General features: G+C 35.4%; 2 protein-coding genes and 1 long non-coding RNA gene across 4 annotated transcripts; 1 reads left to right on the forward strand and 2 right to left on the reverse strand.

The window, feature by feature from the left end:
- Positions 1–9630: 9630 nt before the first annotated feature.
- Positions 9631–35601, reverse strand: LOC127843926 (probable D-lactate dehydrogenase, mitochondrial). Of its 2 annotated transcripts, none has more exons than XM_052373828.1 (12): positions 35440–35601; positions 33386–33510; positions 31261–31402; positions 30703–30844; positions 29682–29841; positions 23012–23117; positions 19695–19788; positions 17742–17870; positions 14874–15001; positions 13824–13914; positions 12453–12564; positions 9631–11349 (listed from the first exon to the last, which is right to left on the reverse strand). In XM_052373828.1, exons 1-12 carry the CDS (start codon positions 35524–35526, stop codon positions 11181–11183), a joined length of 1485 nt encoding a protein of 494 aa, XP_052229788.1. In that variant the 5' UTR covers positions 35527–35601; the 3' UTR covers positions 9631–11180. The 2 variants fall into 2 exon arrangements, with proteins under 2 accessions (XP_052229788.1, XP_052229787.1); XM_052373827.1 differs by lacking the exon at positions 12453–12564 and adding an exon at positions 12931–13042 and having other exon boundaries at positions 9632–11349.
- On the reverse strand, positions 27199–29668 carry LOC127843929 (uncharacterized). Its single transcript, XR_008032453.1, has 2 exons — positions 29209–29668; positions 27199–27363 (listed from the first exon to the last, which is right to left on the reverse strand). It is a non-coding gene; the product is annotated as an uncharacterized LOC127843929 (long non-coding RNA).
- A 3119-nt stretch (positions 35602–38720) lies between the features above and the next one.
- LOC127843928 (60S ribosomal protein L14-like) lies at positions 38721–59557 on the forward strand. Its single transcript, XM_052373831.1, has 5 exons — positions 38721–38838; positions 42812–42907; positions 45290–45484; positions 58286–58339; positions 59454–59557. The coding sequence occupies exons 1-5, from the start codon at positions 38827–38829 to the stop codon at positions 59520–59522; spliced, it is 426 nt and encodes a 141-aa protein (XP_052229791.1). The 5' UTR covers positions 38721–38826; the 3' UTR covers positions 59523–59557.
- Positions 59558–72089: the final 12532 nt, after the last annotated feature.

Here is a 72089-nt window from a genome sequence, read left to right on the forward strand (position 1 = left end):
ATAATCAAAATCATGTGATGTGTCAAATCAATTTTGATTGACAAATTTGACAGGATTTTTTTTTAATCCAATAAGTTTTAGACTGTCAAATAACACACACTACGTATTAAAAGCCATACCTGGAGCTTTCGTCTGTATATCACTGACTTCATCAGAAGAATGATTTCTACTGTTGGGAAACGTTAACACCACTAGTTGTCTTCTTATTTATTATCAATGTATAATAATGTGTAACAGCATAACAACATACTTGATTCGCAATTAAAATATTTAATAAATACAGATATCTTGCAGGTTTCTAATTTTCTTTCGCAAACTATTGTTGAATAGTTTAAATTTTGTCGCCGCTAAAAAAATAGCCATTTTGTAGCAATTCTAAAATCACAGTCTAAACTGCATACACTTAGCTCTATACCGGTAGTTACAATTTGAATGCAAATATTAAAATGCATCATGTTATATCATCCATATTTTTTTTATTTAAACATTCAAATAACACATAACACAGTACATATATAAAAAAGGTATGTGGTATTGTGTGGAGATACAAAACACTTCACATCATTTATTTGCACATAAAATAATAGTTACAAATAAGTAAAACTAAAACACTGTCATCAACCTACATTTCAAGAATATTTACGTATATGAAATTACAAAGTGGTGTTATTGTATTACCTTTTACTAAATTAACATTGCTGGTTTTGTACTAGCCATAAAACATTTATCATGGATTAACAAGTAACAACCAATTTATTAATTACACAATCGAACGGAAATCATATTAATGGCCTTATGCATTTACTAAACAAGCTATTTGCTACTGTTTAGAATTACACTATCTTACTAAAAATGATCACAGGTACTTAGTGCTTTTACATACTTGTGGTAAGTTTTGTATTACTAGTTTGACAATTATCGGCAGACACATGTTGATATACAGACAAAATTTGCATGGGAACTCTCATATTTTTTCAGCATAATTGCCTTCAATTTGTTAATTTAACAACCCTTTGACATTGTTTGCACATCTGATCTTATTATACAATAGCTGATTTTTGTTTATAGATAGACATATATAGACTTTCAAAGTTCTATAAAAGTTCACACATGTTCCATCCAAGTAAACAAACAGAACCAATAAAGATCACCACAGATAATAACTGTGTGTATAGCTTGGAAATTTGATAGTTCAGGAATCCCTCCTTTGTTGATTTCTGTAAACCACAACTGTCAGTTTTGCTGGATAGAATGCCTTGTATGATGCCCAGCTCTTGCCTTCGCAGAACAGCTTCTAAAAACGGAAAACCAACAAATATCTTAAAATTTAATCAATAATGCAGACAATTTATAAATGTCTTGTTTTTTGTTGATTTCGAATCTGGGAGATTTTTTACGTAAGATTGTGGTACGAACATCCAACGGTATCGGATTTTGTGGTTTTAGGCATGAACTTATTATAGTGATATGTAACCATTCGGGGATTTCGGTAAAGTGCGAGCAGACGAGGTGTTAATACGTTTAAAATTAAAGCTAAAAGACTAAAAAGTTAGATCGGAATATCTTTAAATTTTGTGAATAAATGTGTTTCTGGTGGATATCAACGACAACTTGCCAGAATATTGCTCATGATCACACGTAAAACTTCTTTCTAAGACATTGTGTACACACCGGTCTTACTGACAATAACGAAGTGACGTCACCATCTATGTATAGAGTGCAGTAGGGTGTCGTTATTGAAATACCGCGAGAATACTGGAAGAATAGAGATGCCAACTATAATGTTTAAAACAAATAATTTTTTAACAAGCGTTTGTGATTTGTCAGGATAATAATAACAATAAGATATCGAAAAGATCAAAGCAAATAAAATCGACAGAAATCTGAGATTCGGCAATATATGAAAGACGGGTTATGTTCACTTAAGTTGTGTTTGGTAAAGACTGTCACTATATGTAGTGAACCAGTCTTCGGCTTATACCCACTGAAGAAGAGCATTCAGGGGAGATAATTTAGTAATGACTTAATTCTGGAACGGTTGCGAAGAAAAACAAATAATGCGAGAATATTTAGTGCGATTCGCTACACAATTATGATGTCATTGATATAACTTTTCCTGAGGTATGTATTTACATGTGATTTAGCATATGTCAAAGTGTTTTTGATTTGTTAAAGTTCATAAATAGCATCGCGAAAATATATGTCGCGTGGCAAATTTTTTTGAGACGTATCCATATGTGGTATTCCTATGTAATTTTATGTCTAAATTCCCATATGTATGAACGGCCAACGCCCGCTTCGCGGGCTTTTGCCCGTATGAATATACATGATGCTTATTTCATGTTTCAATTGCTGATAAAAGGGAGGCAAATACATATATAATCTCGAACTATATAACTCGAGTTGAATCGAGCTTGGAATGCTGTTAATGCTTACAGAACCTGTATTATGATTAGCTATGTATGTCGTTCCCAGTACTTACCATGTCGTTCCCCACAAGTTAGATAAGTCTTCCCACGACTTATGCCGTTTTCTTATAAGTGACAGAGACACTTGGACAAACTTTATTTTGAAAAACGCGATTAACAAAATTAATTAAAGCATTAGTCTTTGAATACTTGTGTAAATACATGTACAAGACGTTGTCAATTAAATTAGAAATGACCATAGTACCAAACGTTTTTAAGTGATTAACCGTTAAAACGAAAACAAATACACTGTTATTCTTGTAAATACTTCGATGTGAACAATATATATCGAACCAAGTATCTACCATTGAAAGATATTCTGAAGGCCTAATTCTCGCACCAGCGACCGAAGAAAGTGAATGTATGTGTTAGATCACTCGAATCTAGGCATGAATGTTTTGTTCATTGTTCAGCGAAGTTTTGAAGAATGTAGATGTTTTGCTGTTTTGTTTTTGCAACGATGGCATTTGATTTAAGGTGGACTTAGATTAAAGACGATGCATAAAAACAATCATTGTAATAATTAAACCAACATTTTAATGGCATTTTACTAGACTAGCTATCAGTTTGAAATAGACATTAAATATAACCGGTACACACATACCAGGTCTATCAATGAAAGCTATGCACTGGATCCCAAACGTTTTAACAAAGCACGTAGAAGAGATGTATTACCCGATGTTTATAGTCATCGAACATGCAAGAAATGTGTCAATGTATTTTAAAGTTTTTGTACGTTTGGTTTTAAATAAACAAACACAGCTCATTAAGGTAGGTGGGCAAACTCTTTGGAAAAGAACATGCGGTTTGTTTTCACTTGTTGATATTACATGCTCAAAAAAGCTTTGCATAAGTATGTTTTATAATAAACAATGTCTTTTTCTGTGCAGTTCTTAGCTGCATCACACGCAGTTCGGGATGTTACGAGGAGTTTTCGCGGCTTATTTTACATTATTACATATTGCTGGTCATAAACCTATAGATACAATACAGAAAACCAAAAGAAGAATGGAAGTGAAATTAAAACATATGAGTCAACCGGCCACACGCGAAGTATCCGTAGTTTTAGGCGCTTTCTTCGAACAAACCTGTTTTAGTGGTTTGTCGGGCATTGCTATTTGATTCGATTATTAACAGTATCGAGAATCATCGCGCTCATGCTTAATACATTAGCCAATATGGTGGAATAATTAGTGTTAAATTAATCAAAAATAATATTTATCATTGTATTGTTGAAAACACATTAAGAATCTATTATTGACATACCATAATTATATTGCTGAATATCTTCATTTAACATATTTCTGGTCTAAATAATTATATAACGATTATTTTACTGGCCGCGAACTCCGATAAACTCTGACATTCACACACTGGCCGCTAATTGACCCGATACCTCGCGGGTTGAAATGAAATGCATTAAAGTGAGTCCTCGCTTCCACTGCTCTTTATACTTTTACATGTTAACATGTTGACAGGAATGTGGAAGTAAGTACTAAATATGAGAACATAGCCTTTAAGTATAAACGCTTTTGCGCTGGTAATTCTCTGAAAATAAAAGGTGCACGCACAAACTGTATTGATGTCGAGCATTGAGTGTAAAATTGTTCTATCTATTAAGCCTTTTCATTAGATAAAATTGTTTCATGCAGTAAAACAGTGTTACAAAGACGCGGATATGTTTCCAATGTTCTGGTGGTATACTCAAATCAGCCAATGGAATAAATGATGTGTATTCATTCGTACCTAGCCGCGGGAAATTTTATTGGACACTTACAAAGGTCAGGTAAGGTGAAAAGCTGGCTTAATACAGCTGTGCCGAAAAATCGATCAAGTGTCTTTTCTCTTGGGTTATCGTTGAGATCTTTCTCCGAATAATCGCTTATTCAACGAATTGTATAGTAAAAGATTTCAATGCTTAAAAGATGGCCGATATGGTATTGGTACGGATATTCCAAGTTTTATGAAGATACGCCATTAAATGTAGTAATTTTGGTGTTCACAATGCAGATGTTGCCGATGACAACGGACGAGTAACACATGGGTGATGACGCAATTGACAAAACGTTAGGAACAGCGTTTTAAAAGCGAAGCAATATACAGTTATTTCATGCGTGCGCGGTGAACAGTCAAAACTGTTGTCCGAAGGTATCAGGGATGACTTTGGAACAGTTCCAAATGTCAGCCCTGATACCGAGGGACAACAATTTTGACTGTTGACCAAGCATCCATGAAATAACTGTTAAATTACCTGATCGAATTTCAAACATAGAAAAAAAAGCAAATTAAATTTAAACACAACTGTATTATTGAAACCTGAAGATAGACATTTTTCAACACATGTCTTAGCCTTACGTAGAACTTGACGTATAGGAAAATGTCATAGTCTGCATGAGCGGGCAACAGTTCAAACTATTGACCGGTCAACAGTTCAAAATATTCACCGGTAACAGTTTAAAACATTGCAACATTACTGTTTCGACCACGGAATAGAAACAAATAATTATCATTTATATAAGGAATCAGGTAATAACAAAGGATGTGGCACAACAAGCTCAGATTTTCTCTCCGACAGCACCTTATGGTCCAATATTTGTATCCTTCACGTGCACAATTTAGGTGACAATCTAGGGAAGTTGATTAATAACAAGAACACCAAATTAATACTATGATATTATATATGTATTAACATTTTGATTTAAATATGTACAAAACAGTAGGGGAACAAAATAAAACAATCCACATTAAAAAGCACTACTTTTAAACAACAAAATAATATATATTTTTTATATTGGATTAGTAATCCATCTATAATAACAATCACAAGTTTAACTCACAACGTATTGCAAGTGTACAGTTGGCATCTTACTGCCGCAAACATCTTTTTAAGTTTGGAAATGCGCATAAACGTATCATTGATTTTGACTACAAAATTGTATAACATTAGTATGGTTATTGTATACCGGAAGATTGTAGGAGCAAATCATCACTATAATTACAAGTAAACGGTAGTATAATTACACGTACATGGCACAGAATAATGAAAATATTTGTACAGTTATTATTTTCTGATTAAAATATCTCATCGTTACCATAACAACTATTTTGATACAAATTCTGCCACTGCAGACAACTTAATTTTCAAAATCAATTGCGTTTTTTTAAAAGTCTCTATAACGCTCAAAATCAGCGAAAATTTCGTTAAGTATTTCGTAAAATAAAGTTTACATCTTAACAATCAGTGTTCCTTATAGCAATAGCCCAAATTTCAACGCTAGATGTGGTATGATTACACAGATTTTTGTAGATACAAAACGCTCGTTTTTATTTATTTGTGGCCACAATTAATTCCCGCGAATATATCTATTCATACGACACACGAACACCATGTTAGTGTTCATGTGTCGTATGGATAGATATGAAAAACAATAATAAAAACGAGCATTTTGTATCTACAAACATCTATTTCACGAGACCACATCTGACGTTGAAATTTCGGCAATTGCCATAAGGAACACTGATTTTCAATTAAAAACTTTTATTTTCCGAACAATAGTACGACATTTTCGTTGATTTTGAATAGTAATGTTACTTTAAATTTTCAAACACACTTTTGGAAGAATTGAATTGTCATCTTTCTGGAATTTAATGTGTTTTCTCTTTCCCACATTATCTATATTACATGTTTTTGCAAACATTATTCGTATTGTAATTAATGTTTTGTAAATATTATCTATATTCAAATAAAAAGTGTCTATGTGAAGGTGAGTTCAAATATAAAGGAACAGATAACATATTGGTCAAGGAAGGCTAGGCAAAAACAATAAATTTACAGAAATTAAGTAACAAATTAACCATAAAAACTCATTTAATTTTATGAAATATGAATAAATAATTATCATGTAAAAATATCTTATGTAAAAATATAAAGCACTTAACAAAAAAAACATAACTCAAGTAATTCATTACACAAAAATATAACAGTTGTATATATAATACAAAGTTTATTCGATTTTGTACCAAATAGGAGTTAAATTACACTTCTTTTACAAACTGGTATGCCTAAGCCAGTGTAAGAATACAATAATTTTGCGTTATTTACTTGTTAAATATTTATCAAAACACATAAGAATTTTTTTTTCGAAAAACAAAAATCCTGCAGATGAAGCTTGATTTAACTACAGTCCATGAAAGAAATGGAGAGATCTTAAGGTGAAGATTACCCATCACTATTTCAAGATTTCACTTAAAGAATAAACAAGATGTGTTTGTAAAACACAATGTCCCCCTATATGACGTTTGACCTTGAAGGATGACCTTGACCTTGACCCTTCACCACTCAAAATGTGCAGCTCCTTGAGATACACACGCATTTCAAATATAAATTTGCTAGCTTCAATATTGCAGAAGTGACATTACATGAGCAATTTTGACCCATATATTTGCCCTTGAAGGATGACCTTGACCTTTCACCACTCAAAATGTGCAGCTCCATGAGATACACATGCATGCCAAATATCAAGTTGCTATCTTCAATATTGCAAAAGTATTTATAAAATAAGCGATTTGGGCCACATATATTTGACCTCTGACCTTGAAGGATGACCTTGACCTTTCACCACTCAAAATGTGCAGCTTCATGAGATACACATGCATGCCAAATATGAAATTGCTATCTTCAATATAGCAAAAGTTATTGCAAAATGTTAAAGTTGGCGCAAACCAACCAACAGACCAACCAACCAACAGACCAACGTTGTAAAATACACATAAACTGCTTTCCACTAATGTCATCAGCTAGGTACCACTTTTCATTGCTTGTTTCGCCCTTTTAAACCTAGGCCAGCTTTCTCGCCTGTCCCACTATTCCCATATCCTGGAACATCTTTCCCAGCGATGGTGCAGGAAACCCTGTGCATCCCACTTCAATCGGGTAGTTCCATGCTCTCCACCGGCCTCTCTACATTCCTGGACGAGATCTTCGTACTTGGCCTTCTTTCTCTCATGTGCCTGAGTACATCTTTCTTCCCACGGTACAGTCAGCTCTACCAGAATGATCTTCTTTGTCTTTCCGGAGACCATCACAATATCTGGACGTAGGGTAGTGTGGACAATGTCTGGAAACTGCAGCTGTTTCCTAAGATCTGCCCGTAGTTCCCAGTCATTTGTGCCGTCTAGGATACTCGGATGTCCTCCCTTTGTAACCTTCATTACTGTCCCTGCTGGTACAAAGTTGATGTGCTTTGCCCCTGCATGTACTCGTGCCTTCTTCTTGTGTCTCTCAAGTGTATCCGCTACCTCTCGTAGTACCTGGTCATGTCTCCAGCCATATCTTCCCTGGGCAAGTGCTTCCTTACACGAGGACAAGATGTGGTCCAGGGTAGCTCTTCCTCCACATAGGGTGCATTCTGCTGTCTCTATCAGCCCCCATCTCTGGAGATTCGCCGGTGTTGGCAAGACATCATAAACTGCCCGGATCAGGAACTGCAGTTGAAAAAACTGGTACTTCCAGATATCTGTCCATGACAGTTTCCTCCCTGTTGTCTGCCACTTTGTCCAGCTTCCCTGGCTCCCCTTCCCTGGTTCCCACTATGTCTTGATGTCTCTTTTTCTTCCTTTCGGATTTCGCTCTGAACAAGTTCTCTTCGTTGGACTGTTGTGGCTGAACTCCACTGTCGTCTAGTGTTCAAGCCGAGTCCCTGTCTACCTTGACAACTTGTTCCCAGTATGTCTTGATGTCTTAGTCGACTCTCTGCCTGCTCAACTGCATTCGATGCTGACCATCTTCTTCCAGTTCTGACCTCTATCCCTGCATTTCTAATGCTCATGTCACTAGAGTCTCATAGGATCAACACGAGCCTTGCCTTACTAACTTTGTACTCCTCTACAATTGATGAAAGAGGGAGCTGCAACATTCCGGTTCTGTTGTAGAGTCCAATACTTGTCATACATGATGGAAGTCCGAACCATCGTCTCAGGCTCTTGTTTATCATGCTTTCCAAGCTATCAACCGTCGATGTTGGGATCTCATACAACATTAGTGGCCACAGAAGACGGGGCAGGAGGCCGTGCTGAAAAAGCCATGCCTTGAACTTCCCTGGTAGGCCTGTTCCCTCTATCTTTGCAAGCCCATTCCTCAGTTGCTGCCTGATGCGCTCTGTGTTATTTCTGCTATCACCCAGTGTGGTGTCAAACCATTTACCCAAGCACTTGACGGGGTTGTCAATAAGTGATGGGATATCTTCGCCCTGTACCCTGAGTGTTATCTTCTGCCAGACTTTGCCTCTTCTCAATATAAGAAATCTTGACTTCCTTGGTTTGAAGGCCATTCTAGCCCATGACACAACATCTTCAAGAGCTGATAGGATCCATCGAGCTTGTATTTGGGACTCTGTTGTGATAGTCAGATCATCCATAAATCCCCTCTGTGGTGGAAGTCTGATATCTGTCATGGGTCTTCGGTCCCCTTGATTCCCTGTCTCCGGCTTTGATGATGAGATTTATAGCGGCGATGAACAGTACTACTGACACTGTGCAGCCGGTTACAATCCCCTTCTAAGCTGTATCCAGGATGTTGTAAAGTTCTTTGTTGTGAAGCGCATGTTGATGTTTCTGTAGTAGCTTCTGACAATGCTCTGAATATGTTCTGGTACATGGTGGTGTTTCAGAGCAAACTCTATTACCTGGTGGGGTTACCGTGCCATACGCATTTGCTAGATCCAGCCATACAACTGTGAGATCTGTCTTGTTGATCTTAGTTTCCCTGATTAACTGGCTCATAGCGCATGTGTGTTCAATGCAGCCAGAGAATCCTGGAACACCTCCCTTCTGTGCTGATGTGTCAATGTACCCATTACTGGTCATGAATGTTGTAAGACGCCTGGCAACCACTGACATGAAGATCTTGCCCTCCACATTCAACAATGATATTGTCCGGAACTGTCCAATATCCTTGGAAACCTCCTCCTTTGGGACGAAGATGCCTTCTGCTCGCTGCCACTCCACAGGTACATCTCCTTTACGCCAGACCACCTTCAATAGTTTCCACAACCGTCTCAGCAGTTTTGGGCATGACTTGTAAACCTTGTAAGGTATTCCATTTGGGCCTGGTGCTGACTTGGATCTAGCCTTCTTGATTATATCTTGAACCTCCTTGAGGGTTGGTTCTCCCTCAGTAAATGCAACAATGGGCATGGGTACTGGGGCTATGCGCTCATGTCCCTCCATCCGTATATGTCTCGCCTGATCAGAGTGCGTGTTCTTCAGATGCTCTTCAACCTCCTCTTTAGAACAATTCAGCTGTCCCGCTTTCTTCTCTTCAAGGATTAACTTGCTAAAACCATAGGGATTGGAAAGAAATCGTGATCTTTGTCTGGCCTTCTCCCTTCTGGCTTTCCATATCCTTTCCGCTTTCCTCAGGTCTTGAAGTCTGCGTCTGGTGTGGTCTCGTAGTTCCTGTAGACCAATTTTCTCTAGCTCTGATGCCTGTCTGTACTGGTTCCCCAAGTTGCGAAGGTCCAACCAACAGACAGGGCAAAAACAGTATGTCCCCCACTACTATAGTGGGGGACATAAAAAGCAAAAACCTTAACAAAGTAAGACAACAAACTCGACAATTTAAATGACTTTGGTAATATTCAAGTGTGTTATAGTTTGAAGTATACTGGTATGTAATTTCCCAAGTATGGGGAAATTTCCACTTTCGTGATGTTTGTCCTGCTGTCCTGACATAAGAGAATTAATTCCTGCATTCACTCTTAAAATACATTTGCAAAAAATTGCTTTTTTGGCTCCATGTGGGGAAAACTTCACATCACTTAACCCCTCACACCTGCTTATTTCAACTTCCAATTGCTGTTGTTTACACCTTAGCAGTAATACAAAGCTATTGGTTCACACTCTCATTCTACACATATGAATGTGGAAGCTAAGGCCCCTACCAATAGACCTATTATTACTATTACATGGTTTCAAAAAAAAGCCGACTGCTTTTGTGTTTCCTGGCTGAATGTTATCAACATCTTAAGTGTCAAACCAAAGCACATGAAAAGTAGCATACACAATAACTTATTTAATAAAGAACAGACATTTGTGTTTCTTTTTCGTGCACACAAAATTACCTTCTCTTTGACTGCATTTAAAAAAAAATATGACACTGTTTTCAATCTTAATTTAAAATTTGCTTGTCGATTAACTAAGAACAGTGACTGATTCTGTCACATAGGTTGATGTGTTGATGAATGTTGCTCATGTCTTCATAAGATGTTCATGAAAATTGGGAAGATTTGTGTTTATATTCATTTCTTTAACACATACAATATTATGTGATAAAAGTTGATTTAAAAACTTAGTCATCTTTAAGCATGATTTACAGAAATAAAAGAAATGCTGATTTCAGGTTTCCCACTGTTCACTATACAATATATATCATTTTGACCAGAAAACAAATTGCCATGTATTATGATCTCTCCAATTATTAATCAATAAACTTCTTTTCAACCTTTTCAGCAACATAAAGAGTCCATTCTGAATAATACTGTTAGTTTTCAGAATGTCAAGAATGCACATAATATTTAATGATCGCAGTATGAATCTGACCTTTGAAGCTATGGACAAGGGTCTTTAATTATTTCAATCAAGTCTGTTTGTTATTTGAATGCCCAAACTACATTGCCAAATAATTATTACAACATGCCACCAAATGTCTGTCGTCTAGAAGAACACCTTGCCAGGGTTCATGATACCCTTGGGGTCAAGGGTGTCTTTCAGTTGCCTCATCACGGCCAGCCCCTCTGCCCCTATTTCCTGCACCAGGAGGTCCCGTTTGCCAATTCCAATGCCATGTTCCCCTGTGCATGTACCATTCAGCTCCAAGGCAATCCTGCATTTAACACAGATGGGTCAGCTTTGATATATATTATCCATAGGAGAAACAAATATATATTTTTTCTCTTTTTTGTTCTGTTTTGTTTGTGTATTTACATATGATCATGTGTGCCTTAAAAGACTCCTTAAAAATAATAGAAATCAATCTGTCCTAATGACAAACAAGGGTCTTAATACAAGAGGTCACTCACCATATGCACATATATACTGTTATGAAAGTAATGTGATGTTTGTGTAACAACAGTGGTTTTTATCTAGGTTTTTTATTCTATATGACACAGATTTAATAAATTCTGAGACAGTATTAAAACATATAAAAATGTTTACAATAAAAAATTAAAAACTCAAAGAAACCCCGATGGTGGGGCCAACTAAGTAGAGAACCACCATATCATGTCGCACACCAAGTATTAAACACCATACCCTTGCGGTTTCCGAGAATAAGATTTTAAGTTATTTACTATATTAATCTATATCAATCATGTGATGCCTAGGGTGTAGTTTGTTTTGACCACACAGGCATGATTTGAATAAACTTACTAGAGAACAAGTGTAAAATGTTATACACCAAATATTACACCCCTCACCCTTGCAGTTTAAGAGTAGAAGATTTTAGGAGGAAAGTTTCGTTGCATTCTGCCATGCAGTTGAGGAGAATATGTTGTTTCCAAAACGGTTCAATGATGTTTTTTACACATAGAAGAAGACGGACATCATGGTAACGCAATAGATTACCATAAGCAAAAAGAATAACAGCCATTGATAGTATATTACATATGTAAGTGCTTAACAAAATGCAACTCCTTTTTAAACATTTTCTATAAAATTGTCACATTAAATTGAATATTTTAAATGAAAAAAAGAAACATTGCTACATGTAATCAACATCAAAAGGACCCTACCAATAATTGTGATTAATATTCATTATTCTTAACCTACATGTATTTAATAATCTCTTGGGCACTTCTTTGTAACAAAAATATTCAAGACAAAAAAGTGCTATTTTGATTGTTCATGCATTAAACTTTGGCTGAATTTATAAACAGTGTAACAATTCCGAGGAAAATCCAAAATACAATTTAAAAAAATGTGACTCACAGAGCAATTTGTTCAGCCAATCTTTTAACAGTTTCCAGTTCTTGCTTATTGTAAGGATCAAGTGTGAACAAGGAATGAAAGTTCCCATCCCCAACATGCCCCAATAGAAAGCCTGAAATGGAACTGAAAGATCAGCCAACAAGCTTGCAATGGAGTCAGGCTACACATAACCAATAAACTGTTGTGTGTTTAGCTATACATGATGGCTTCATTTGCAACTCAGTCAGATTATTCAAAATTGGAACTTAAATATGAATTTAAAAGTGTGAAATAAGGCATTTCATAATTTGTTTCAAACATTTGCAGTGTTTTTGTGTGTTCTTGATCAATTCTTCCATTTGTACCCAGTTATGTCTGGATACATCTTCAAATAGACATTTTATTAGAACACCAGCCTAAGAATACATTATATTCCAATTCTATAAATGGCAGAATTGTAAATGACCATCTCAATATCACACTTAATAATATCACTTACAATGACATTTTGTGAGAGACATCATGAACTTTTTTCAATGTCTCGTGATCATCATAATGTACAGGGAAAAATACATGGAAGTTACCATCTCCAACATGGCCCACCATAGGACCTGTTTGGGAAAAACAATATGGGGTTTCTATGTAAACAAATAGAAGAAAAGGCTATTAATCTACAACAAGAGCACCGCATAACAAGTGCCACGCTCGGCACGGTGCAGTTTTGAATAAATGAAAGCTTGTCAGATTTTTTTTTTGATTTTTTTAAAGGTCACAGTGACCTTGACCTATGACCTAGTGACCCAAAAATGGGTGTGGCGTGTAGAACTAACGCATTAAGGTGCATCTACATATAAAATTTCAAAGTTGTAGGTTGAAGAAATTTGTTTTAGAGCCAATGTTCAAAACCTTAACAAAATGTTAAGGTTTTAGCACGACGTGGTCATCGAATGGCGGACGACACGACGAGCTGGCTATGACAATACCTCAGGTTTTTTCCGAAAACACCAAGCTAAAAAGACAAAGCAGGCATGACCTTAAATCATAATATCAAAGAAAGAGCACAATTAGATTAGGTCCATGTCAATATTTTAATATTTGTTATAATCAAGCCTTTTTATCTTTAGTCTGATGCATATGAAGGATTCAATTAAACAAGAAAAAGCATGATTTTCAAACCTAAATATTAGACTCTGTTTCTAATATAACTCTGTTATGTAATAATTAGGCATATATTATATCGGTTTTCATAATGGTTTTCAATATAGTATGTACATAAAAGTTGCAGAATGTGAAAACATGTATGATTCATAGTGTTGTAAACATGAAGCTTTCAAAAAGGTTTATGAGCCTGTGTGTAATGGAAACAATGAAAGCCAACAATCGATTATTTACCAATAATCCCTGCTTCTGTAATCATTTGTTTAGTTCTAACAACAACCTGAGGCAAGTTTGAAATTGGCACACAGACATCAGTTGAATAGGGCTGAAACAAAAAGAAAATGTATACATTTTGCTGATTCTAGTTATGAATGAGAATGGCTTGGACATACTAACTTCAAAAACAAAGACAAAACGATATTTACCAACACCGATTAACAATTTGGAACAAATAGAAAGTAAATATGGATTGAAGCATATTCACTACACACAAGTCTTGCATGAAAATTTGCATGCTGGATATAAAGCTGCAGTAATTTAATATACATTGTGAATACAGACACATGAAGAGACCTCTGCCATTATGGTGGATTCTTGTTGTTAATTACCAAAAATAAAGCATACAAGACAAAATAGATCCCAAATAATTGAGTCCTCTACCAATTGGGTGAAAATCCTTTGAGACAAAAATGTGCTTTGCCTTTTTAAGGTAGTACAACTGTAATCATTTCTCGCGTTTTTTTTTGTAAGATCGGTTTACATCGGATAATGTCGGTAAATATAGTAACTGAAGTCATGAGATGCCCATTTTGTTCGGATTATTATTTAAGTACAAAGTATAAATCTTAAATAAAAACATGTTTTATATTATTCAATAATAGATTGTATCACTGATATACATACTATAGTAGTACAATATATTACAACGTCAAAATAGATTTTTCTTTAAAACATTGTGTAAAAAATGAACGGTAAGTAATATATTTTCGTGACAGCATAAAACTTAATGAGTAGCATTGTATTATAATGAAATCCAAAGTCTATTTTATAGCATATGTATACCAAGACTCAAGACAATATTTTGCATAATTTTGTGTAATTCTATATAAAGAAACACTCACATGACATAGGACATGTGCAGAAATGAAGGGTTGCATAATTATCTTTTTACTTGCAATATAAATACCAAGTTTCATAATCATATGCCATCAGGATATACGTGTTAATAAAATGATATAGAATGATACAATATTCATCAGTCCGCCAGTCAGAAATATCCCATACTTTTGACCCTGGTTTGAGTGCCATGCAGGCCCAGAGGATCTCGTGTCTGGCCTTCCACAGGTGGTTACGCTCGTCCACGTCAGTGGCCCAGCGGAACTCTGACCCACCATTCATCTTCACCAGCTCAGCTAAAACAAAATTCATTATTGAGCGTCAGTCTGGGAAAACTGGGTTTAATGCATGTGCATTAAAAGTCGTCCCATATTAGCCTGTGAAGTCTGCACAGGCTTATCAGCTCAAACTTGATATTTGTTTAGAAATGACTTCCTTTAAACAAAAAATTCCATAAAAGCTTGAATTGAGGTACCTGATAAGCCTGTGCGGCTAGCACAGGCTTATTGAGACAACACTTAACACATATGCATTAAGCCCAGTTTTACCAGAATGCAGCTCTATGAATAATACTTGTGCAAAATCTAACTACACAACTTAAACTTCAAAAAACTAATGAAGCATAGCAAACATTAAAAAAATGCATTTTGTTTCTTTTCAGTTATCACTTTTACAAAGAAACAAGAGCTGTCACCATAGGATGACTTATGCCCCCTAAAACGCTTGGTAGAAGTTATGAGTTTTTTCGAAACCTAAACGCAGACCCTAAGTTCAAGGTCAAGGTCACAGGGGTCAAAATGTGTGTGCGTATGGAAAGGCCTTGTCCATATACACATCTATGCCAAATATGAAATTGCTATCTGAAGCGACATAGAAGTTATGAGCATTTTTCGAAATCTAAACACAAAGTATGACGGACAGATGGACGGACGGTCCGATCACTATATGCCCTCCTTCGGGGGCATAAAAATGTCTTAGAATATGAAAATAAATCAGAAAGCCACATAAACTAGAGAGCGAACACCATGCTTTATCCTTGAAATGCACTAAGTCACCCTGTGACCTAGTTTTTTACCCGGCATGACCCATATTCGAACTTGACCTAGATATTGTTTTGATACAACTTCTGACCAAGTTTGGTAAAGATCAGGTGAAAACTACTTCAATTATAGAGCGGACACCATGCTAAATCCTTGAAATGCACTAAGTGACCCCATGACCTAGTTTTTGACCCGGCATGACCAATATTCGAACTTGACCTAGATGTTGTCTAGATACAACTTCTGACCAAGTTTGGTAAAGATCGGATGAAAACTATTTGAATTAGAGGGCGGACACGAAAAGTGTGACAGACTGACAGACAGACTGACGGACAGTGTGAAAACTATATACCCCCTTTTTTTCGAAAGGGGGCATAACAAATGTTGACTCTACAATTTTGTGTTCTTGTTTATAGAGCTTGAATGGCTAGCAATTGTACCGGTTATAAGAGCTTGTGAGTGGAAGCGTAATAAGGAAAGCAATTAACTACAAATTTAACAATATAAAGAATGATTATCTACATTTTATTGCATATTTTAAGCAATCAGTGGCATTCCTAGAGGTGGACTGATTGACAGTTTACCAGGCATAAAAAGGGTGGATTATGCTTCAAGAAACTTGCAAATACCAAAAAAACAGCATGTCCCCATTTAATTTATCAATTTAATTTTAATGCCTCCATCCATATTTAAGTTATTGAGCAGAAAACAGTTTTAAGTGACAGTTATCTTGACCTTGATCAAACTGGTCCAAATGCAATCCCAAGATAGGTCTGCATGAACCCGTTACCACTTAAATACGTATTTTGACGCATGTCTAGTCCCATAGAAAGTTACATTTAATGAAAGATCTTTCTTACTAAATTCAAGTTTTAAAGGGATCATTTTCAATTCTTAGATACTGATGAGCAGCAAACAGCATAAAACCTGGACAGACTGCAAATTACTCTGATACATATAGGATATGGCACAAGTTGTCAATTCATACCATATTTTATTAAACTAGTTCAGGAATTTTGTTAGTAAGCGAGCCTTTGGCGAGCTTACTAACGAATCTCCTGGACGAGTGTCAGATAAGACAACGAGTGTCAGATCTGATTTATCACATGCTTTTAAATGAGCAAATTAAATAAATATTTACGCAAACATAATGATTAATCTCGAATGTTGTTTATATTTCGTGACGTCATATTACGTTGCAACGTCATTTCAGCAAAATAACAAAATGCGATTGGTCAATAAACGAAAACTAAGCCAATGAAAAAGCTTTAAAATGTTGTATTACACACATGTAATATAAAAAATTATGTAATGGTTGTATTACATGGGAGACAGGGTATAGCATGTCATAAAATTAATTTACCTACACACATTTTCAAAAACATAGACCTTAACTAACCTTGACGCAACTAGCCCCAAAAGAACTCACATGATAGGTGTGCACAGCTATTACCTATGCACACAATTTCAGTACAATACCTTAATCCAAACAAAAGTTATCCAGTACACTTTTTTTTAAAGTAAATATGACCTTGACCTTGACACAACTGTCCCCAAAAGCATTACTAAATTATGTCTTCATGTTAGCTACCTACATAAAAATTTCAATTGAATATCTCCATCTTTATTCAAAAGATTGTGAAGACACTGTTTTTCTAATTTACCTTACAGTAATCTTGCCTTTGACCCAACAAGCCCAAAATACAATTTAATCCTTGGTCTGCATGAAAGATAGCAGCTACTTGTCATGTAGACCCAGCCTTGAATTGTATTTAGCTAATCTTCATTGGTCAATGCACACTCAATAATTAAGTTTACTATATGCAAAGTTTCATCAACATTAGACAATTATTTACTGCAGCCCAACAATTTGATGCAGCCAACACACCCACTCACCACGCTTGAATCTAATAAACAGGATTTTCAAATTAATTGTAAACCTTGTGAAAACAGAATTCAATAATGATTTTCATATTCATTATTAATGATAACCCACCAACAACTTTGGTCTGATTCTCGAGTCCTGCCTCCGCTCCATGGAACTCGAAGAACAGCGATGGAGCTACCTTGAGATCAAGATGGCTGAACTTGTTGCACGCATCGATGGAAACCTCGTCTAGAAACTCTGATAGACATGGCACTCCATTTATAAAATTGAAAACCCAAAGCAGTATGTGAATACTTGCATTTTCATTCAATTTAATATGTGAATATTTGTGTCAATTTGTGTGTTTGGTGTACTTTGAATTTTCAAGTAAAGAAAACAAACTTCATGTTTGTGTTTAAGCTAAACATTTTTTAGAAATATTATGTCAATAAATACCCAGCAAGTTGATTAAAAAAATGCATTCCAGAGATCAGGCCAATCTTTACAAGGGCTTGTTAAAAGCATATTTATACTCAAAATCAACGAATATTTCCTACAATATTTTGAAAAATAAAGTAAACACAAAAGTCATAAAAAAGTTCCTTTTAGTAATAGCCAATATTTAAACGCTAGATGTGGTTTGGTAACATAGATTTAAATTAATACAAAATGCTCGTTTTCATTTTTTGTGTCACAATAAATTCCATGTGAATTTCCGGCTACGATATCCAAACATTTACGAGTGAACACGAATTGTAACACGCCAAATAACAAATCTCTGGGCCTTGTGGTAGTAATTGTGCTATATGAGTTTATATAATCATGTGTCTTGAAAGATGTGACAAAAATAAATGTACTTTTGACGATGCTGCTTCAGCGAAGCAGCTTGTCTAAGTTATCATGCCATGAAAAAATTCTTCACAATGGCAACTTATGTAAAAGACCAAGCCAGTCGGATTGAGATAGCTAAATTTTCTCAATAGCATACCTCGCTGAATATCATTGATAAAGGTAAAGGCAGCTTAGTTCCCATCCTCTTTCAAATTGATGGAGAGGTTCAGGACAGGAACCAGACACTAAACTGCCAGGTGGCACTTCAAACGCTGTGACGCCTGGATAACCCCAAATGTAGTTATTTTTAAATTTGATTGAGAATGTAAAATGCCTCCCAGTTTTGCTGAATGGGTAAAGTTCCCCACGGGTACTTCTTCCCTGTTCCCCTAAATTATTTTCGTACCGTACCCTTTTTTTTTCGTACCCAAATTATTTTTCGTTCCCAATTTTTTTTCTTTTTTTTTTTTTTCGTACCCAATTTTTTTTTCGTACCCAAATTTTTTCGTACCCAATGTTTATTTTCCTACCCCAATTTTTTATTATAATAATTTTTTCCTCCCAAAATTTTTGTACCCACATAAACAATTCTGGTGATGTAGATAAACTTAAATTGGTTAAATATCCATCCTCTTCAAAAGCATCGTCACACCATGAGTTCTGTCAGTACTTTTATTTTTGTAGATGACTACTATAGCATGTTACATACAAAATATAAAACATGCGAGTCTTGTGCTTTAAAGAAGTTTATTTTTTAATAGTTCCTATCATTGAATGTCCGAGTTGAAAATGGGCTGTAAATTTGTATAATTTTTTAATAGGATAATATAAAACTGCACAAGCACAACTTCATACCATAAGGATCAATGCCAGCAAGTTTGGATGTTGTATATTGAAACATTTAGGATGATACTTGCAGAAAAAATTGGTGCCTATGAATATGATTAGAATAAATATTCATAATGATTGGAAAACGAGTAATCTATATATAGTATTCATATACTTTTCTGTAAGTTGACCTAGTTTTTTATCCCACATGACTTAGTTTCAAACTCAGCGGATTTATTAGAGGAACAGATGTTCTGACTAATCTATATGATAAATGAAGCGTCTTAAGTGTTCATAGGGGAAATTTAATGACAAAACATTGCATGACCAACAATAGGTAATCACAAAAGCTCACAATAAGATGGTGGCTATGAAATTCAACAATGATTTTGACATGAAAATTTCACAGAAGCAAACTCGCACCTATTCTAGCCATAGGGATACCACACTGGAGAACCTGTACAGTGGTGTCAACGGCCGACTGGACATCGGGGAAATGGCAGGTGGCTGATATCGTCTGCAATTAAGTGAGGCGTGTTGTGGGAAAGCAATGCTTAACCCTTTCCCACTCAGAAGCAAAGTGAAAATGGCTATGTGCAAACAGCTTAAAACCAGAACACCCAGCGAGTAACTTGCAGTCTGTTGAGGTTTAAAGCTGTTCGCTGCTAATCAGTAACTAAGGGTTAGAAATAAAGCCTTTAAAACTCGAATCTAGAGAGAAAGGTCTTTAATTATATTTTTATAATTTAACTTTCTGAGGAACAACAAATGCCTCAAAATACGTATCTAAGTGGTAAAGGGTTAATGCATCTTTGTAAGCATTCTTCTACATGTATATCAGGGGCAATACGTTCAGCTATTATTTCTTTTTCTTTTTCAGGGAGATCTTTTTTTATCATAAATGCACACAAGACAGAATACAAACCTAACGCCCACAAGTATTAAATTGCTAAACATATTAAATAAATTGGTTTATACTCAACAAAACTCTCAGAGTATTGCTATACTTTTTCTATGGCAATTATTAAAACCATGTGTATTTACCCCAAAATAAACAAGAGCACCGCCTTGCGGATGCAGACCGTTCATCTATTTTCTTTTTAAAGGTGAAGGGACTCTCAATTTCAAACACAAAGGAGGGAAGGCTGGAGTTAAGAGGGGTGTATAGTGTGGGGGTGTGGACATTTATTACATTATCTTCCAAAAATGCAAAAAAAAAATGCAAAAAAAAATTCGGGGGTGGGGGGGAGGGGATTCTTGGGTGCGATGGTTGGACGGTATTTCAAAAATAAAATAATAAAAATAAATATTTGTGTTTTTTAACCATTTCAACAAAAATCAAATTGGGGGGATGGGGGGGGGGGTAAAGTGTGAGGGTGTGGTGGTCATTTGTGAGATGATCTAAAAAAAAAATAAAATAGGGGGGGAAGGGAGGATTCGGGGGGAGGGGGGGGAGGGGGAGGGCACGGGGGTTGGTTTGGGTGGAGTCTATTGTGGTATGTCAGGTAAGAGTAGTTTTGTCAAAGTATTAATCAAATCTAATCATAAATAAAGAAGTTATGGCAATTTAAGCAAAATTTTATAATTTGACCTTGAGAGTCAAGGGCATTCAAAGGTCAAGGTAAAATACAACTTGCCAGGTACAGTAACCTCATGATAGCATGAAAGTATTTGAAGTTTTAAAGCAATAGCCTTGATACTTTATACGTAAAGTAGTTCGAAACACAAAATTTAACCATATATTCAAAGTTACTAAGTCAAAAAAGGGCCATAATTCCGTAAAAATGACAACCAGAGTTATGCAACTTGTCCTTTTACTGAACCCTTATGATAGTTTGCGAGTGTTGCAAGTATGAAAGCAATATCTATGATTCTTTAGGTGAAAAGTGGACCAAAACACAAAACTTATTTTATTTTTCCATTTTCAAAGTATAAAGGGCCCATAATTCCGTCCAAATGCCAGTCAGAGTTACATAACTTTGCCTGCACAGTCCCCTTATGATAGTTAATAAGTGTTGCAAGTTTGAAAGCAATAGCTTTGATAATGTAGGAATAAAGTGGACCTAAACACAAAACTTAACCAAATTTTCCATTTTCTAAGTTTAAAAAGGGCACATAATTCTGTCAAAATGCATGCTAGAGTTATCTATCTTTGCCTGCCTAGTCCCCTCATGATAGTAAGTAAGTGTACCAAGTTTGAATGCAATAGCATTGATACTTTCTGAGAAAAGTGGACCTAAACGCAAAACTTAACCAGACGCCGACGCCAAGGTGATGACAATAGCTCATAATTAAAAAAAAAAATAGATGAGCTAAAAATTATTCATTTATTTTCAAGTTCCAGATATTTTAATGTTCTAATTTTATGTTCTAATACTGTAAAACCATCATCATTCCTGTGTCAAAAAATTTCTTGGATTTTAAAGTTCCAACAAAGAGCAAATTTAAGTTTCTAACTAATAATAGATTGGTTAGTGTTTTTTTTTTATAAAAGCTGAATTTGCATCTTCTAATGAAGAGTTTTTTAGGACGAATATCTTCACAAACACAATATAAAATGTAGTTGAAATGTATTGTCACTCATTTATAACTGGCTTTATTTTTCATAACATGAGTAAATTGTTCATGTTTTTATTGAGGGTCAACTGTTTAATTAATACTTTGTAGTCATACCCCATCTCACAAGGGCACTTATTTTTGAATTGACATAGGTTATGGGTTACACTTTCCATGATGTTGCATCTTAATGATTGACTTGCACAAAATTATTCGATGCAACTCATTTGTTGTAATTTTTTATAAAAAATTGCCTATCAATGAATTAAAATGCCCACACAACTGTGATTTCTAGAAAAGTATACAAAATTTATGCCAATAAATATTTACAAGACTTGTTCACATATTGTTGCAATGACATTTTTCCCATTTTTTTGTCACAGATCCAACAAAATAAAAGAATACAAAAAATATGGGAGCAAAATACTAATGACACAGAGTCATACAATCAATACAGCTCTGTTAATGAATAATAATCATCTGAAATTGAAGATATTAGAAAGCGTTACAAAACATTTGAAAAAAAATGAATTAATTCGGTTTTGTTTTTTTCTAATTATGTTACAACATGAGGATCACTTATATCGTTATTAAATGTCTGTGAGTATAAAAGAGTCTTCATTTTGTGTGACGAGCGATTAAGCAATAACCATTAAATCTAGAGGACAATGGTTCTAGCCTGATGGAGACTTTTTTATTCTTTTAAAAATCTTTTTATGTCATAATAATGGAGCTTTACAATCCATTAATAAAATCTTGAAATTTAAAGCTTTTACTGACACACTTTATAAAATGCCCCAATAATTATATGAAAACGTCCCTTTAAGGGTTTTACCTTACATCAGTTATAAGGTTACAATCTGTTGCTAATATATTCCTTTTGTTGCTGTAAACAATATAATAGTAAACAACATAATCATATAAATAATATATTAACCTTTGTAACGGTAATTGCAGCATAGAAAATGTGTAGCCAGTGCCATTTGCACAAGCTAATCTGGGATGAAACTTTCTGCCTCAACTGGATTTTCATTTAAAAGAGACTTCCTTTAAACGAAAACTTCCATGAAAGCAGTAAGTGTCATCTATTATAAGCTTGTGCAGACTGCACAGGCAAATCTGGGAGGACACTTTAAGCACAGGTTAACCTGTTTTTTCCAGAGCGAAGCTCATAAACAACTCACTGCTTCTGGTATCCCTTGGAGTCGCAGTGTAGCCTTGGTGATAATACCTAGAGTTCCTTCTGAACCCACAAATAGGTTGGTCAAATTGTATCCTGCAGAAGTTTTCCTCGATAAAAAAGAAGAAATTGTTATGTTTTTTTTTTCAATAAAATAAAAGAAAACGCTCACATTACAATAATAATTTTTAATAACTTTTATATGGATAATATTGGGCTGATACCCAATTTTAAAAATGTTCATTTTGTGATAGTGATTTATTAAAAACAAGAGGGCCTGAAAGGCCCAAAGTCGCTCACCTGAGATAAAAAGAAATGACCTGTTCTTTGCAGCCCAAGATATCAATGGAACAAATGTTCTAACCAAGTTTCATGAAGAATGAACAACAAATGGCCCCCACTGGCCCCCCATGCGGCCATGATTTTTTAAAAGACCTGAACCATTTTTGAACTCTTCCAAGATATGTCCAAATTTCATGAAGATTGGGCAAAAAATGTGTCTTCTAGACTGTTCACATGTTTTCACTATATACTGAAGCGTTTCACCCGTCATGCCGGCTATCAAATTAAAATGAAGTCAATAATTTAAATTATTATTTATTTATCACATACTGTAATGGGGAAAGCTACTGGGGCTCATCTGAGCCTAGCTTGAGGCACAGGAAAAATCAACAACAATGTGACTAAACTATTTTTATTCTTTCCAAACATTCATCATTTATACTTATGCAATAATGCAAACAATAAAAACAACTCATATAGAAATACAGTTAATAAACTTTCAAAAGTTAATCATAGTTAAAACAAGGTTTCGAAAACAAATATACACTATCATGTCTAAACTTGGTCAACAGTTTGTGTTCAGTATGAGGCAAATGCCTGAATAAAGCACTAGGATAAACAAACACCAGTGATCACTTTAATTGAATTCACTCACAAACTTCACTTTCACTAAACAAATAATTAAGAACTCACTATCTAGAGTCCGTGGTTAATCACAACACTCTAAGTCACTTTAATTAAAAGACTAGCTGAGATTTGTCATTTAATGAATTCACTATTTTCACTCATCACTTATTAAAAACACGTACTTGTTGTTGCATATATTCACTAAGTCATGTTCTTTATCAAATCACTATCTCAATATTTTCACTTAGAGAAAAAAACTAAGTCACTTTGCCTTAGTTATAACTTAGTTAATAATCCCACTTAGTTAAAAGAACTAAACTAACTCCACTAACTTAACATTCCCAGTTAGTGAAACCCAGTAAATCACTAATTCAATGGGAAAGGCCAAAAATGTGCTAGTGCCCTGATTCGGAGGTGTAGCTGGCAAGGTAAACATCCAATCAAATGAGAGCACAGCTATCCTTAGTATCAAGGTAAAGATAAGCACTGGTCAGAAGAGATGCAGCACTGACCACTGATGTTAGCTATCTGTATCCACACTTACAGAGAGTTTAAAGCATTTATTTCATTTCTTAAGAATTATCATACAATGAAAATATACCTGATCTATCATGAATGAATGAAGTTATTAAGTATCATTAATGAATTTAAAAGTTATTAAAAATTGCAATTTATAGAATCATTATTGTAAGAATAAAAACAAAGTAAACAATTACAAGGCAGGCGTTATAATACATAATTATAAAGAAAACTGCCCCACGCCATGGCGGCCATGTTTTTCCACAGATCACGACCATTTTCAAACTCGTCCGAGACATCCACATAACTAATGTTTTGATTTCATGATGATTAGGCAAGAAATGTGACTTCTAGAGTGTTCACAAGCTTTTTTACTGCAGTGGAACCCCTCAAAACCGGACATCCCCAGGACCAAGAGGAAATTCCGGTTTAGAGAAGATTCCGGTTTAGAGGGGACATTGTCTATTTTACTTCCAGAAGCTCAATTACATAGCTGATATGGAAAAAAACACTTTCAGCAAAAATTAATAGTTTATTTACATATAACATTTATTGATACTACATCACATAAGAACAACACGTCACTTAATCTATTGATTCGAAAGCAATATCATTCACAACATATAACAAACAGTGCAACCTGAAAACAAACAATTTTACATATGCATTTTTTAGGTGAATTTAGTTCCTTTTTACACTGAAAAACATCTTCCAACGACACAGCCACCCATTAGACGCTTTTAAGTCACTAATTCCTAGTTCCTTAGCAAAGCTCCGTGCCTTTTCCTGTATGATCGGACCAGAGATCAGCAATGACTTAGCCCTTACAATACAGAACCAGTCCCATACAAGTTCGTTGATGATTCTAAATTTCATTTCATTGTTAAACCGACTTTTGTTTGGTGAAGAGTTTTCCCAATGAGATATGTACGCAGACTATTTTCGCACAATATCCCCGATCGTCGACTTTTCTACCCTATATTTCTCTGACAGAATCTTGAGTGTAGGTTTAGGGAACATCTCTGATTCTTTTATCAATTTGATTTTGTCTTCTAGAGACAATTCCACGCGCCTTCGCTTAGAAGGAGGTTTGGACATTTTTTTGTCTTAGTTATCTTAATTACCAATTCGAAAATCTTAATGAATAACTTAATGCAACTGCTTCAAGAACTCTGCGAATCACCATTTTATATGACACTAAATAAGAATTTGTAATAAACTACACAAAATATAATAGCATTAAGATTATTAAAATTTAATACGGCTTCCTTCATCAACAACACACACTAAAGAACTCTATGTTTGTTATCAGTAATTATAATCAGTATTATCACCTCTATTGATCGATATATACATCACAGGGCAAGTATCTTTAAATTGGTTTGCGTGCGTAAACTGGCCCTGAGCAGTTTAGAGGGGTACAATTAAGTATGGAATGACCCAATTTTGGTCCAAAGAATGACCGGTATTCGGAATTGAGGGGATTCCGGTCTCGAGGAGATATTTTACGCATGGTAATATAGGGAAAAAAATGGGACCGGACAATTTGTCCGGTTAAGAGAGAATTCCGGTATAAAGAGGATCCGGTTTAGAGGGTTTCCACTGTATATAAATATAAGGAAAAAGACCCGCCCCCCCCTAGCGACCTTGTTTTTTTACCGATCCAAACCATTTTCGAACTCAACTGTCGTATCCAGGAAACAAATGTTCTGACCAAATTTCATGAAGATTGGACCAAAAATGTGACTTTTAGAGTGTTTTCATGTTTTCACTATATACATAAGGAGAAAACTGACCCGCTCCCTGGCGACCATGTTTTTTCACCGATCTGGACCATTTTCCAACTCGTCCGAGCTATCAATAAAACCAATGTTTTTACCAAGTTTCATGATGATTGGGCAAAAATTCTGACTTCTAAAGTGTTCACAAGGTTTCTCTATAGCCATATAAGGAATTCTGCCCCCCCCCTGGCGGCCATGTTTTTCAAGGGGCCGGAACCATTTTTGAACTCAACCAACATATCATTTAGACAAACATTTTGACAAAGTAACATGAAGATTGGTCATCAAATGTCTTCTACAGTGTTCACAAGGTTTTTCTTTTTTTTGACCTAGTTTTTGACCCAGCATGACCCAGTTTCGAACTCAGTTGAGGAATCAATGTGACAACTGTTCTGACCAAGTTTCATGAAGATCAGACAATAAATGTGGCCTCTAGAGTGTTCACAAGGCAAAATGTTGACGACGGATGACGCACGACGGACAAAAGGCGATCACAATAGCTCACCATGAGCACGTTGTGCTTAGGTGAGCTAAAAATGTTGTATTGTAAAGTTAAAAAAGAGTTAACTAATTACATAAATATTAGCATGACCTAGTGTGAGCATAACTGTTTAAATTTAATAGATTGTAGTTAAACTACGCATCTAGTCAAAGCCAAGAACAGTAAACTAAGAGTATCTTATGCAAAAACTTATGCAACCACCTGTAAGTGTTCAATAAACCTAAATTATCTGGTTGATTATTTCATAAATTATTCAATATTTTGAGAAAGCATTTATGAGACAAGAGGGCCTGAAAGGCGCAAAGTTGCTCACCTGAGATAACAAGATATTATTGGGACAAATCTTCTGACCAAGTTTCATGAAGATCGGAAAATAAATGTGGCCTCTAGTGTTAACAAGGTTTTACTATAGCCATATAAGGAAAAATGCCCTGCCCCCTGGCAGCCATGTTTTTTAAACCAACCGGCTTCATTTTTGAACTCTTCCAAGATATTATTGGTATGAATCTTCTGACCAAGTTTTATGAAGATCGGACTGTAAATGTGGCCTCTAGAGTGTTAACAAGATTTTACTAAAGCCATATAAGGAAAATTGCCCCGCCCCTTGGAAGCCATGTTTTTCAAGCAAACATAATTATTTTCAAACTGATCCAAGATATTATTGAGACCAATCTTCTGACCAAATTTCACGAAGACTGATAATAAATGTTGTCTCTAGAGTGTTAACAAGGTTTAACTATAGCCATATAAGGAAATATGCCCCGCCCCCTGGTGGCCATGTTTTTAAAGCAACCAAAACCATTTTCGAACTCATCCAAGATATCATTGGGACAAATCTTCTGACCAAGTTTCATGATGATCGGAAAATAAATGTTGACTCTAGAGTGTTAACAAGGTTTTACTATAGCCATATAAGGAAAAATGCCCCGCCACCGTGGTGACCATGTTTTTCAACCAACCTACATCATTTTTTAACTCGTCCAAGATATTACTGGGATGAATCTTCTGACCAAGTTTCATGAAGATCGGACTATAAATGTGGCCTCTAGAGTGTTACAGTTTCTGTTATCAAGATTTTACTATAGCCATATATAGCCATATAAGGAAAAATGCCTGGCCCCATGGCAGCCATGTTTTTCAATCAAACGTAACCATTTTTGAACTCGTCCAAGATATCATTGGGACAAATCTTCTGACCAAATTTCATGAAGATAGGACAATAAATGTGGCCTCTAGAGTGTTAACAAGGTTTTACTAAAGCCATATAAGGAAAAATGCCCCGCCCCTTGGCGGCCATGTTTTTCAACCAATCGGCATCATTTTCGAACTCGTCCAAGATATTATTGGGATAAATCTTCTGATCATGTTTCATGAAGATCAGACAATAAATGTGGCCTCTAGAGTGTTAACAAGATTTTATTATAGCCATATATCAGGGGTGGCGAAATCTAAAAAAAACTATACTTGTCCACGGACAACCATTCAGGAAATTTAACTTGTCCGTTGCTGAACTACACTTGTCCGTTAATGTTTATATAAATTATAAACGCATTTATTGATTAATGTAAAACAATGTGGAATATACCAAAATGAGTATGATTTGCTAGTTTTGTTTATAGTTGTATTTCAATAGTACATTCATTATAGCAGTATATTATAAACAATATAAAGACTTTCTAAAACTTTTAATCTTGCAAAGCTAGTGTTATTAAAACATGTGTTGAACGTAAGTACATCGTAATCTTAACAAATTAAACTAGTCCAATATGTGGACCTCATCAGACTGAGGCTCCGCTACTGGTAGCAATTTGATTTTCATAAACTGACAACCATTGAAAATCTTTGAGCCAAGTTTCTTGAAAAGTTCTGGTGCGTTTACTTAAATCATATTTTTTATCATAATCTTTCTTAGTTTGTTTTGGGAGGTGGACTGCTCAAAGCTTCGAGTTTCTGCTCCGTTGTTGAAGATTTAAAAAAACTAAATGTTCCAGTTTTACCATTAAAGTCGTCTTAAATAACAAGGTAGACCGTGTTTAATGATCTTACTTTGATACTTTTTATTTCCGTCTGATTGTAAAAATAAAGAAACCAGTCTGTACACTGTCTAACAGTCGGGCCGAATGTTTAAAATGCGGCATGCTCCTGGTCTCTTATAGAATAAGGGAGATCACTGCGCAGGAGAGTGCCCGTATTTTAGCTTGATTGCTCCGCAAATAGCACTGACAATGTAATTGCATGTCAACATCCGGTTTGGAAAAACTTAATTACGGCTTTAATACAATGTATTTTTTTGTATACCTGGACCCGACTTTTAAAAAACTTGTTGTCCACGGACAACTTAATTGAAAAAAATCAGTTGCCCAGACAAGCAAATGTACGACTCGGGAAACTCGGACATTTGATTTCGCCACCCCTGTATATAGCCATATAAGGAAAAATGCCCCGCCCCTTGGCAGCCATGTTTTTCAAGCAAACGTAACCATTTTCGACCTCATCAAAGATATCATTGAGACCAATCTTCTGACCAAATTTCATGAAGATTGGACAATAAATGTGCCCTCTAGAGAGTTAACAAGGCAAATGTTGACGCCGCACACCGCACAACGGACAACAGACAAAAGGCGATCACAAAAGCTCACCATGAGGACATTGTGCTCAGGTGAGCTAAAAAGATGTGAATCCCATAACTGTGTATTACAATCTTGAGAATACAGACTCGTTCTGCAATAACTGAGCTCAATAAATGTGCCTAAAATGTCGTCCCAGATAAACCTGTGATGTCCACACAGGTTTATCAGGGACAATGCTTTCTGCCAAAACCGGATTTCATTTAGAAAATACTTCTTTAAAATAAAAACACCATTAAACAAGGAAACTGCACAGGCTTATCTGGGACGACACTTTATGCACATGCATTAAACCCAATTGTCCTAAGACAAGGTTCATATAGATCAGGAGCTCACTTTGTCCTCCTGCCGGCCCCTGCAGTGTTGATAACTCGACCATCTGCTAGCACCACCTCCAGGTTCATGACATTCTCCCTCATCGTACCATAACGTACCGCATTCGTACCTGAGGCACTTGTGGCACACATACCGCATAGGCTGGCATCCGCCCCAGGATCTGTGGATTAAACTTTATACTTATTATATACATTTTTAAGGGTATTCTTTCCTTGGACTTATATATGGCATTTGATTTTGAATGGGGGAACAAGGGGATGATAAAGTATCGCCATAAGTAAGGGAAAGAATAAATCAAGATGCAAAATTTTTGGAGAATGGATATTGATTTTAGAGAAATTGTATTTGGTGTGTGTTTTATAAGGTAAATCATCAAAGTAATTTTCTTTTTTTACATCTGCATTTTTTTATCAAAACATATTGCATAAACTAAACATAACTTACAGAAATTTATGTCCATGCAATACAAGAACATAAACCTGTAGCATAATGTAGAACAATATGTCCAGAGGAATTTTAATGTACTTGCTACCATGATTAACCTTTTCTTACAAACAGTCCAAATGTAAAAAAAAACAAACAAACTTACACTGAAATACAAAACAAGAGGGCCATGATGGCCCTGAATCGCTCACCTGACTAACCAAATACAATCCTATTCCAGTTTTCATCAAGATAAACATTCTGACCAAATTTCATAAATATTGGATGAAAACTGTGACCTCTATTGTCTACACAAGGTTTTTCTATTATTTGACCTAGTGACCTAGTTTTTGACCCAAGATGACCCAAATACAATTCCAACCCAGATTTCATCAAGATAAACATTCTGACCAAATTTCATAAAGATTGGATGAAAACTGTGACCTCTACTAAATTGTTGACGGACGCACACACGCACGCACACACAACGGACGCCGGACATCACACGGTCACATAAGCTCACCATGTGCTTCGTGACAGGTGAGCTAAAAAACTTTAAAATCAAAGGAACATCAAGATATTCCAGTTAAACAGAGACCTATAGGGAACCAGAGGCCTGTATCTCGCAGGTAGTTGTTCAGCTGTACACGCGTGACCCCACTTTCCACAGAACAATCAAAGTCCTCAGCATTCACTGACAAAATATTCTTCATCTTTGACACATCCAGGCACAGACCTCCCTGTAACCAACACAAAGAATGTGCTTGTGGACTGACTTGTTCACAGCAAAGTTGTGAGCGTTTTTGTTGTATCTTACTGAAGTATGATCAAGGTAAGAATATGAAAGTGGTAGGACGCACATAACATCATATTTACATTGGCGACATACACGAAAAAATATAAGAATGAAATTTAAATGTGTATGTATTTGTACCTAAATGGTGTGTGGAAATATAAGGCTATGGAACTACTTTCTAATGGCTAGAACTTCCTAATTATGAATCTTGTATCATAACTTATCAATGATCCATAATCAAACTAGCTAAAGTGAAAGTTCTGCAAGATAGCACCCATTTGAATTCACACATAGATTGATGTTGTCATATCTGGTCTGCAATTGTGAACACTTGAGCAACATAAAGGTAATGTGGCATACCTGCACAGCATTGACCCCTCCCTCCAAGCCTGTCCCACTGCCGAAGGGTATCAAAGGCACGCCATGGTAGTTACACAGTCTGGCCACCTGACTCACGTGATCCACACTCTCAGCAAACGCCACAATGTCTGGGGGCTCAGTGCTACAACAAAATGTCTGGGATCTCAGTTCTACAACACAATTTACAGGAGCTCAGTGCCACAACACAATGCCTGGGGGGTTTCTGTGCTACAGCAAAATATCTGGGGGCTCAGTGCTACAAAACAATGTATGGGGGCTCAGTGCTACAACACAATGTATGGAGGCTCAGTTCTACAATACAATGTCTGGGGAGCTGAGTGCTACAACACAATGTCTATGGCTGAGTGCTACAACAAATTGTCAGGCCTAGTGGGGGCTGAGTGCTACAACACAATGTCTATGGCTGAGTGCTACAACACATTGTCTATGGCTGAGTGCTACAACACAATGTCTATGGCTGAGTGCTACAACAAATTGTCAGTCCTAGTGGGGGCTGAGTGCTACAACACAGTGTCTATGGCTCAGTGCTACAACAAATTGTCAGGCCTAGTGGGGGCTGAGTGCTACAACACAATGTCTATGGCTCAGTGCTACAACAAATTGTCAGGCCTAGTGGGGGCTGAGTGCTACAACACAATGTATGAGGCTCAGTGCTTCAACACATTGTCTGGGGGTTCAGTGCTACAAACCATGCAATGTGTCATAGTGCATAATCAATCATGCCATTTTTCACAAAACCAACATCTTAAGAATCTTATTTGTTCAACCTGTTTAGTTTGGCTGGTCAAACATTACCACTATTAGTAAACATTACCCTGTCCTATATATCAGTTTAAGAGGATTCCGGTTTTGAGGGGACGTAATTTATTTGATTGTGACTGTCTGATGAATCTTAGAACAGATAATAATTTAAAAACACACAAGAACACCTTAGAGACTTACAGGATCTATAATTCATTTATCCTATATATTTTCAACATTTTTGTTTTAAAAACAATAACTGTGTCAATTTATCATTAAATAACATATTTTACAATTTTCAATAATTTATTTTGCATGCACACTGTATTTCTCTTTGAATGCAAACATTTTACTGTAGATAATTTTTCGTTTAGTTGAAAGAAACTTTGTCAGTTTGATTGTCGATTCATACCTTACTAGCTAGACACAAATAGGAAACTAACATGTTTTTATAATCAAAATTTTGTGGCAATCATATATTTAAGGTAAGGTAGTAAATTTACTGCTTTTATTGCAAATTTGTTTTTTACAGCATTGATCAATTCCATACTTAGGCAGCGAAAAGTTGTAACAACTTGATACAAAGAAGAACACAACATCATGTTATTTGCCAAATAAATATAATACCTCTTAGCCTTGGTGTTTTTTTTGAGGGAAGATCTTAAAATATAACCACAAAATTCTAAATAAATTATGTGACACTAAGGTCTCAACATTATGAATTCTGAGCAATGATTTGAACAAACTTTTAAGAAGACCACTACACAATGTTACACTACATATAATCAACTTCTGCCCATTGCAGTTCTTAAGATTTTAAATGTTTTATAAAAAATGCATAAAAGTCTATATAATTATGTGACCACTGGGCATTGCCAGTTTTTAACCAAGAGGCATGATTTGAACTAACTTGGTAGAGGACCACCATACAATGTTACATAACAAATACCAAACCTCTGGGCTTTGCGGTACTAGAGGAAATGTCTTACGTTATGTATTATGCAAGTCTATAAACCATGAGCACTATGCCATATTAAACACCAAATATTTAACACCTTACCCTTGAGGTTTCAAAGCAGATTTTTAAAGTTTTAATTTGTAACATCTATTTTCAGCATTGGTGACCTTGAAATACAGGGACCAGAATAATTAGAATAAATTTGAAAGAACATAAACCAAGAATCATTTGTATGATGTTGGGTTAAAATATGCACAGCTGTTAAGGAGATGTTGTTTAAACATAAAAGTTCAAAGAAGTGCTAAATATGTCCATAGGCTATGATTATACCAAAGGCCAAACACAGGTCAACATTAACAAATATTTTACATCCACCCCCCTTCCCATTTTCATTTCTTATTTTACCTGTGATAACTCTCATCGTGGCCATGCTGTTGCCTCACAGCATCTGCAGTGGACACATTTGACTTTCCTACAATGGCTTGGACATCTTGCACAAAGGAACTGGTCACTTTGGGAGACACTGCAACCTAAATTAAAATAATAATTGGCAAATAACAAGATCTTTCATACTGTTTCTTTAATTATATTGGTTTTAACATTTTCCAATTCAGATGGTAGACAAATGAGCCCAGTCATGCAAAAATGGGTCTTATGACATTTGAGACAAACTTTGCTCCATATCAGCCGGTGCAAACCTGTAGTTCGGTCAAAATGCTATAAAGTCATGCTTAAGTGGACAGGTAAGCTCCTGACCAGACTGCACATATGGCATCAAACCATTTTGCAATTTAAGGTTTCACAAAAAAATAGGTGGGGGGAGGGTATAGTATTTTCTAGGCCAATGGTAAATGATTTGCGATTCCCATGCGTTTGTTAAGTTAAACTTAACATGATCTAATAACTGGTAATTGTTAAGAGGTTAACAGTTTACCATTCATCACTAAGATTCAGAAATAACTGTGTTTTTTTTTTTTTAAATGAGCAACAAGATTGTGAATTTAGAATATAGATCTTTTTAATGTGTGTATTGTTACACACATCTTTAAAATAACAAGAGATGTGTTGGTTAGAAACACAATTCCCCCTAATGCGCCGCTTTAAAAAAAAATAAATTGACTTTTGACCTTGAAGGATGACCTTGATTTAGACCTTTCACCACTCAAAATAGGCAGCTCCATGAGATACACATGCATGCCAAATTTAAGTTGCTATGTTCAAAATGGCAAAAGTTAATAAGAAGTTTAAAGTTTTGGTTAAAGTTTTGGGACACACACACACACACAGACACATACAATGACAGACAGGCCAAAAACAATATACACCCGATCTTTCGATCCAGAGGCACAAAAATAAGGGGATTATAATATTTTTTTCAACAGGGTTTTTTTGTGTTAAAAAAAAAACAACGCCATGTTAAAGGGGCCTTTTCACAGATTTTGGCATTTTTTAACTTATTCATTAAATGCTTTATATTGATAAATGTAAACATTGGATCATAAAAGCTCCAGTAAAAAATCAAGAATAAAATTTAAAAAAGGAAAAGAACATTGCCCGGAGCAGGTTTCGAACCAGTGACCCCTGGAGTCCTGCCAGAGTCCTGAAGTAAAAACGCTTTAGCCTACTGAGCTATTCCGCCGAGTACACATACTTGACGTATTTTATACCTTATATAAGCAATCTTCGTAGTTTCACAAAATTTAACGACAAAAACAGAACTCTCCAAATTATTCAATCGTTTAGCGTTGCAACGCTTTAAAATTTTTAGGTTTTAAAATCGTCAAAAGATGCATATAATGGCTATATTAGACCATGGTAAATGTTCAGTATTACTGTTTCTTCACAAATATCATAACTAAAACGAAAATTTGCGAATCTGAAACAACTTTTTTCAATTTTGTCAATTTACCAAAGCGTGAAAAGATCCCTTTAAGGGTCATGTTATCTCACACAAACAATGTTTTAAGGGAATCTGGCTGTGTTATATGGGTTAATATAAATATGATAAATCTCTGGACAACAGGTGTTATCTTGCTTTATTGATAATTATTATAATTATTGTCTAAACCTTAGGCTAAATACACAAGACCCTACGGATGTAGGATGTTCATATGTTTATTCACAACCGCTAACAGCAATACAAGCATACAGAGTATTGCCTGCTTCTATCGGCATCATAACTTATTAACATGTAAATGTCTTTATTTGTCCTGGAATTTTTTTATTCGGACTTCAAAAATATAGTGTCAATGGCAAGATGCTAATTATTTGTAACACTTAGTGTGGATTCTGATTTGATGACCCTCAAACTCTCACCTTAGTTCAGGGTACACCAATTGTCAAAGAACTAATATGTTGACCTAGTTTTTGACCTCACGTAAAAAAAGAGTGAACAGGTGACCTAAAAATAGCTTAGAAATGTTAGCTGGCAATACACTTTCAAATTCTGAGCTTATTACCTTCGACTGGCATCTATAGGAAAATGGAAATTGCGGAACACATTTTAGAAGACGCGTAAGTCTTCCGAAAGCAAGCTGACAATTCATTGTTTCAAAATGCAGGGGAAATTTAGCAGTGACAATAAGTCTTTTGCAGCTGTTTACAATTTTGTATGAATTAACCCAACGTGATTATGGGGAGGTATAAAACCCGGAACTATCCGGAAATCTTTATGGTAAAACCCGGATCCGATATAAATGGTTATAACTTCATTATTATTCGTCCGATATTAATTATAATGGTACCGTTGTAAAGAAGATCCTCTACAGATTCTAACCATATCAAAATATTTTATGGCAGGGTCGTAGTCGGCCTGTAAATCGCGGACAAAGTCGGCCTGTTTTAACGTTTTTTTTTACACACGCAAATGCCGAAAAGAAAACCCGGATCCGATATAAATGGTTATAACTTCATTATTATTCGTCCGATATTAATTATAATGGTACCGTTGTAAAGAAGATCCTCTACAGATTCTAACCATATCAAAATATTTTATGGCAGGGTCGTAGTCGGCCTGTAAATCGCGGACAAAGTCGGCCTGTTTTAACGTTTTTTTTTACACACGCAAATGCCGAAAAGAAAACCCGGATCCGATATAAATGGTTATAACTTCATTATTATTCGTCCGATATTAATTATAATGGTACCGTTGTAAAGAAGATCCTCTACAGATTCTAACCATATCAAAATATTTTATGGCAGGGTCGTAGTCGGCCTGTAAATCGCGGACAAAGTCGGCCTGTTTTAACGTTTTTTTTTACACACGCAAATGCCGAAAAGAAAACCCGGAACCGATATAAATTATAATATTATTATATGATTATAACTATATATTTTATTTGATATTTTACATGACTGTCTTAGTCCTCTAAGCCGAAATGATCCGTAAACTAAAAAAGTTTCTTTGTGTCGTATTACTTAAACTAAATTTTGATTCACATCGTGCATCGAATCATTTCTGTCGGTCATGTCGGTTGATATTCATTATTTTCATATGGTTAGAAAATGTAGAGGATCTTCTTTACAACGGTACCATTATAATTAATATCGGACGAATAATAATGCATTTATAACCATTTATATCGGTTCCGGGTTTTCTTTACGGCATTTGCGTGTGTAAAAAAAACGTTAAAACAGGCCGACTTTGTCCGCGATTTACAGGCCGACTACGACCCTGCCATAAAATATTTTGATATGGTTAGAATCTGTAGAGGATCTTCTTTACAACGGTACCATTATAATTAATATCGGACGAATAATAATGAAGTTATAACCATTTATATCGGTTCCGGGTTTTCTTCTCGGCATTTGCGTGTGTAAAAAAAACGTTAAAACAGGCCGACTTTGTCCGCGATTTACAGGCCGACTACGACCCTGCCATAAAATATTTTGATATGGTTAGAATCTGTAGAGGATCTTCTTTACAACGGTACCATTATAATTAATATCGGACGAATAATAATGAAGTTATAACCATTTATATCGGATCCGGGTTTTCTTTTCGGCATTTGCGTGTGTAAAAAAAAACGTTAAAACAGGCCGACTTTGTCCGCGATTTACAGGCCGACTACGACCCTGCCATAAAATATTTTGATATGGTTAGAATCTGTAGAGGATCTTCTTTACAACGGTACCATTATAATTAATATCGGACGAATAATAATGAAGTTATAACCATTTATATCGGTTCCGGGTTTTCTTCTCGGCATTTGCGTGTGTAAAAAAAACGTTAAAACAGGCCGACTTTGTCCGCGATTTACAGGCCGACTACGACCCTGCCATAAAATATTTTGATATGGTTAGAATCTGTAGAGGATCTTCTTTACAACGGTACCATTATAATTAATATCGGACGAATAATAATGAAGTTATAACCATTTATATCGGTTCCGGGTTTTCTTTTCGGCATTTGCGTGTGTAAAAAAAAAACGTTAAAACAGGCCAACTTTGTCCGCGATTTACAGGCCGACTACGACCCTGCCATAAAATATTTTGATATGGTTAGAATCTGTAGAGGATCTTCTTTACAACGGTACCATTATAATTAATATCGGACGAATAATAATGAAGTTATAACCATTTATATCGGTTCCGGGTTTTCTTCTCGGCATTAGCGTGTGTAAAAAAAAACGTTAAAACAGGCCGACTTTGTCCGCGATTTACAGGCCGACTACGACCCTGCCATAAAATATTTTGATATGGTTAAAATCTGTAGAGGATCTTCTTTACAACGGTACCATTATAGTTAATATCGGACGAATAATAATGAAGTTATAACCATTTATATCGGTTCCGGGTTTTCTTCTCGGCATTTGCGTGTGTAAAAAAAAACGTTAAAACAGGCCGACTTTGTCCGCGATTTACAGGCCGACTACGACCCTGCCATAAAATATTTTGATATGGTTAGAATCTGTAGAGGATCTTCTTTACAACGGTACCATTATAATTAATATCGGACGAATAATAATGAAGTTATAATCATTTATATCGGTTCCGGGTTTTCTTCTCGGCATTTGCGTGTGTAAAAAAAAAACGTTAAAACAGGCCGACTTTGTCCGCGATTTACAGGCCGACTACGACCCTGCCATAAAATATTTTGATATGGTTAGAATCTGTAGAGGATCTTCTTTACAACGGTACCATTATAATTAATATCGGACGAATAATAATGAAGTTATAACCATTTATATCGGTTCCGGGTTTTCTTTTCGGCATTTGCGTGTGTAAAAAAAAACGTTAAAACAGGCCAACTTTGTCCGCGATTTACAGGCCGACTACGACCCTGCCATAAAATATTTTGATATGGTTAAAATCTGTAGAGGATCTTCTTTACAACGGTACCATTATAATTAATATCGGACGAATAATAATGAAGTTATATCCATTTATATCGGTTCCGGGTTTTACCATAAAGATTTCCGGATAGTTCCGGGTTTTATACCTCGCCCGTGATTATAAAACAAGACAAAGATAATCGTTGCATTAAAATGATTGATGTCGTTCAATGAATTAAAAAAATAATATATTTGCAATAAATTAAAAAACAGTTTACTGGGACTTTTGTTCAACCAAGTATTCGAAAACTTACGTAATATATAATTTAAGTGAATGTCTCGTTAAAAAGTAAGTGCAATGTAGCCTTCACCTTATTTTCTTTCTCGTTAAAATATTTTTTCATGAATATTATATTTTTATCATTCATATCAGTTTTTTCACAATCATTTATTTAAAAGTGACGTTTCTGTGTACTCGTTTAAAATAATAGCAAATAATTGTATAATTGAAAAGAAATCCCATCTTTCCCAATTCTATCGTAGGATACTTCCTTTTCCGGTTTGGTAGACACGATGGTGCTCAAAGTATGCAATCAATAAGCATAATAATGTATTTATTAATTATATCACCAAAGAAACTCCATATTTTGTTATATTCAGTCATCGTTTTTAATTCCGTTTTCGCATGTATGCATTGTCAATATTTTATATTCCAAGTGATATGAGTAAATTATTATTGTTTGCCGAGTCGTGAAACACATGGTTTCGATTCGTAACCAGAACAATTCGTACCAAATAAACTACGTATGTACGTAATCACAGGGAATTCCTTAGACCCAATACCATACTGATAAACATGTATGACAGGGATACAACCAAAATAATGCATTTGTTAAATAAGTCAAGTGTCACTAAATAGAAGCAAACTTGGGATTGCCAGAAATTCTGTTGTAAAGTATTTTAAGTCCATAAGACATCTGGTCCTGTGGACTTTGTTAACTTGCAGGACTTGAAGGAAGTGTTCTGGTGGGCATGAACGATAACAGATCATGAATGTTAACAAAAATGTGTAATTTGTATTGCTTGTATCTCATTTAAGCTCTTCTTTTCAAGATTTTTTATGTTATGAAGAAAATTAACATTTCCATTTTAATTATTCCCCAGACATCTGGACTGGCAACATGGCATTTTCAATCTGACCTATCAAACATTGGACAGTCTGTCTGTCTAGCACTTTTGGGAATGTGGCTAACAATAGGCAAAAACATGTATTAATGAAAGTTCATAGCCATCAGTACATAAGTAAAACAAAGGATTGATGTTGTCATAGTGAACATTGAGTGTATTGGTTAATTGCTTTTTGTTGTCATCAACCTAAATAATAATCAAACTCTAAATCCTAACATGGGTTTGCAACCTTGGTATTACCAGAATATAACTTAACATTAGAGAAAATATTCTACACATGCCATAAATATATACAAGGGACACAACTTTCAACATTCCTGCACAACACCATGGTCTAAAAAATTGGCTTCAAAATGCAATAAATACACCAATAAAACTATAACAACAGTTGACAGTGTTTTTTTTCAGTTGAGGGGGAAGGGGGTCGGGTCCCCTGAGGGGGGGGGGAAATTCGCGTGTAAAAGGGGAAAAGAGGGAAATTTCTATGCTTAGCTAGTAACAGTACAAAATCAAGTTTTAACACTATAATTCACCATACAGAGGAAGAAAAACATAATTCAAACTCTTTTATTCATCAACATGTTATGTTCAAAGTTCAACATTTCTGGGCTTTTCAGCAAATTTATCAATTATTCTGGTGACCTCCTCTTCACCAAGTCTCTACGTGTGCAGACAAAGTCTGATCAGGGACTCCAGTGTAGCTTCCCCAAGCCTGTTTCTCTGTGGTGTGCAAAGCAGGTTGAGCAAGCTAAACAGTCTTTCAACACTCTATTGACCGGACATTTCTGGCGTTTCACTGCCAGCATTTGAAGAAGACTGACTTTTAAGTTGTACTTGTTTAAAAAGAATATCATTTTATTTTTAAGTTAAAACAGATTTGTCAATTTTTTACGATAGCTTTTGTTGTTGTGCGACATGTTGGAATACGTATAGTTTGGGGTAGATGTCGTAAAGCGAAAGTCGTGATAGTGAACTACGTACGGTTTGTGGTAAAGGCTAAAATAAAGTAAACACGCGAATGCAGTTCAGGAAAATTGTAGTAAATTCGTAACGAACGACATTTAAATGAGGTATTGATTAAAATTGAAGAACACTTCTGAGAGGGGATTTTAAAAAATATTTGGGGGGGAAATATATACTCTAAAGATTGGGGAAATGGGGCCGAATAACGTCGAATATTTCATCCAAAAAAACACTGGTTGAGACATTAATAGTTTAGAAAATAACTTTGTTGCCAAGCCAACAATGCAGGGCTTACCCTACATGCAGGACTCAGCCTACTTTCAAATTGAGGGAGAAATGTCTACTTTCTTAGCTGAAATCAGGAATAAGTGAAAAAAAAGGCTTCCAAATGCAATAAATAAACCAATAAAACTGTATAACAACAGTCGAAACATTAATATTTTAGAAAATAACTTTATTGCAAGGCCAACAATGCAGGACTCAGCCTACTTTCAAATTGAGGGAGAAATGTCTACTTTTTCAGCTGAAATCAGGAATAAGTGAGACAAATTAAAGGAGAAGTGGTTTCTGTTCAGCTTTTAATCAAGTCATTACTTGTTTTATACCCCTCATTACACCACCCCCATCATCATAAATCAAAATTAACTCACATTTTGCAGTTTCGGGAAGAACATTCACAAAACAAACGCAAGTGTTAATGTTGTGTTATTCTTATACTTTACTTATTTAACATATTAGTCGAATTCTAGCCAAACAAATAATCTCAAAAGGAGAAGTCGCTTCTCCTTTATGTAATTAAAGGGACAAGTTAATATGTTCAAGAAGTTATCTACCAGTCTCTCACGGCTGACCCCTGCAGTGTCTGTTTACACATTTCTAGTTTCCATTTTTCCATTCAATATAGCCATTTAGTTGAGAACACTGAATGATGAACCAAGTTTTTGATAGGAACTGCCGTCTGAGAGCTGTGCTGATCAACTTGATCTGAAGGTGTTCTTATAGAATAAGAAGTTGTGTGTACAGACAGTTTTCCACAATAGACACCAGGGTTTTTTTTATCCTATTTTGGGGGAAAAGCCTGGCCTTTTTTGAGGGGAAAAATAATTCGCACGAAATGCTGGATTTTGGGGGAAAAAATCTCGGGAAATGCTGGATTTTGGGGAAAATAAGGAAAGTCTTAAATAATCAATTTAACATAGTTTGCTGTTTTTAAAACTAATTCAAGGCAACAGATAATTTAATTATGCAATATGTTATATTTTCTACACTGGATCAGGTTAACTTAATGTATTTGAGGTTTAAAAAAAAAAATTGGGGGGGGGAGTAGGAAAATGAAGTCTGGGGGAAAATTTACCTGCTGAGGGGAAAAAAATCCGAGGGGAAAGGGCTGTTTTTCGGCGGGTCCCAAAGAAGGATAAAAAAGCACTGGACACTGACCTTTATGCTAGGGCTGCAACAATATACCGGTATATCGGTATATATCGCAATGCGCAATCCGCATATTGTATTGCGATATGATTTTCATCATACCGGTACGGAAATTTTACAAAAATTCATTCAAATTTCGTCCAGAAAAGCCATCCGAAATAATGATAAAAAGGTAAACAAAACAAAGCAGTGTAAATTATTTTTTACGTAAAAATAGCATTCTAAAAAGTGTATTATACGGAGAAGCGTTGTTACATGGGAGCATTCATTCGATGCTTTTGAACAGATTATCGTTGAATTAATTGCGCACAGCTGTAAATGTTTCGTTCGATTCTGATTTGAGCATTATTTGTAATCCGAATTTCGGAAACACGCTTCCAAATTTGAATGCTAACGCGACAATAAAAATTTATAACGTCAAATAAAAAGTGCTTTATCCTTTGTCTCAATAATAAGCGCGCGAAAATTATACAGACATGTAGAACGTCGCATGGAAAGTATGGGTGTATTTTGTGTTGTATAAAAACGGGAACATCATGTCAGCTGAATTACGCGTGTTCAGTGGGAAAAACGCCCCGGTTGGACGTTATTTCATCACATCTTTAAATAGTAACAATTGCAAAAATGTATTTGATACTTAAGAAAATTTGCAAATGTTTGTGTTTCTTATTATTCTTGAGCACATTTATAGTAAATATTTACCAGAATTTGCTTTAAAATTGGAATTTATGGGATTATCGGGTAATTGGCAAGTTATAATTTTGGTACAAGTTAGCAATGTATTGCGATATATTGCAATACGGGTTTTTGAACTGACAATATATTGCAATACGGTTTTTGGCGTATTGTTGCAGCACTACTTTATGCATGACTGTGTTTGTGTGTCAGGGTCTGGGACACATCAACTGCATATGCATATCATTTATTCATCCTGCAGTATTTACCTGTTATTAACCTTTTTTGTTTTTACATTTAATAGATTCGTAAAGTCGAAATTGGGCGTGTTGCCTACATTGCCTATGGGGATGACAAAGGAAAACTCTGTGTGATTGTCGATGTGATAGACCAAAACAGGGTAAGTAGAATATCTTGATCCTGTCTTTTAATAGGATTCAAATCCCAGAGATAATGACTCAAGCTTAAAATTTCTGGAGTAAAATGTATTGAAACTGTAAGGTAAATACACCCGTTCACATAAGAAATATGTTATATGACTGTCAGTGTCTGTTAACTAACATGTATCCAACAAGTAATATTGTGATAATTTCAAGTAACAACTGTTTAATGGACTTAGTAATAATTATTTCAAATGAAAATGCTTATATTTCTTAAGTAAAGTATTTCTAAGTAAATTTAGCATCACGTCACAGATTAAATAATCAAAATGCGTTTGAATTTGTCATTCTAACGCAAACATTAGTTTTTAAGTTATTTTCCTTTTCTAAATTTTTTTTTGTTCTTTCATCGTCCCTTCTTTCACATTCTGACTAAAAAGTTATTTAATAATAATTATTATTTTCGTCTGTATTATCTTTAATATTATTTTAGCCTGAATGAAAACTTCAGAGAAAGATTATTTTCTCGTTGCTGAAATTTACAACATATGAAAATTTTAGATAGCAGGGCCGTACCCAGGAAATGTTGACTGGGGGGGCCCAAACGGGGAGGGTGTGGGAGGGTTTGCCCCTCCCGAATAGATTTTTTTTATTAGGCACTGTTCAAGGTGAATTTTAATGCATATAGAAACATATGTTGTGTTATAAATTTATGGATATATAACAAGTAAATCAGCACCTTTCTGAAGTCTAAAGCTTTAACCATAACGGGCCGAGTACGCGTGAGTAAGAAAGTGACAGTTTGTGACATGGGGGAGGGGAGTCAGGTCATGTGTGATGTCACACATATATTTTAAAAAAATTGTATAATTTATTTATCATTTCTTTAGTAGAATTTTAAAATAATTTTCAAAAATTTGTAAAACATTTGAATTAGTTTTATGTAAAAAAAAGACGAATTGCGTATTTCCTGATTCTGTTGTTCGTATGTTTAATAGTTAACATGGCTTGGCCGGCTTATTCAATAGGCACAACCTCCACACAGATTTCAATGACGAAATAATTGGACTGTTCCATTTTTAGTTAGTAAAGGGTTAAAAGAAAATCTAAATTATAATTTCGTTTTTATTAGAGGTTAACACGTGGATAAATATTCATACTGCTCATCGTAACAACCCTACAATTATAAAAGCCTGTAATGTGAAAGTTCTTTTACCGGTAAGTGAAATTTTAAAACGGTTTGATAGTGAATTGAGTTTTAGATTAAATTAAAATAAAGTATTAATTTTAAAAAAAAGTTCGAAAGTGTAAGTTTGTGACGTACTTTAGGGTAGGGGGTCCAAGATTTTGTAACAGTTTGTGACATGCCGGGGTAAAAATGGTAAAAAAAAAGCGTGAAATGCTTTATCAACGACCCCTTGGTGTTAAATTCGCACACATGTTTAAAGCTTTAGATATCAGAAATGTATTACTTTATAAAGAAGTAAAAGCAACATTTGAAACTAAAAAACCGTTATAATGAAATGTAACATAAAATATGACTGTAGAGGAGGTTTGATTTCAGAGAGAAAATACTACTATTGTTATATGTCAGTAACTGACATATAACCTACTAGTATTTTCTCTTTGAAATCAAACCTCCTCTATATAAAATTTCAAAGTACATTCATTATTAAATGTTTATCATCTACAAGACATTTTTCACAGAAATGTTTACTAAGCTATGACTCTAGAGGAGGTTTGAATTCAAAAGAGAAAACACTATTATCGTTCAGACCTACGACCTTCTGTATCAGTTCCATCCATTCGCTGTTTCTCTTTCCTTGTCCAATCAAAAGACGTGTTACACCCACCATCAAAATATGAAGCATTGAGCACAATGGGTAATTGACAGATCGGGGATGTGTGTACAAGGTGATAAGAAAACATTGCCTAGGGGCTTATCTCCACTGGCGAGTAAATTAGCGCTAATCCCCGTGTGTATCAGGGGCAATAAAACACATCTGCACTTTTGTATTGCAGGGAAGTGTACTGTGGGCCCTTTCATGTGAGAAAATTTGCAGTAGGCCCATTATTAAAAAATCATAACTCGACAGCCAGCTGGGGGGGCCCGGGCCCCTGGGCCCAGTGCCTGGGTACGGGCCTGGATAGGTTCAGTGAAGGAATCACAGCCTTGTAAACTGTAATTAGTAAAATTATAGATTATCCGGAAGAGTTTTTAAGTGCAATATAAGCCCATAATAATTTTTACGCTCCCCTGTATGTTAAAGTCAGCATTTAAGCACTCTTTGGCACTAAAGCAGCCTAGAGAAGTCCCTGGCCCAATTATGTCTTGTTAATTCTTAGCTCAACAGACTGAATGTCATTTGTACTTATCTTTGTTTAAATGAAATCTCCTTCAGGTTCTGATCGAAGGTCCATGCACAAATGTAACCCGTAAGCAGGTCAATCTGAAGGCCCTCCAGCTCACACAGTTTGTGTTGAAAGTGCCCCGATCTGGCAGGCAGAAAGTGGTGCGCAAAATGTGGGAGAAGGAAAATATCAGCAAAAAGTGGAGTGAAACAATCTGGGCCAAGAAAATTGCAAATAGAGAAAAGGTAACTATAGAACGTATAATATTTATACTGGTAGAAAATAAACAAATACTTATTTACTAAGCTTTAAATTCCATTGTGGTTTCTTTTATAAAGAAAGGACTGGTCTTAAGATGTATATTCCATGATAATTTAATACCTTTGCAACACGCTCAGTATGATGAACCAAGTTTTTGATAGGAACTGCCGGCTGATTAATGTGCTGATATCTTTGGTCTGAAGAGTGTGTTTTATCTATGGGTAATAAATATGAAATTAATGATTTGAATAATATATTACTTACTGCTGTATTTTATTGTGTGCAATAAGTCACAAAGAAAACTGACAGTCATCCTTGTTCAGATTTTCAATTTAGATTTATTTAATTTCAAACGTTCAGACTTATAATGGTCATTTGAAGGGTATACATGCTTTGAAAATATTACTTTATTTTTAACTTCAATTTGTGTAGATGATCTTCAAGAAAGGAATTTTCACTGCGAGAAGTTTTTGGCTTAATTGTGGCCTTTTTGTCCACTGTTAGTTTTTTTCACAGGCTCTTTTTGCGTGGTGCTGCGCCACGCCGCTGTTCTGAAGAGCCAATTTGCCCTTTTCAAGGGCAAAAGCCACCATGGGCCCTAATTGATAACATCTTTATTGCCTACTAAGCCGAATAGTATCACAGTATGGCCCCAAGGGAGCAAAGATGCATGCAGTTGTGAATTAGTCATGCATGAATAAACCTGTGTCAAAACCAGTCAATAATATCAGTGGCTTTGTTATACCAAGCACACTAATCAGTCCGTTATGTGTATTCCTACATGATAAAATCTTGAACAGTTACTTAGTCGAGACTTCTGATGAAAATGAGAGTTATCATTGTGGAAATTGTGCATTTCAGTCATAGTCGAGTCATATCAAAACATGTATGTCTACATGTACATGTAATTTATTTTCAAATAAAATAAGCTTTATCTTTATTGTTATGGTTTTTTTGATAAGTAATTATTGAAACAATCACTGTAATGTACAGCGATGGGAACTATGTTTATATGGCTGGTTGCCCAGATGGGCAACCAACAGCCCAACTCCTTAAATTAGATTGCCCAGCAAAAAATCAATGAGCCAAGATCCTTTCTAATGCTTTATATACATTTTGTTTTTCAATGAACGTACAATGTGAGCTCAGACAGGTAGTTAATAAAATAACATAATTTACAAATTTCGTACATTGTTTTCACTTATAATTTATTACCTGATAATTATTAAGTTGTAATCAGCAATTTCAGCAAAGTAAATGGTCATCCCCAAACCATGTTTTTAAGGAATATTTTGCACATTAAAATGACCCTTTAAAATGTTCCCAGGGAAAAACACTTACTGTATATAGTGGATTTGTTTGTGTCCAAACATATGTTTAGCCAAAATGTAGGGGACGTCATATCTGTCATTGCTATTTTTTGTGCATGACACATTTCTTGTTTTCTTTTGCAATTCAATATAGCCTAGTGAATGAGGACACTGAATGATGAACCAAGTTTTTGATAGGAACTGCCGTCTGAGAGCTGTGCTGATCAACTTGATCTGAAGGTGTTCTTATAGAATAAGAAATCTTTTGTACAGTCCTTCGCTGTAGACACTGACCTTTATGCATGATGATTAATATATGCAAAATACAGCTGTGTGGTACGACAAATATCTTTGTGTCTATTAGAACTGATGATAAGGATCTAGGAAATGAGTAAAATTACTAAACCCTCTGAAAAAAGGAGTAACTCAGATAAATTAGTACCAGTATACTTTTGCTCTTTGCGGAAGAAATAAGGTTAACTGTAAAGTGATAGACTTTTCAATGTCATACTTTTGAGGCATAATTTCCAAATTGGTGCATGAATATTATCATATATTGTAGTTTATTTGGTTTCCATGACTGAGATTATACAGTATATTTTTATGCCCCCCTTCGAAGAAGAGGGGGTATATTGCTTTGCTCATGTCGGTCGGTCGGTCTGTCCGTCCATCAGGTGGTTGTCAGACGATAACTCAAGAACGCTTGTGCCTAGGATCATGAAACTTCATAGGTACATTGATCATGACTAGCAGATGACCCCTATTGATTTTGAGGTCACTAGGTCAAAGGTCAAGGTCACGGTGACTCGAAATAGTAAAATGGTTTTTTGAATGATAATTTTAGAATGCATACGCGGCCAACAGGGCACACTCTGAACAATATTACTGAAGCAACTGGTCTGTAATCCTAAATCTATAATTATCAGTCCAATGAAACATCATCCTTTTAGTAAAATACAGTGGATTAGTAAAAATATTATCAGAATATGAGATTTTTTGTATATTTTGTATATTAAATATTGTGTTTATGTTAAATTTTGTTGATTAATATAAATATAAGCAGGACAGGGGAGGTAATACACTACAGGGGAAACAAATGCAATAAGTTTAAATTTATTGTTACAGATTTGCCTCCCTTGTAATATATTTAAATTTTACCAAATGTAAGGCTAACTGCATTTTTGTAATGCATACTAATTCTACTACTACTACTACTACTACTACTTCTACTACTACTACTACTGCTACTACTGCTGCTGCTGCTGCTGCTGCTACTACTACTACTACTACTACTTCTACTACTACTACTACTACTACTACTACTACTACTACTACTACTACTACTACTAATACTACTACTACTACTACTTCTACTGCTACTACTATTACTACTACTACTACTACTCTACTACTACTACTACTACTACTACTACTACTACTACTACTACTACAACTACTACTGCTACTACTACTACTACTACTACTACTACTATTTCTTCTGCTACCACCACCACCACCACCATTCACAGTGACAAAAAACGTATTCAGTGACAAAAAAACGTAATAACACAATGGCTGCTACTACAACTTATAGCCCATATAGGGGGGCATGCATGTTTTACCAACAGCCCTTGTTGTTAGTTTAGTTAATATCTTACATGTATATGAGGTAATTTTACTTGTAAAATATCAAAGACTATTTAAATTATATAGCTCATTGCAGAAATGATGCGATTTTTAGAAGTTCTTTGCAACAAATATGGATTCAAATGTCTATTTATTCGCTGTAATAATTAATCACCAATCAGTGCTTATGCTGAAGTAATTAACCAGGTTTTCCGAAGGAAAAAACTGGTTATTAGATTGGCGAATGCGGGCGGGCTGGCTGGCTGGCGGGCGGGCTGGCGGAATAATCTTTTCCGGGCCATAACTATGTCGTTCATTGTCAGATTTTAAAATCATTTGGCACATTTGTTCACCATCATTGGACGGTGTGTCGCGCGAAATAATTACGTCGATATCTCCAAGGTCAAGGTCACACTTTGAGTTCAAAGGTCAAAAATGGCCATAAATGAGCTTGTCCGAGCCATAACTATGTCGTTCATCGTCAGATTTTAAAATCATTTGGCACATTTGTTCACCATCATTGGACGGTGTGTCGCGCGAAATAATTACGTCGATATCTCCAAGGTCAAGGTCACACTTTGAGTTCAAAGGTCAAAAATGGCCATAAATGAGCTTGTCCTGGCCATAACTATGTCATTCATTGTGAGATTTTAAAATCATTTGGCACATTTGTTCACCATCATGGGACGGTGTGTCCCACGAAAGAATCACGTCAATATCTCCAATGTCAAGGTCGCCACGACTAAAAATAGATTTAAAAAAAAAAAAACTTACAAAGGGGGTTAATTTTTTTTGGTCATTTCAAAAGTTCAGTTTGAGTTTTCTCCCTTTATCAGATTTTTTTTTCACAATGAAAACCTGGTTTTGTGACAATTTTGTCCCTTGTTTTAATATTTGTTTGTTGTTGTTTTTTTTTGGGGGGGGGCTATAACTTTCACCTTTTACCCAGTCATATTTTGCTTGCTAAGGAAAATGTTTTGCATAATGCATTTATTTCCTGCATGTATGATACAGTAAAATAATTACTGGCAGACAACTAACAATTTTCCTGCTCAAAGTGTTGAGGACACTGAATGATGAACCAAGTTTTTGATAGGAACTGCCGTCTAAAAGCTGTGTTGATCAATTTGATCTGAAGTTGTTCTTTCATAATATTAAAAAGTTGTTTATACAGTCCTATGCAACAGACACTGAACTTTATGCATGAATATATTTAAATAAAGCTACTTTCTATGATGAAAATAATGTTTCCCCAATCTTCATGCAAAATATTTTAGCCAAATAGCCCTTCGGGCTAATCAGATGGAATTTTGAATAGCCCGAAGACATGTTCAATAGCCCGAAGAGGTCAATATAAATTTTATGACTTTTGGCCAGGAACACCAAAATAGTTATTAACAATCAGAAAATCTACTTCCATTAGTACAAACAGATGCATGTGATTACAGTAATAAAGGGTGTATTCCGTTTCCTTTTGAAATGCATTTTATACAAAATGCACAAGATAATTATGCTGTTTATTGTAACTTTATTATTACACATGTTATCATTCAATGATTCCATTTATCAGTTTGACTGGTGTATGGTTTTATTTTAAAGCAAATTGAATTATTATCATGTTTAAAAAATATCCGAAGAACTTCAAAAATACATCAGCCTATTAAAGGGGCCGTCCAACAGATTTTGGCATGCATTAAAGCTTGTCATTGACTGCTTTAAATGCTTTATATTGATAAATTTAAACATTTGAACTAAAAATCTCCAGTAAAAAATAAGAATACAATTTTTAAAAACAAGAAGAAAAAAAGATTAACCTCCACAGGGCTCAAACCACTGACCCCTAGAGTCATGGAAGCTTGGAGTAAAATGTCTCCCGACTTAACCACTCGACCATCCACGCTCACGTCAAATGCGGAGGTATTTTTTTAGCTATATAAGCAATCCTCTTAGTTTCTCAAAATATTGATTCGCGTCCAACGACGCTTAAATCTGTTAAACAGTCCCTTTAAAATAACAGATTATTATCGTTTTATTACTAGGACAATTGCCGGTGAATTTCTGAATTGTCAACATGTGGCTTCACAACAAAAGGCCACTGGGTGTGTTAATTGCCCAATCTACCAAGTGACAATGTCTGCTTCTTTAATTTACTCGCGATGTTTTGATAAGCATGTGTCAACCGTGAAAAGTATTGTATATTCGTAAACAGATTATAAGTAGCAAAGTAGGTCACATAGCAGAACGAAATTACAGAATAAACAAAAGTACTACAATTATTAATAATTAGTTGAAAAAACGTCTTCTTATACGCAAGAATAATTGATTAAAACACATGGAAATCTAACTGAAATAAGGATCAATTTGTTGTTTACCCAATACGTACAATATCCCTTACAGACTCTTATTTTTATTGAAAAATTACTTCGTCCATTTATCATGAATTATAAATACATTTTCGGAAAACGCTTCTAAAATTAAATACGCTTCTAGATTGGTCATTATTTTAAAACATAACGAAGTGCCCGATGCGCGAACATCCCGGAACGTGATCTATGCATGTTCAGTTTGAATAACCTCATCTCGATTGGGCGTCAATTGCATCATTACTTTAAATAGCAACATACCCGGATGTTTACACGACAGTTTAGAAAAATGGCGGCAGCATGTGTTCATGCAATTTTGAGCTCACCTGTCACGAAATGACATGGTGAGCTTATGTGACCGTGTGATGTCCGGCGTCCGTATGTGCGTGCATGTGTGCGTGCGTCCGTCAACAATTTGTTTGTGTAGACAGTAGAGGTCACAGTTTTCATCCAATCTTTATGAAATTTGGTCAGAATGTTTATATTGATGAAATCTGGGTTGGGATTGTATTTGGGTCATCTGGGGTCAAAAACTAGGTCACTAGGTCAAAAACTAGGTCAAATAATAGAAAAACATTGAGTAGACAATAGAGGTCGCAGTTTTCATCCAATCTTTATAAAATTTAATCAGAATGTTTATCTTGATGAAATCTGGCTTGGGATTGTATTTGGGTCATCTGGGGTCAAAAACTAGGTCACTAGGTCAAAAACTAGGTCAAATAATGGAAAAACCTTGTGTAGACAGTAGAGGTCACAGTTTTCATCCAATCTTTATGAAATTTGGTCAGAATGTTTATCTTGATGAAATCTGGGTTGGGATTGTATTTGGGTCATCTTGGGTCAAAAACTAGGTCACTAGGTCAAAAACTAGGTCAAATAATAGAAAAACCTTGTGTAGACAGTAGAGGTCACAGTTTTCATCGAATCTTTATGAAATTTGGTCAGAATGTTTATCTTGATGAAATCTAGGTTGGGATTGTATTTGGGTCATCTGAGGTCAAAAACTAGGTCACTAGGTCAAATAATAGAAAAACTGTCAACAATTTTTTGTGTAGACAGTAGAGGTCACGGTTTTCATCCAATCTTTATGACATTTGGTCAGAATGTTTATCTTGATGAAATCTGGGTTGGGATTGTATTTGGGTGGGTCAAAAACGAGGTCACTAGGTCAAAAACTAGGTCACTAATTCAAAAACTAGGTCACTAGGTTAAATAATAGCAAAACCTTGTAATGACAATAGAGGTCGCACTTGTCATCCAATCTTTATGAAATTTGATCAGAATGTTTATCTTGATGAAATCTGGGTTGGGATAGTATTTGGGTCACCTGGGGTCAAAAACTATGTCACTAGGTCAAATAATAGAAAAACCTTGTGTAGACAATAGAGGTCACAGTTTTCATCCAATCTTTATGAAATTTGGTCAGATTGTTTTATCTTGATGAAATCTGGGTTGGGATTGTATTTGGTTAGTCAGGTGAGCGATTTAGGGCCATCATGGTCCTCTTGTTATAATGTATAATGTCATTTTGAGCACTTAAATAGCGAATTTAATGGTGCCTCTTAAAAAAGCATATAAATCAGGTTATTGATATGACGCTCATTTAAATATTTAATTAACCGGTCGGGCTATTTTATAAGCATTTAGGATCGACTGACCGGCCCAAGAATCTCCTCGGACTTCGGGTTATAGGCTAATTCGAAGACTGTTTCCCACAGCACTCTTGCTAAAGATCAAGGACATGAGCAAAGAAATGTTATCAGTCAACCCTCTGGAAAAAGGAGTATAACAGAGATATTAAATAGTATACTGTTCTTTTGGCAGAAAAATATGTTTTACGTAAAAAATATTAATCACATTCATTGCTTATAGAAATTTTCATAAACAGGCTTTGAATATTCATAAGGCCGAGAGGTTTGGTAAGGTACAAGTAACATCGCATGGCTCTGTCGTTGATCATCATTGTGTTTCGAGACAAAAGAGGATTTTGTGAGCTACATGTATCTGGTCCCATGGACACGCGCTTTCCTTAACATAAGCAAAAAAACATGTCAGTCAATCTGCAGTGACTCCTAGACTCGCACCAATTCTCACACAGCTGTATGTACTTTCCTGCATTTGTTACTTCTTCCAGCCCACAGCTAACAATTTGCCTGCACAAAGTTTTGAGGACACTGAATGATGAACCAAGTTTTTGATAGGAACTGCCGTCTGAGAGCTGTGCTGAACAACTTGATCTGAAGTGTTCTTATAGAATAAGAAATCTTTTGTACAGTTCCTCGCTATGGACACTGACCTTTACGCATGAATATATACAACATACAGCTGTATCTTAAGATGAATATCTTTGTTTCCATGAGCACTGATGATAAAGATCTAGGAAATGAGTAACATTACTCAACACACTGAAAAAGGGAGAAAAACAAAAATATAATGCAGTATACGATGTACGGGGAAAAAATATGCTTTACAGCAAAACCGCTAAACTAATAACCATCATCATTTATAAGCCTAGTGCCATAAACTGGCATGTGAATTTTAGTGTTAATTTTGTTACTACAATACTGCAATAGATTATATTTTTATGCCCCCTTTTGAAGAAAAGGGGGTATATAGTTTTCGCACTGTCCGTCTGTAAGTCTGTCTGTCACACTTTTCGTGTCCGCTCTCTAAATCAAATAGTTTTCATCCGATCTTTACCAAATTTGGTCAGAAGTTGTATCTAGACAATATCTAGGTCAAGTTCGAATATGGGTCATGCCGGGTCAAAAACTAGGTCACTGGGTCACTTAGTGCATTTCAAGGATTTAGCATGGTGTCCGCTCTCTAATTGAAGTAGTTTTCATCTGATCTTTACCAAACTTTGTCAGAAGTTGTATCAAGACAATACCTAGGTCAAGTTCGAATATGGGTCATGCAGGGTCAAAAACTAGGTCACGGGGTCACTTAGTGCATTTCAAGGATTTAGCAAGGTGTCCGCTCTCTAGTTTTTGTGGCTTTCTGATTTATTTTGATATTCTAAGACATTTTTATGTTTCCGAAGGAGGGTATATAGTGATCGGACTGTCCGTCCGTCTGTCCCTCACACTTTGCGTTAAGATTTCGAAAAATGCTCATAACTTCTATGTCGCTTCAGATAGCAATTTCTTATTGGCATGCATGTGTATATGGACAAGGCCTTTCCATACGCACAAATTTTGACCCCTGTGACCTTGACCTTGAACTTTGGGTCCGCATTAGGTTCGAAATCTGCGTTAAGGTTTTGAAAAAAGCTCATAACTTCTACCAAGCGTTTATTGGGGGCATAAGTCATCCTATAGTGACAGCTTTTAACTACCCATAAGGCGTTACGGTTAACCGGTTAATGACCGGTTATGGATAAAGGTTAACAGGTTAATGATTTTTGTAACCTCTTGCATCCCTAATATATTATAATAACCATGATAAGATTTTCCGTATGGCTTTGCCTTTTAATGAATAATTTATCATAAAAGTTATAATAAATATATATAAAATAAACAAGATCAAGGATGTCTTCCTGTCATGTATAGTGTATTTGTAGGACAAACATATTCTTCCAAAATATTGCTGTCATTACATCAGTCTATTAGTATCTCATTTACAGTGAAATAATTTGCAGTTCATGTGTGGAGAGAATGGTATATATTTTGATAAAAGGAATTGTACTGCTTTTTTAATGTATCTTACAAAAGTATATCATGCATTGCAGAAAGCACTTTTTAGAACAAAAACATATCAATGAATGACTGACGTGCTTTTCTCTAGTAATAAAATCGTTTTAAAAGTCTAAACAAAACCACTTGCTAAAATAACTGCAAAAAACATGAAATTGTTAACGTATCTTACATTTAACCTTATATAGTGTCGACTAAACTCCTTTTTTGAGATGCTTGCTAGTTTAAGCTGAAAACAATATTTTTATATATACATTATGCATTGTGAGTTTAAAATCATCCCATGTAAGCCATACTGGACTGATATTTTGGAATTGTATGCCACTACAAAAGTTAACGTATCTTCCAGTGTGAATCTTTCTTAGAGAACAACTTTGTGCCTAGTCTGTTGCTCAATATCTGTTTAAACTATTAATTAGTCAATGGTTTATTATTGCAGTTGCTGTATCTATAAAATTTCATTAATACAAATACACAGTCTACATTGTCAATGAAAAAGAGAAATTATGCAAAGTGCTAAATGTGCTTATTAACAAATCGCTTTAGTTCATTGTTCATTCTGTAAAAGAATCAAGTTAGATCATTATCAAACTCTATATGCCAGAAGTCTAACATTATCAGTAGCGTATTGGTAGTCATATACCGGTATAATGACTAATCAAATAAGATCACAATCAATTTTAAATAAATGTGATGAAAATAAAAGTCGTATGAAATCTAACAGTATGAGCACTCGTTGTCAAGTTCTTTTAAATTATATTTTTGTGTGTGATTATTTGAATCATCTTAACTGTATACAGCGCCAAGAAAAGAGCATGTACTCACAAAATGACAGCTATTAGATAAGGTAAATTTAAAAAAAGACAGCGGTTTTCATTAATGTTATTATTATACGTTTATTAAAGTCTACATTCTCCATGAAACACAGATTGTGCAGTTTATTGTAAACAAATTGCTTTATGCCATTGCGAATTTCATGAAGGTATCTAGGTCATCTACTACTGTAACATGTCCAATTATTAAATTTATTATGTCCCTGCACATGTCATTCACATTCAAATTATTTCCCTATCACTGTATTCTTTCTGATATACCCATGGTGGAGTTCGGATAGAAATGTAAGATACGTTAGCAAAATTGTAAGATATGTTAAATACAATATCAAAAACACAAGGCCTAATGGAGTATTAGTATTGTCAAACTATATACTAACTTATATTGTAATGTAATTTTGACCCTTGTTATATCATCCAAGCACTCATTTACTGACAGAATAAAATTCATCTTATAACTAGAAATGGCGCGGCAGAGGCCGACGCGTATCCCCACGCCGCATGTTTGACCCAAGGGCGCCCCAGGGTTGATCATGGGGCCATGCATAGTTGAGATTGACTGTATTGTCATAAGAGAAGTTCAGTATCAATTAGAAGTGAATGGGTGTAAAAATAAAGAAGTTATAGTAAAAGGCAATTTTGGGAGGGTGTGGCCTATGTGGGCGGGGTGCCCCAGGGTTGGTAATGGGGCCATGCATAGTTGAGATTGACCGTATTGTCATAAGAGAGGTTCAGTATCAATTTGAAGTGAATCAGTGTATTAATGAAGAAATTATAGTAAAAGGCAATTTTGGGCGGGTGTGGTCTATGTGGGCGTGGCGCCCCAGGGTTGGCAACGGGGCCATGCATAGTTGAGTTTGACCGTTTTGTCATAAGAGAGGTTCAGTATCAATTTGAAGTGAATCAGTGTAGAAATGAAGAAGTTAATGTAAAATAACCTAAATTTTTTTTATAGTAAATGGATTTTTTTGGTGGGTGTGGCCTATGTGGGCGGGCGCCCCAGGGTTGGGATTGGGGCCATGCATAGTTGAGATTGACCCTAATGTCATAACAAAAGTTCAGTATCAATTTGAAGTGAATCCGTGTAGAAATGAAAAAATTATAGTAAATGGAAATTTTTGGTGGGTGTGGCCTATGTGGGCGGGGCGCCCCAGGGTTGGGAATGGGGCCATGCATGGTTGAGATTGACCGTATTGTCATAGGTGAGGTCCAGTATCAATTTGAAGTGAATCGGTGTAGAAATAAAGAAGTAAATGTAAAATAACCTAAAAAAATGAGTGATAATTTCTGACGCGGCCCCACCCCAACCCCTATAACTTTTGACCCAGGGGTCAGATCAAAATTCCAAATAGTGCACCGTCGCACATATGCTCATAGCTACCATGTGTGTAAATTTCAAGGTTCTAGTGCTTTTAGTGTAGGAGGAGATAGTGGCCAGGACGGACGGACGGACAGACGGACGGACAGACGGACGGACGGACGGACGGACGGCGGAGATCACCACAATATCCCCACCTTTTTTTCAAAAAGCGTGGGGATAAATATTGTGCCCTAAACATACCATAGAGCGTGTAATATACGTTAACTTTATGTAAGATATGTTAAGCCTGTTTGTTACGTTTTATGCACTAAGCAGCACATCTATTCATTAACAAGACCATTAAATATTAAGATTAAAGTATAATATCATGCAAAACACAAAACAAATTATTCTATAACGGTAACTTATCCCAGCAATAACGTATTAAATTAACCACGGGTCCAAAATCAAACTTTATATCAAGTTATAATGAACATGCCTACAAAACTTTGGTAATTACCCAAGAACATGGTTCTGTCGAGTCTATCTAATGTTAGTTATGCTCATGTGTGGTTTAAAGAATCTAAATATAGGATTTTTACAAATAAGAAACTGATTACATAAAAGCATATTAACATATCTTACATAATGTATCTTATCAGCATTTTTAGTTTTTTATTACCATCATAATGTTTGTCCTTCGAACTACAATAAATGTGCTATATCTTGTCATAATAGAGCAGGTGACTAAGAAACTTAACCTTAAATATCATAGTTGTGTTCATTTGCATTATTCAGTCGATAGAGTGTTAACGTATCTTACACAAACTGTACGCACCAATTAAAATTCAAATTTCGTCAATTTGTGGTGTTTTTATTTTCAAACGATGAGTCTTATTACTATTATAAACATATAATATGACCACTGCCAATGTCATATACATATGATTCAAACTATGTTTACATTATTTCATACCAACTATGTGTTACCAAAATTTGTTAACATATCTTATCGCAGTTTATGGGACACTCATTTAATATGTTATGTGAACATAATGAGCATGATTTCAGTAGTTATGTTTCCTTCAGTTCACAAACAAAAAATCTTTCAAAATCACCAGTTAATAATATTTTGTGTCCCTAACACTTTATAACCAACGCCTGGGACATTAGAAATATTACATTTTAGAGGTATATGTCGTCAAATATCCACTTAAAATGACTTTAATTCGGTAAAAAGTGCTGTGTTTGGGTACCAGCCATCATTGTCTGTCCAAAACAGCTTCAAAACTGAGCACATTTAGTATCAATTAAAATTTATAGGCACAGGACAGTTAAAATATGAAAATGTCCCTTTAATTGACAATGGGCATAAATACAATTAATTTGTACCTTTTGGTAAGCTCACACAAATGTGTATGCAGCTGGTTGCCTAAACTTGCTTTTATAACCTTTTTCAAGCCCCCAAGTAACAATTGTCCTGCCCAAAGTGCTTAAAGGACACTGAATGATGAACCAAGTCTTTGATAGGAACTGCCGTCTGAGAGCTGTGCTGATTAACTTGATCTGAAGTGTTCTTCCTTTGGCATTAAAACATTTCCAACCGTTTGAACATGTTTTACTGTGTGTGATATATCCAGTTTATTTGATATTTTCAGAGGGCCACCCTCACAGACTTTGACAGATTCAAACTGATGAAGGCCAAGCAAGCTGTGAGTATAAAACTTATGAGATAATTAAATAACTTCAGTATTCTTTCACTAATGAATTGACAACATGAAAACCTACAATAAATCAAATAAATCTCATAGTACCGACAAAGCTTTAATATTGACATAAATAGTTATCACCTATAAATCTAGCATTGATATCTTGCTAGTTTGAGCATATGTTGTCAGTCCCCAATTCAAATGCAATCCTGAAATTAACCTTTGTGTGGAGATAACTGATTTCAATATAAGGACTTTCTGACAAGTAAGTTGTCTGCACCCTGAGATTGTGTTATTAAACAGTAAATATTAATGTAAACAACATTTAGTTCCTCTGATAGTTAATTAGTTTAGTGAATATTTCTAATGTCTCAATATGGACACCTCTAACTGCAGACCTTTTGTACTGGAACATTTATATCATACTGTTGCTTCAAGGAGTGAGAGAAGTTTTGCTGAATGTTATTTTTAATATTTGATTTTTAAAATTTCAACATTTTGTACAGTTTGATCAGAAGTATGACAATTATATGAAACACACATAATATGCAAGTGTTTCTTTATTGTCATAGTTCATGATTTTTATGCCCCAGATAGGGTGGCATATAGCATTTGAACTGTCTGTCCGTCCGTCCGTCAGTCCGTCCGAAAACTTTAACATTGGCCATAACTTTTGCAATATTGAAGATAGCAACTTGATATTTGGCACGCATGTGTATCTCGTGGAGCTGCACATTTTGAGTGTTGAAAGGTCAAGGTTATCCTTCAAGGTCAAAAGTAAAAAAATACAATTCAAAGTAATAAGCTTTAAAAGGGAGATAATTTCTAAACCTGCCAAATGATATATTGAAATTTTATTTCAAAGCAGCGCAATAGAGGGCATTGTGTTTGTGACAAACACATCTCTTGTTTATGGTGTTTTGAAGGTATTAAATGTGTTAAGAGCTTGTCAGTTTATTGTTCCATTTATTAATGACTTCCATATCCATGGTGTTTTTAAAGCAGAATATGTTACAGAAACTACTGTAAGTTTTGTCATCTTACCAATCAAAAATGGAAATATGTCTGTATGGTAACTTTCTCTCTAATATTCTGTATATATCTTTGTCCTTTTTAGAGAAACCGCCTCATCAACACAGAGTTTGGCAAGTTGAAAAAGGCTGCAAAGAAAGCTGCAAAGAAATAAACTGTATGATAGTAAATAAATGTCATCCCTTGGCAGTTGTGTGTTGTTTTCAATTAATAAGGAAATGTGAATTGGCATTGTTATCCCCGCCATCGGCGGACGGATATTGTTTTGGCGTTGTCCGTCCGTCTTTCTGTCCATCTTTCCGTCCGTCCGGAGCCATATCTTGGAAGTGCTTTGGTGGATTTCATTGAAACTTGGTAGGAGTATATATATGGATAGGAGGATGATGCAGTCTAAATGGAATGGTACACCATCTGTTAATAATGGAGTTATGGCCCTTTGTATCTTGAAAAAAATGCTTTTTTATGCCCCCGGATCGAAAGATCGGGGGTATATTGTTTTTGGCCTGTCTGTTTGTCTGTCATTGTGTCAGTCCGTCATTGTTTGTGTGTGTCACAAAACTTTAACCTTGGTTAAAGTTTTATACTTTTTGTAATATTGAAGACAGCAACTTCATATTTTGCATGCATGTGTATCTCGTGGAGCTGCACATTTTGAGTGGTGAAACGTCAAGGTCAAATATCATTGTATTTTTCGTTCCTAAAACTTTAACCTTCGTTAAAGTTTGGTCATAACTTTTTGAATATTGAAGATAGCAACTTGATATTTGGCATGCATGTGTATCTCATGGAGCTGCACATTTTGAGTGGCTAACGGTCAAGGTCATTGTTCAAGGTCAAAGGTCAAATTTATGGCTTTAAAGCGGCGCAATAGGGGCAATTGTGTTTCTGACAAAAACATCTCTTGTTCAGTGTCAAATATAACACTTCTGTGTCCAGAAGCATATTGGTGGGGGATATCAATTCAACGAATTTGCTTGTAAGATGGACTTTAGGGTGGGGGGGGCTTAAAATGGAAATCTCTCTTACTAAATGTATGGACTAAGTTTAACTTTGTCATTGATGTTATTCGTTAGCTGGGCAGAAGTGGTGAGGAGATTGGTGTGCAGAGAATTAAGGCTATTGGTAAAAAGTCAAGATCAAGTAAAGATGAAATGCAAGAAATGAATCCTTATTGGCGTCGCTCTGGAGAGCAGCCACTAGTATGTAATGCATTTTTTTTCGCTTATGGGAGAAGTTATTTTACGGATCAATGTATATATTTTTGTTTTAAGAATATCTTGCAAAGTGGTGATTTTTTGTGTAAATTAGTGTAAATAAGTACTGCATTTGTGCCTATTACATTTATTACAACATTTATTGCCAATAATGCAAAGCTAATTGTTTTAATTAATAACTGATCCACAACTGATCACAGGGGAAAGATCACAGGGACTGGGCAAATACGCGAAAATTTCTGGTTTTGTATAAAAACAAAATCAAAATATATTTATTTTGTGGTTTTTCTAATTTGCTTATTAAGTGGAGAATCAATGTAGTACGATATTTGACGACCTATCGCGCAAGCAAGTTTATTGGAAGGCGTAGCGGTACGAAACAGACAATGTAATAGTTTATTAATAGACATATAAGACATATAATAACGATCGCTATACACTACTTCACCAAATAGCAGTACATAAATGATGTCAGCCGGAATAGCTCAGTTGGGAGAGCGTTAGACTGAAGTTGTTTACGCAACAATCATCTAAAGGCCCCCGGGTTCCGTCGCGAACGGAACAGTTTGGCGGCTGACAATTTTTTTCAGTCAGGTTAATAAATATAATATTGCTTTATTTTATGTAGACATTTTAAAATCCATTTAACTACAATTGGACATTTTTATTAAAATTAATGGATGCCGCGTGGTGACGTTAATTAAAATTTCTTACATCACTTCAATATCTTATGAAAAAATACACGTGTTTTTATATTAACAAATAAATGCAAACAACACATCTATTATCTATGTATTTTTATGGTTGTCTATCATAGGCCCTAAGTACTATCCCTACCACATATAGAGCGCGTAGCCCAACACGTATTCTTGATTGTAACAATGAGATGCGATAAAGGAAGCAGCCGCTTATCAAGTAGGAGCTGTGTCCCAGCAACCCGTTTCCCTAGAGTCGAGCACTCTTTGGTGTTTTTTTTTTTAAGAACCACATATAGAGCGCGACACGTATTACTATCCAGGTGGTATGGGCCCTTTAGCATTATCCGACCATTACGTCCATAGTTATCTTCCTAAGAATTTGAGAAATTTTGAAATCCTTCAAAATTTTCATCCGATTGTTCCCAAACTTGCACAGGTTTTTTTATCAATGAGGACCCAACCCAAACTCTCTATATGAGCAATATCGGACCATTAGTCCAGATTATGTCTCTTTGAATTTAAAAATAAAAGTGAAAAACTGCTTGGTTAGGTGATTATGTCAACATTTTTCATCAGATTCTTTCCAAACTTACAGTGTCTTCATATCAATGAGCATTTTTACCTCATTAAAATGAGAAACATTGGGACAATAAGTCCAGAATTTTTCACTATTAAATTTGACAAAATAAACAATTTCCACTTGTTTAAAAGATTTCACAACTTTCGTCTGAATCTTACCAAACTTGTTAAGTGTTTTTATATCAGTATTACTCGAACCCTATTGAAAATGATGAATATCGGAGCAATAAATCTATTACGATCTTTTACTGAATTTCAAAGAATTGTGAAATGCAGCTTCTTTATGCAATTAACAGTTTTCATTCAATTTTTTTTCAAAGTTTTACAGTGTTTCATATCAATGAGTACTCAACCCCTATCGTAAGTGAGCAACGTAAGAATAAGTTCAGAATCATCTCCCCTTGAAGTTGAGAAAAATATGAAATGACGCTTACAAGATGAAGCAGATTTTTTAAAACCTACACAGTTCTGTTCCATAAATGAAAACTGCACACGGATGCCAGTAAAAAAAGGAAACCAATGTAAATAAAATGAACTATGAAATATTTGGGGATTACAACACAAAATCATAGATAATGGTTATTTGGGGGTTATAACACATCATAAATAATGGTTATTTGGGGGTTATAACACAAAATTATAGATAATGGTTATACCAGTATCTTTTTCTATTTTGTTTAAAATAATCGGCCAATATATTTATATTTTCAGTAGAAAAAAAAATCGTTCCATGTAACTTCATTGAGTGCCTTTTACACTGAAATTCCCGACGCCCTTTGATGCTTTGCATCAATACTTATCTTGTCACTTATCTGTAACATAACTTTGGTCAGTAAATGTATTGATTAAATTTAAATAACTGGGCAGAAGTAACAAACATCTCAGAACGGGGTGTCGTGTGCAAGACCCATGCCTTGAGGTCAACATATGGCAAATAAGAAATACATCATAAGAAATTTGTCCTTAAAAAGAAAAAGAAGAAATTTGAGCATAACTCGATCATAGATGCATTTATGACCTTCATAGTAATGGCCAACCGGCAGAAAGTTATAATCCCTCCCTGTGTGAGGGACGTTTGTGGCAGGCTCAGAACTTGATAGTTGATTAATGGTCAGTTTATTGGGATTTCAAAATAAATTTTTCGTATTATCTAAGGCAATTTGTTGTATGTAAAAGTCTCGCACTCACTAAATAAAAGTCGACGTAACAGTTTGTTCCTCGTCCTTGTATGATTCAGGTTTTTGTTGATCACCATGTCTGGTCCATGGGCTATGGAGCTCTCTGAACAGTAATGATCACAATGAAACTAATATTTTAATATATAAAGAATTGAAGACGTGGTGAACGCGCAAAACAATTTCGCTCGCTTTAAGGGCACCTTACGGAGCTGGAAAAGTCACGTATGGTGTTTTTTGTAATTTGACCTTAACTGGCATAACCCAAGTCATGAATATGGTAACGTGGGTGTTAACTGAAAAATGCCAATTTCACAGACGGCTAACTATGTATGTCAAAATTCATTGCCATACAATGTTGCAGCTCAACAAAATATAGAAAATAAATCCCACGCAATTGTAATAAAAATCGTTTAGTCGGTCGAGAAATCTGGATTTTGCATGTGGTCGATGTCACGTTTTAATATCAAGCTCATGTATAAGAAATTTCCCCTGAGCGCTCTTTCAAAGCATAATTGTATGCAACACTCATTTATTTTGGGAAACTTAGAATATAAAATAATGACTATGAGATGAAATGCATTACACAAAGACTTGACCCAAAGGTTAAGCTGACAATTTAAGATTTTATTAATGACATCAACCCAAACACTTTATCAAGAATACTTACCACAACGACCATTGTGGGGTCGAGTTTGGCACGCACGAACCAGGTCCTATTTTAAATGTCAATGTAATTCAAAAGAATCATAGTTACATAGTAGATTCTGGTAGAAGAGATTTACTCCTGTGACACCAGCTCTTCGTTTTCGTCAATATAATGGATGTTCAGCCCCGTAACGACTGTTGACTTGTAATTGTACTTGATCTCTTGATCATTACAGAATCAGTCAAGTCTACTTTCAAAGGCTCTCACTGATTGCGCATTAACTACACTAGGTGGTAAACTATTCCAAATGTCAACTGTTCTGAAACTAAATGAGTGATTTTTGATATTTAATCGTGCCCTTTTCTTAAATAGCATTTGTCTATGTCCTCTTGCACTGTCTGATGTTATATCACTTCTTTTGCTGAAAAGTTCTTCTGGGTTATAATCGTATTTATCATTCAGAATCTTGAATGTTTAAATCATATCTCCACGTATACGTCTGTAGGTTAATGTTGGCAATCTCAGAGTTCTCAGTCTTTCCTCGTCAATCCTGGCACAAGCTTTGTAGCACGTTTCTGTACATTTTTAAGCATATCGATATGTTTTCGTTTAAATGGTGCCCATACTTGATTCGCATATGCAAATTGAGGCCTGGCTAAACTTTTATATAACATTACAAATGTGTCACTGTCTATGTGTTCAAAAGACCTTCGTATAACGCCCAGCACTGAATTTGATTCATTTACTTTTTCTAAAATATGCTCTTCAAAGTTCATCTTGGCGTCTATGATAACTTCAATAACCTTCTCGGATTTTGATTTCTCCATGGGTTCAAATTCTTCAGATAAAGTATAGTGATATTTCACACTTTTGTTCTTGTTACATATTGTCAATCCATGACCCTTTGTCCAGAGCATGCATTTGTCAATCGTCTTAGAAAAACTTGACATGTGACGATGTATCAGTATAAGAGTTCAGGACTGTGGTCATGTGCATTGGAATCTCGTCCCTGAGGTCCACGTCACAGTCCTAGGTCTACAATTTGTCCGGACTTTGACGTAGTGTCACATGCAAGACACAAGGGAAGTCCAAACATAGCATGGTGTTGGCAGCATACTGTAACGAAGTACGGCACACACAAATCTGGTCAAATGTCAAGGTTTAAAATATAAGTTCAAAGGTGGCAATATAACTCGGTTAATTTTTTCGGCGTAGTTGTTTAACGTCACTTTTGACCTTACCTGACCTGTGTAAGTGTCAAATAAAATTCAAATAAAATTTCCCGCGGCTAGACACGAATGAATACACTTCATTTATTCCATTGGCTGATTTGAGTATACCACCAGAACATTGGAAACATATCCGCGTCTTTGTAACACTGTTTTATTGCATGAAACAATTTTATCTCTAATGAAAAGGCTTAATAGATAGAACGGTTTTACACTCAACTCTCGACATCAATACAGTTTGTGCGTTCACGTTTTATTTTCAGAGGATTGCAAGCGCAAAAGCGTTTGTACTTAAAGGCTATGTTCTGATGTTTAGTACTTACTTCCATATTCCTGTCAACATGTTAACAAGTAAAAGTGTAAAGAGCAGTGGAAGCGTGGCCTCACTTTAATGCATTGCATTTCAACCCGCGATGTATCAGGGTCAGTTCGCGGCCAGTGTGTGTGAATGTCAGAGTTTATTTACAGGTCATCGCTGCGTCTTCACGACTACCTTATGTGCTGACCTGAGTTCGCGGCCAGTAAAATAATCGTTATATAATATAGACGCTATCCGTGAACTAGGTGACCTGGAATTTTCTTTAGACCAGAAATATGTTAAATGAAGATATTCAGCGATATAATTATGGTATGTCAATAATAGATTCTTAATGTGTTTTCAACAATACCATGATAAATATTATTTTTGATTAATTTAACAAGAATTATTCCACCATGTTGACTAATGTATTAAGCATGAGCGCGATGATTCTCGATATTGTTAATAATCGAATCAAATAGCAATGCCCGACAAACCACTAAAACAGGTTTGTTCGAAGAACGGGCCTATAAATATTTAAAATATGTACGGATACTTCGCGTGTGGCCGGTTGACTCATATGTTTTAATTTCACTTCCATTCTTCTTTTGGTTTTCAGTTTTGTATCTATTTATGACCAGCAATATGTAATAATGTAAAATAAGCCGCGAAAACTCCGCGTAACATCCCGTACTGCGTGTGATGCAGCATAAGAACTGCACAGAAAGAGACATTCGCTATCATTGATCTCACTCATTGAACTCTTTACCTTTCACCAAATCCAACCACAATCAACGCCGTATATCTTTTTATGTCCCCCACTATAGTAATGGGGGACATATTGTTTTTGCCCTGTCTGTTGGTCTGTCTGTTGGTCTGTCTGTTTGCGCCAACTTTAACATTATGCAATAAATTTTGCTATATTGAAGATAGCAACTTCATATTTGGCATGCATGTGTATCTCATGAAGCTGCACATTTTGAGTGGTGAAAGGTCAAGGTAAAGGTCATCCTTCAAGGTCAGAGGTCAAATATATGTGACCAAAATCGCTCATTTTATGAATACTTTTGCAATATTGAAGATAGCAACTTGATATTTGGCATGCATGTGCATCTCATGGAGCTGCACATTTTGAGTGGTGAAAGGTCAAGGTCATCCTTCAAGGTCAGAGGTCAAATATATGTGGCCCAAATCGCTTATTTTATGAATACTTTTGCAATATTGAAGATAGCAACTTGATATTTGGCATGCATGTGCATCTCATGGAGCTGCACATTTTGAGTGGTGAAAGGTCAAGGTCAATGTCATCCTTCAAGGTCAGAGGTCAAATATATGTGGCCCAAATCGCTTATTTTATGAATACTTTTGCAATATTGAAGATAGAAAACTTGATATTTGGCATGCATGTGTATCTCATGGAGCTGCACATTTTCAGTGGTGAAAGGTCAAGGTCAAGGTCATCCTTCACAAGGTCAAGGTCATCCTTCAAGGTCAAACGTCATATAGGGGGACATTGTGTTTCACAAACACATCTTGTTTAAAAATATTTCTTGTTTCAAGTTTAAATTCATTGGAAATGTCTTTAAGAATTCTCTTGACCAATATCAATATGTCTAACGCTTAATGAAAGGAGTAACGTAAAATATACCGTAGGATCGTTGTTAGGCTCGTAAGTAAGGATTAGGATCTCTTTGCCTACATCTTCGTTATCTGATGATGACTGTACTTCTTTAGTACTAACAGTTTTAATACACTTAACACATAAAAAATATAGTTATATTTGGTACTTCCAATACCTCAATTAAGTTATAACACTGGTTAGAACATGTACTGATGATCATTATCCCACAGTTGGTCGAGTCTGTTTTTGAAAATATTTAATGACTTAGCAGACACTACTTCGTATGGTAAATTATTCCATTCAGATGTGATTCTTTGAGAGAATTTCAGTCTTAAATTTGTCTCACATCTTGGTTTTGCAAGTTTAAAACAGTGTCCTCTAGTTTTAGATGTGTTGAAGGAGAAAAAACGTTCAAATGGTGTATCATCTAGTCGATTAATTATTTTATAACTCTGAATACTATCGACTCTTCTACGTATGTGCGAAAGGCTGGGTAGTTTTAACATCTTCAATCGATCATTGTAGTTCATATTTTGAAGCCCTGGAACTAATCTTGTGAAACGCCTCTGAACACTCTCAATACTTTCAATTTCTTTCCGTTGGTAAAGATACCAAACTGTGTTCCCTTATTCAAGTCGTGGGCGCACAAGAGCTTTGTATAATTTGACATACGAGGCCTTATCCAGCAATGCAAAAGACCTGCTTATTAGACCAAGGGTACTGTTTGATTTTTTACTGTTGGATCTTTTGTGATCGCCTTTTGTCCGTCGTCCGTTGTGTGGCGTCAACATTTGCCTTGTTAACACTCTAGAGGCCACATTTTTGTCCAATCTTCATGAAATTTGGTCAGAAGATTGGTCACAATAATATCTTGGATGAGTTCGAAAATGGTTACGTTTGCTTGAAAAACATGGCTGCCAAGGGGCGGGGCATTTTTCCTAACATGGCTATAGTAAAATCTTGTTAACACTCTACAGGCCACATTTATTGTCCGATCTTCATGAAACTTGGTCAGAAGATTCATCCCAATAATATCTTGGAAGAGTTCGAACATGGTTTCGGTTGCTTGACAAACATGGCCACCAGGGGGTTGGGCATTTTTCCTTCTTTGGCTTTATATGGCTGTAGTAAAACCTTGTTAATAATCTAGAGGCCACATTAATCGTCAAATCTTCATGAAATTTGGTCAGAAGCTTGGTCTCAATGATATCTTGGATGAGTTCGAAAATGGTGACGTTTGCTTGAAAAACATGGCCGCCCAGGGGCGGAGCATTTTTTCCTGATATGGCTATAGTAAGATCTTGTTAACACTTATGAGGCCACATTTATTGTCCGATTTTCATGAAACTTTGTCAGAAGATTCATTCAATTAATATCTTGGACGAGTTCAAAGATGATGCCGGTTGGTTGAAAAACATGGCCGCCAGGGGGCGGGGCATTTTTCCTAATATGGCTTTAGTAAAACCTTGTTAACATTTTAGAGGCCACATTTATTTTCCGATCTTCATGAAACTTGGTCAGAAAATTTTTCCCAATGATATCTTGGATGAGTTTGAAAATGGTTTCGGTTGCTTAAAAAACATGGCCACCATGGGGCGGGGCATTTTTCCTTGTATGGCTATATATGGCTTTTGTTTAAACCTCTAGAGGTCACATTATTGTCCAATTATGATAAAATTTGGTCAGAAGATAGGTCTTAATGATATATTGGATGAGTTTGAAAATGGTTACGTTTGCTTGAAAAACGTGGCTGCAAAGGGGCGGGGCATTTTTTCTTATATGGCTATATATGGCTATAGTGAAATCTTGTTACCACTCTAGAGGCCACATTTATTGTCCGATCTTCATGAAGCTTGGTAAGACGATTCATCCCAATAATACCTTGGACAAGTTTAAAAATGATGCCGGTTGGTTTGAAAATGTGGCCGCCTGGGGGCGAGGCCTTTTTCCTTATATCGCTATAGTAAAACCTTGTTAACACTCTAGAGGCCACATTTAATTTCCGATCTTTATGAAACTTGGTCAGAAGATTTGTCCCAATGATATCTTGGATAAGTTCGAAAATGGTTTCGGTTGCTTTAAAAACATGGCCACTAGGGGGCGGGGCATTTTTCCTTATATTAGGGGCCACATTTATTGTCCGATCATCATGAAACTTGGTCACAAGATTTGGACCACTGATATCTTGGACAAGTTTGAACATTGTTTCAATTGCTTGAAAAACATGGTCACCAGGGAGCGGGGCATTTTTCCTTATATGGCTTCATGAATCTTCATGAAACTTTGTCAGAATATTTATTTAAAGGATATCTTGGATGTATATGAAAATGGTTCAGGTCTGTTCTCAAACATGGCTGCCAGGGTGTTCACTAGTCATGAAAGTTGGTAAGAACATTTTGTTCTAATGACATTTTGGGCTGCACAGAACAGGTCAGTTCCTTTGAATTTCAGGTGAGCGACTTTGAGCCTTTCAGGCCCTCTTGTTTTAACTTTACTGAAGACATGCTTATTAGGCCCCTACCGGTTTCACCGGAGGGACTTACGCTTTGCGCTCTGTGTGTCTGTCAATCTGTCAGTCTGTCACACTTTTTTGGATACTGCGATTACTTAAAAAGTTCTTCATATTTGTTCATGAAACTTGAAACATAGACAGATGGCAATATGGATATTATGCACGTCATTTCATTTTGATCCAACGTCAAGAATTCTGGTTGCTATGGCAACAAATAGACTAGAAATATTGCTGAAAATGGTGGATCCTGCGATAACCGGTAGGGGACTTTCATTGCTTGGCAATAGTCTTGTTAAATTTCATATTTTCCTGGAAGATGATACCGATGTCACACTTCTCATTTACTGTATTAAATTTGTTTGCATTCATGTGATATTCAACTTTGTAATTTGACCTTCCGCAGTACATCACCTTGCATTTGTCCACATTAAATTTCATTTCCCACGTTGTTGTTCAGTTACTAATGGTGTTAAGGTCATCTTGTGAGATTTTTCAATTATCAGTGGTATTATAGATCTGTGTGCACAAATTTGAATGTAGCTATTAACAAGGCCTGGTAAATCGTTGACATATAAAATGAACACTATCGGTCTCAGAACACAATCTTGAGGAACTCCAGATATAACATCTCTCCAATTAAATGATTGACCTCTTAAACAGACATATTGTTTTCTGCCACATGAAAGTCGTTAATTCAAGATAAGATAGGTCCTTTTATACCATATGCCAATAATTTGGTAAATAACCTTTGGTGACTTACTGTGTCGAACGCGTTAGCCAGGTCTAATAAAACAGTATCCCATGAATTGTTATTATCAATAAAATATGACAAGTCTTCTAACACATCTAGAAGTTGTAACACACAGGAACGTCTGGCGCGAAATCCATATTGTTGATCGGATAGTAAATCATTTCTGTCTAAATTTTTATTCATATATAATCTAATTATCTTCTCCAGGCTTTTGCATAATATGGAAGTTAAACTAACAGGTCTATAGTTCCCTGTCTCAGACTTACTTCCCGTTTTGGATAAAGGAGTTACTTTAGCATATTTCCACTCACATTTTATTTTACCAGTTGACACTGATTTTTGAAAAATCATTAAAACAGTATTTGCCATAACATTAGCTAAATTTTTCAGAAGAAACTGGGGAATATTGTCTGGTCCCTTAGACTTGGTTGGGTTTTAGTCTGAGAGTAACTTTTCAACTTCATAGGAGCCCACTTCGATTTTTGTCAACGGTTCATCAAAGTTCATATCATTTACCTGGAGAACATTGATAAGATTTTCCCCTAAAAACACTTTAAAAGAAGTCATTTGACTCATTTGCTTTGCCACAATCCAAAATAGTAAAAGTTCCATCAGCTTTTTTCAAGTTTCCAATATATGATTTTGATTTAGTCTTCTGTTTAACATACCTCCAAAATGTTTAGGTTCACGTTTTGCATTAAGAGCAATTTTCTTTTCAAAATAAATATAAAGAAGTGAAACTCCAGCCAAAGTCAATTTTTGCTTTTTTTAACGCTGTCGTTTACACTGTTTCGTATCTGTTTATAAAATATCAAAATCTGTTTCTCTTTGAGTTGCCAAGTATTAAGCCCATGCATGCGGTTTCCTTTTTAATTATTTCAAGACAAAGGCGGTCATCCAACATTTCATATTATGCTTAAAAATAAATCGAACACTTTAATAACTTTTATTTCTTAAACAACGGCTAAAGATATCCACTTTTATGAAGTGTTGTTTGAGATCATTTACTACATAGAATATCTGATGAATTCAAGTCATTCATCCACGACGCTCTGATACGTCTGAATATACTGAAGAAACTGCGCGGTTGTGCAGGCTGAGCTGGAGCTACACTGGCAGCATATTGCATAAGATCCATTTTTGCATGAAGCGGGTCTATAAAAATTCTTGAACCACACACATTCTCTAGCAAAGGCCCAATGTATAATGGACATTAAACAATCACAATTGAGCCACCTAAAAACCGTAAACCTCATTTAGTAAAACACAGCTTCCTATTCACAATAACAATCAAGTTTATTTCAAAATCAATACTTATCAATGTTCAATTAATTACCTTCAAATAGAAATAATTATCATAACTTAATTACCACAAAACACTTAAATGCCATATGAACCTTATTTTTAAGTCCTAGTTACCGGTACTCATAAGACTTTGATATTAATCAATAGAGTGTATACAAACAACACGAAACTATCATCAGGTAGGTTAAAAAAGATTTAAAATACAAAATGAATACACACACTGATATATTCCCCTAATTCAGTGCCCATGATTTTGAATGTTATATAAAAAAAAAAAATCAAACATGCAAATAAATTGAAAATTGGTAAATCCATTATAATGACAAAGAACTGTATCAAATAAATATTTAGGATTAAAGCGACTTTGCATTATTTTATTAAAATTATATTTTTTCAAATAAGCTTTCGTAGAAGTCTAAAAATAAAAAAAACTGCGGTTTGCACTGGTACAAAAGTATACATATTCAATATTCACGATATATCGTAATTTAGATTCGACGACGATCCCCAACAGAATTGAACGGAACATTCATTAGGGGAAAATAAACCAATTCGTATAATCACAAACTGACGTTGAGATTTGTTTATGTTTACATATGTCTGCAAAACTACAACAACTGCTTATTTCTAAAAAGCTATTATTCTTTTTTTATAAGACATGCTCTGTACTCATAAAATTTAATATCACAT

The sequence above is a fragment of the Dreissena polymorpha genome, chromosome 9 (assembly GCF_020536995.1).
Source record: "Dreissena polymorpha isolate Duluth1 chromosome 9, UMN_Dpol_1.0, whole genome shotgun sequence".
NCBI lineage: Eukaryota > Metazoa > Mollusca > Bivalvia > Myida > Dreissenidae > Dreissena > Dreissena polymorpha.

Bases quoted from the DNA above. Each gene is read 5' to 3' on its own strand.
- LOC127843926 (XM_052373828.1), bottom strand. From the start codon at position 35,526: ATGAATTGTCAGCTTGCTTTCGGAAGACTTACGCGTCTTCTAAAATGT. The intron at 30,845-31,260 runs GTATGCCACATT...TGTTGGTTACAG, and splicing joins GAGGGGTCAATGCTGTGCAG to GGAGGTCTGTGCCTGGATGT. The intron at 11,350-12,452 runs GTGAGTCACATT...TGTTAAATGCAG, and splicing joins TTGGCTGAACAAATTGCTCT to GATTGCCTTGGAGCTGAATG.
- LOC127843928 (XM_052373831.1), top strand. The intron at 42,908-45,289 runs GTAAGTAGAATA...AATCTCCTTCAG, and splicing joins ATGTGATAGACCAAAACAGG to GTTCTGATCGAAGGTCCATG. The intron at 58,340-59,453 runs GTGAGTATAAAA...TGTCCTTTTTAG, and splicing joins TGATGAAGGCCAAGCAAGCT to AGAAACCGCCTCATCAACAC.